At 44.8% G+C, this 56,902-nt stretch overlaps 2 long non-coding RNA genes across 2 annotated transcripts; both read right to left on the bottom strand.

Annotated features, from left to right (window-relative positions):
- Positions 1-23,873: 23,873 nt before the first annotated feature.
- Positions 23,874-27,277, bottom strand: LOC121821188 (uncharacterized). The gene is made up of 3 exons (XR_006061887.2): positions 26,934-27,277; positions 26,543-26,626; positions 23,874-24,965 (listed from the first exon to the last, which is right to left on the bottom strand). It is a non-coding gene; the product is annotated as an uncharacterized LOC121821188 (long non-coding RNA).
- Positions 27,278-41,004: 13,727 nt separating this feature from the next.
- On the bottom strand, positions 41,005-50,254 carry LOC143267855 (uncharacterized). Its single transcript, XR_013043482.1, has 3 exons — positions 49,881-50,254; positions 49,473-49,560; positions 41,005-41,780 (listed from the first exon to the last, which is right to left on the bottom strand). It is a non-coding gene; the product is annotated as an uncharacterized LOC143267855 (long non-coding RNA).
- Positions 50,255-56,902: the final 6,648 nt, after the last annotated feature.

Here is a 56,902-nt window from a genome sequence, read left to right on the forward strand (position 1 = left end):
TAGATCAATTGTAAAGTTTATTTGAGAGAAGTAAGACAAACCCAAATAACAGAATATGAAACACAACTTGCTTACTAAGGAGGCTCCCAACAGTGGAGCAGGTCCTGAGGACTCCAGCCAACAGTGGGATCAGACGCTGCGGAAGGAAAAGCAGAGCTAAAGCACAGAGAACAGCCTAACTGGCTACCGTGCAGTCCGTAAAACCAATCAATTCGCTACAGCTTAGTTAATTGGCCCTGAGGTGTCCCTCAAGCAACCGAAGGCCTGTACTACCATTAACTCCATATTGGCCCTGTCAGTTGGGACAGAGCAGGAGGCTGGTCCAAAGCAGTAACTCTTCCACTTTACTCAGCAGGAACCACTAAAGTGTGGAGTAACAGGGAGAAAAGAAAGAGCAGACATTAGAGGACCCAGCGGAGAAGGCAGAGGATTCTCAGCTGTGAGCTGGGCAGTTAAGCTGAACCAGGCCAAGGACTCAAGGAGGCAGCTGGGCTCTGGAAAAGATAACATAAAGTATATAAAACGAGACAAAGACCAGAACGATGTGAAGAGATGATATTTTATGAGAATACAGAACAGAAAATCATCAACTCTAGGAAAAACAGAAAGCTATCCAAGAAAGACTTAGATCAAATATCACGCAAACAAAACCATCTTGTGGTTTTAATTAACCAGTGGAACTTAAAGAAAAGAACACCCATTTGACCTTGAAACTAGGAACGTTTAATTTTAGCTAGTGTATGGATCTCTCCACTGTGTCCCAGAAAAGGAAAGGAGCTCTAGCCTCGAGAATAACATAATCAGAGTAGGGAAAAGCATGAATCATCTTTTGCTTCATTTTGTCGCTGCTGTTAGTTTTTAAGTCAACAATAAACTCAATACAGAAGACTTTGCTGCCATCAAAGAGAGTAAGAATGTTATTTCAACATGATATGAAAGAAGAAAGATATTCCAAGAATAAAGGATCAAGTTAGGGAGTAGAAGGGAAATAATAGAAATGATAAAATGTCTTCATTAAACGATTCTGTGCAAAGTTGACATACCAAGAAATTGAGATGCTGGGATATCAAAGATTCAAGTTTCAATGTAATTTATGGAAAAACTAGAAATGGGACATTTAGAGGAAGATGGTGGAAAATAGTGTGATGTAAGTTACATGTTCCAGGTTTATATCAAGGAGTCAACAGACACACAAAAAAAGGTTAGTTTGATGTCACTTAGTGGTAGGGTTTTATTCTCTTTTTCATTTCTTTTGTTTACTATTTGTATGCACGTGTGTGGTGCACACGTGTCACAGGCCATGTGTCAATGTCAAAGGACAACCTTTCAGGAGACCATTCTCTCCTTCCAACCTGTTTTGAAATGGGGTCCCATACATTCACCAGGCTGATGCTACACACTCCAGGCTAGCTGGTCCTCAGGCTCTAGGAAGCCTTCCTGTCTCCACTTCCCATCTTGCCATAGGAATGCTGGGATCATAGATGTATACCATCCTATCCTACTTTTTCTATGTGGGTACCAGGGATCAAACTCAGGTTGCCAGGCTTACGCTGAAGAAACATTTTCTCTCCACTGAGCCATCCTGTGGACCCTAATAAGAATTTGTTCTAAGAAATCCATTGCTGGATTGTAGCCAAATTTCTAAATGGTCTTATTAAATAAAAAATATGGAGCCAAGTATAGGGGTGAAAACCTTAGATCAGGGAAATAGGGAAAGTCACCAGCCAAACTTACCTCACCAACTCTGCAGCTTCCAAATGAGAGTTACTTCCTGTGCACCCACACCTTTATTGCCTTGCTGTTCTGCCCTCTCATTGGCTATCTTAGCCCAGCTACCTCACTTCCTCTTCCTATACAGCTCTGTCACTTTCTGTCTGTCTGTACAGTCCTCCAGATCTCTATGGTTGGTACTGGGATTAAAGGCGTGTGTCACCATGCTTGGCTCTGTTCCCTATGTGGCCTTGAACACACAGAGACCCTGCTTGCTAAGGGATTAAGGGTGTGGGGCATTGACACCAGCCTCGCTACAAACACGTCTGCTGTGCCTATGACATAACTAAGCATCTTTCAGCTCCTCATAATTGTCTGAAAAGTTGGGGGAAATGGGAGAAATACCATGGTGCAGGTAGAGAGGTCAGAGGATAACTTTTGTGGGGTTAGAGTTCTCCTTCTACCTTGCTGTGGGTTTAGGGACTGAATTTAGGTTGATAGGTTTACATGGAAGTTCATTTACCCACTGTGGTGGTTTGAATGAGCATGGTACCCACAGGCTCAAATATTTGATTGCTTGGTCCCCAGTTAGTGGAACTCTTTGAGAAGGATTAAGAGGATTAGAGGAGCAGTCTTGTTGAAGTAGTTATGGCCTTACTGGAGGAAGTTTGTCACTGGAGGTGGGCTTCGAGGTTTCAAAAGCCCACGCCAGGTCCAGTCTCTCTCTCTCTCTCTCTCTCTCTCTCTCTCTCTCTCTCTCTCTCTCTCTCTCTCTCTGCCTGCTGCCTGTGGATCAGGATATAAAGCTCTCATCTATTGCCTCAGTGCTGTCCATCCCCATGTGCTTCCTGCCATGATGGCCATGGGCTAATCCTCTAAAATGGTAAGCAAGCTCCCAATTAAATGCTTTATTTGATAAGAGTTGCCTAGGTCATGGTGTCTTCATATCAATAACAGTAACTAAGATACCTACTGAACCATCTCTCTGGCCCTTCTTTATAATCTTACAGGCCCACTGTGACATATGTTTCATTATTGGCCACAATGTCACCATGCAATGTATGATAGCATACACATGTTGTTTAGATATTGCAATGTTACTTCAGAAGCAACAGCAGAAGCACTGGAAAGAGCTCGTCTCTCAGAGGTGGGGCTGTGGTGAGGAGGAGATGGATGAGTACCACAGCTTGACTTTTCCCCATGAGATCCTTTTCATTTATCAGATGTGAAAGGCTGCAGTCCCCAGGGATGCCCCTCGTCTTTAAGATGTCATGGCCCTTGCTACTCGGGAATTTCCTGAGGCCTTTTGCTCTCTAAACTAACTCACCTGCCAGAGTCAGCAGAGAGAGGCTGCCTCTTACACAGGGGTGTGGGCTAGCCCACAGAAGGAAAGGGTGTAGAGTCTAAACAAGACATGGACTGCCCATCCCAAGAAGCCACTTTAGATTCTTTCAGACTAATCTACACTCATTTTTTCTTGCTCTGTTTCTCTTTACTTGGTATCTTTTTTTCCTTTTGTAATTTAATTTAATTTTACATATCAGCCACAGATTCCCTTGTTCTCCCCCCTCCTACCCCCCCTGCCTTCCCCCCAGCCCACCCCCCATTCCCATCTCCTCCAGGGCAAAGACTTCCCTGAGGATTGAGTTCAACCTGGTAGATTCAGTCCAGGCAGGTCCAGTCCCCTCCTCCCAGGCTGAGCCAAATGTCCCTGTATAAGCCCCAGGTTCCAAACAGCCAACTCATGCACTGAGTACAGGACCCGGTCCCACTGCCTGGATGCCTCCTAAACAGATCAAGCTAATCAACTGTCTCACTTATCCAGAGGGCCTGATCCAGTTGGGGGCTCCTCATCTATTGGTTCATAGTTCATGTGTTTCCATTTGTTCAGCTATTTGTCCCTGTGCTTTATCCAACCTTGGTCTCAACAATTCTTGCTCATACAAACCCTCCTCTTTCTTGCCAATTGGACTCCTGGAGCTCCACCTGGGGCCTGGCCATGGATCTCTGCATCCGGTTCCCTCAGTCATTGGATGGGGTTTCTAGCATGACAATTAGGGTGTTTGGCCATCCTATCACCAGAGTAGGTCATTTCGGGCTGTCTCTTGACCATTGCCAGCAGTCAATTGTGGGGGTATCTTTATGGCTTTCTGTGGGCCTCTCTAGCACTTTGCTTCTTCCTATTCTCATGTGGTCTTCATTTATCATGGTCTTTTATTCCTTGTTCTCCCTCTCTGTTCTTGATCCAGCTGGGATCTCCCTCTCCCCTAAGCTCTCTTTCCCTCAACCCTTGCCCTTAATTACCCCCACTCACATCCATGTTGTTCATGTAGATCTCATCCATTTCTCTGTCATTGGGAGATCCCTGTGTCTTTGTTGGGGTCCTGTTTTCTAGACCCTGATTCCTAAACCAAACAAGGATGCAACAAAGAAAGAGAACTACAGACCGATGTCCCTCATGAACATTGATGCAAAAATACTCAATAAAATACTGGCAAACAGATTCCAAGAACACATCAAAATAATTATCCACCATGATCATGTAGGCTTCATCTCAGGGATGCAAGGGTTGTTCAACATACAAAAGTCTGTCAATGTAATACACCATATAAACAAACTCAAAGAAAAAAAAACATGATCATTTCACTAGATGCAGAAAAGGCATTTGACAAAATCCAACACCCCTTCATGATAAAGGTCTTGGAGCAATCAGGAATAAAAGGAACATACTTAAACACAATAAAGGCAATTTACTTGGAATCTTTAAAATGGTTATTTTCCCCAAGTGTTTGACCCCAGTACATTTTCTTGGAATTTGTTCATCCACATTGCATCAGTCCATGAACTTGACCTCCTAATAGTAAACAACTCCACTCAACTCATTTTGTCTTCAACACACACACACACACACACACACACACACACACACACACGTATTCACACATACAGTCAAACACATACATTCATACAAGGTACATATATACTCACACACATATATTCCCAAACATATATACTCACACACATATATTCCCAAACATACATTCACCAATACCATCACACACACACACACACACACACACACACACACACACACACACACATTTCCATACACACACTAGAACATACACATACATAAATACATATTCACACACATACATTCACAAAAACACGCTTACACACACATACACTCACCTGACCCACACATATACTCATACATACATTTACACAATCCAATCACACATATATACTCACATACACATACATGCACACATATGCAAACACACACTCACATACTCACATATACTTACACATATACTCACATACATACATTCACACTCAAACGTACATACATGCACATGCACACACACCAGCACCATAGCCTATATTTTTTTCAGCCAATGATAAAATAAGATGCTAAATGATGTTTGGGTTCCTTTTCTGAGTCATAGCTTGACCCCAGGACCCACTTTCCTCTTCCTCTCACTTGCAGAGAGACCACCTACCTCCCTGTTATGCCAGGGCCTCTTTAGTGCCTGTTTTTGCTGTCCTGTGCCTCCCAGAAGCATGTGAGTTTCCTTCCTCTTTCCTCTCTTCCTCCTTCTTATGATGTAGCCTGAGTCTACATCCAGCTCCAGGTTCCCACAGGAATCTCCTTGTCTGCTCCGCAACCTTTTCCTGCCCCCGCCTCGGGGCCAGAAGCCTCCCCACTTCCCACTGATCGCCTCGCCACATGGTTGGTCTCTCTCTCCTGCCTGGTTCTTAAGCATAAAGGCAACAACAAAAAGATGTAAATAGCATTCAGGCAAAGAAAAGAGATGTCAGGAGACAAGGCGTGATTAATTGCCCACGGTACTGTGCAGGCGGTAATTGCCAGGGGAGGTCAAGGAGAGCCAGGGTGAGCCTGCTGAGGAACCGTTCTTTTTCTCACCGGCCGCGCTCACTTGTCTACTGTCGCTATAATCAAGGCAGCCATCCTCAGAGTGCAGATCTCCTTGTCAGAGTCTGTTAGAGCCTCAAATGGAGCTGAAGGAGAAGGGGCCACAGTCTGGGTTTTAACACATGTTCCAGGGGACCCGAGTTTGAAAACCATTGCATCAGTATGAACAGTCTAATCAAGCTCACAGCAAATAGTGGCTCAAGTTAAAAGGAATGGCAATGGTCTCTGTGAGCCCAAACAGGCACTCAGGGCCGGTGAGATGACTCAGTGGGCAAAGGCACCCACTGCCAAGCCTGATGGTCTGAGTTCAGTCCCCGGGACCCACGGTGGAAGGAGAGAATCAATGCACAGAAGCTGTCCTCTGACTTCCACACGCTGGCTGTGGCTCACACACACACACACACACACACACACACACACACACACACACACACACCAATACACACGAAACAATAAAGTAAGTAACCAATTGTATAATATCTCACAGCTTATGCATCAGTATTTCATATCTACCAGAACCTCTTCTGGCCACACAACATTGTCCATTTCCCAAAGGCCTACACATGCCCATTCCTTTCTGCGGCTTTCTGGACTTCCGGCAGGGAATTCCTTTCCTCTAGTTTTCCTGGAATTCCTTTCCTCTAGTTTTCCTGGAATTCCTTTCCTCTAGTTTTCAGTGTTTGCAGACAGAAGTCAAAGCCCAGGATAGACCTGTAAGACGATGAACATCGAAGATGGCGCTGGCCTTCTACCTCCTCTCACACGCTACTCAGTGTTTCAGTCTTTGAGTGGAAGACAGGGCAATAGCTGTCACAGGCAGCTCGGCCCAACCCGCCTTCCAGGATGCAGGCTTGCTTATTCCTCAGAACCTCCCAGAAGGCAGGCACTGTGATCCTTCATTCAGAGAGTCCTGACTTAAAATGGACTGGTGTCCTCAGCTCACACAACTGGGAAGGGGCTGACTGAGGAACAACTTGATTCCTGTGAGGGTAGTGTTTTAGCTGCCAGTGTAGACATAACTTAGAACTACCTGGGAACTAAGCGTTCACAAGAGATTGTCCAGATCATACTCATCTGTGGATGTATCCGTGGAGACTGTCTTCAGTATTAGTGTCTCATCCATTTCTCTGTCATTGGGCAATCCCTGTGTCTTTCTTGGGGTCCTGTTTTCTAGACCCTGATTCCTAAACCAAACAAGGATGCAACAAAGAAAGAGAACTACAGACCGATCTCCCACTGTTGCTATCACCTATCCTAGGCAAGCACTCCTGAACTGGATAAAAGGGGAGAAAGCCCGCAGCCTGCCTGTCTTCCTTTCCCTCTGCTCTTGACTGTGGATGTGGCTAGCTGCTTTGACCTCCTACTGTGCCTTCTCTGCTGTGATGGACTGTAACCTGGTTACAGGTTTTGTGCTGTAAGCCGAATAAATCCCTTCCTCCCATAAGTTGCTTTTGTCAGGGTATTTTATTGAAGCAACAGAAAGGAACCTGGAACGATTCCAAAGCCGGTTATCGGCTGATGAAAGGAGCATTGTGGCATGCCGTTTTGAAAGTAATTGCTCACTTCTTCCAACGTACGTGGAGCTTTGGCCTCTCTTTGGACAGCTTTTAACCAGACAAGAGTCCTGCATACCTAAATCTCCGGTCCTAGTCTCCCATCCACACAGGAGTGGGGCCTACCACTGTGTGTTTAAGGAATGTACACAAGAGGAAGGACTTGTGTCCCCTCTCCTGCTTTCTTACTGCTCTGTGGGATTGGAGAATGCCCCTCAGAGCTCGCTGGTGCTTCCAGGCTCAGTGGGTGGGTAGGAAGAACATAGGGAGCCCTGGGCTTTCCATGGTTACCTCAGTCTATTATGGTGTCACGCTCACCGTCTCTTCAGGTCTGAATCCTTTAATGCTATGTGCATCCTTGTTTAGGGGTTCCCAAGGGAAGAGGAGGAGGTGCATTTATCTCTTACTCCTAAGTAAAAATATAACCTGACTTCTTAATCTGACCAAGTCCATATTTGTCCTCACATCCATCTTGCTTGCAAACCATGGCAATGTAATGAGGTATGTGGGAGACAATTTTTGGATGCATAGTGGAACCAGGTACTAGGTTCAGGGAGCAGGAGAGAGGGAGAGGCAGGCAGGAGGGAGGAGAAAGAGGTAAGGCGGGAATTGTTTCATAGGGTCATGGTGCTTGGCAAGGTCAAAATCTACAGGGTGCACCAGGAAGCCAACATTTCCGTTATAGGCCAAAGACAAGTAGCATCCAATGCTAGGCTGCTGGAGAATTCTCTCTTGCCTGAGGAAAGTCAGTATTGTTTTGGTTCATAAATTCAAGATAAAGCCCTTCATGGGGGGAGAGTAATGGCAGGAGAGCGAGGCAGCTGGTCGCACTGCCTCTGTAGTCAGGAAACAGAGATGGTGCTCAGATCACTGTCTCCTTTTTACAGAGTCCAGGCCCCCGGTCCATGGGATGGTGCAGCCTAAATTCACAGTGAGTCTTCCCACCTCAGTTAAACGTCTTTACAACATCACAGGGCTGGAGAGATGGCTCGGGCCACAGGCACACACGATAACTAAATGAACTAATAAACTTCCGAAAAATCTAAAACCACCCTCACAGAAGTTTGTCTCCTGGATGATTCTAAATCTCATCAACCAACAGCAAAGATTAGCCATTATTCCTCCCATGAGGCCAGCTAGCCTGAGATGGGCGATGCGGAAGAAACAGAAAGAGAGACTCTGCCTTAAAACAAGCAAAAAAGTGCCCTCCACACTCTAATTCTCTCTCTCTCTCTCTCTCTCTCTCTCTCTCTCTCTCTCTCTCTCACACACACACACACACACACACACACACACACACACACACACACACACACACACACCACTAATTAAGAATAAAAAAATTCAAGAAATAAAAAAAGATCTTAATAACCATCCTTATGTGTGGGGAACACAGCTGTCACATTGTTCTTATCTGCAGGGGCGCTCTGCCTGGGAAAGTCCTGCTTTATACTTGATTTTCCCAGCATAATTATTAATAACTCCCCCCCGTTTGCTTCCAGAAGTATCTCCAACTGAATGATAAATTAGGTGAGCATCCTACTCATTTGACATCTCTCCCTAGGACCTTCACTTACGTGTTTCAGAATAACTTGGCATTTGGTGATTCTCAACATTGGTCAGACAGTAGAATCACTCAGGGAGTTTGTTAAAAATAGATCAAAGCCCCCTTTGCTCCCCCATCTCCCCCAAAACTATAGCAATGGTGTTTTTAGCATAGAGCTGAAGAGTCTGTTTTGAGAATGTTGCCAAATGACTCTGATCATGTTTTTCCACAGACTCAAGTTGGGAAGGCCACTTGTCAGCTGGGCTGCGGCTGTACCCTCTGGTAGCTGTGTGACTCTGGAGGGATTACTCAGACACTTGCAATGTTTCCAGCGTTTCACTGTTGCATCATGTGGGCCATCACCTCTCTGGCCCTGAAGTCAGCTCCCTTGCTGCCCACGATTCACCTGATAAATCAACACCACAGGCTTGGAAGCTTTGCTGTTCTGACCAACCCCTCACTTCAAGGTGTTGGCATAAGCAGGTATCTGCTGTAAGAGAAGAGCCAGAATACAGTTTATTCCTTGCTTATACTGCAATGTGTGTTCTCTGGCACATTGTCTTTAAGGGAGTAGACCTTCTGTGGAGTGATTCCAACAAATGTCTTCACATCTTGGAGATTCTGCTGCATCCTTTAAGAGGTGGGTTGGAGGACTGAGTAAGAGCTTTCGGGGGCTACAGGGTATACCATGTATACCCATGCCCTAGCCTTACCAACTGTGGTGGTTTGAATGATAACGGCCCCATAGGCTCACAGATTTGAATACTTGGTCACCAGGGAGTGACACTATTCGAAAGGATAGGTGTGACCTTGTTGGAAGAAATGTGTCACTGGGGATGGACTTTGATGTTTCAGAAGGTCATGCCAAGACCAGCTACTTCTCCAACACATCTGCCTGCATGCCACCATGCTTCTCACCATGATGACAATGGACTAAATCTCTGAAACTGTAAGCCAGCCCCAATTAAATGCTTTTCTTTATAAGCATTGCTGGGGGCATGATGTCTCTTCACAGCAACAGAACACTAAGATGTCAACCTATAAGACAGCATAGATTATATAATCAAGCTGTATGCCTGGGGAGAAAAGAGAAGTGGCTTTAAAAATAACCATTCATCAAGTAATTTTGAAATACTTCATGGAAGGGAAGAGCAGTGCCTCCTTGTATTGCTGTGGAAGAGCATTCCATGCATTTGCAGTTAGTGTTGTCAGCTTGACAGAATCTAGAAAGACTCACCTGGGAGATGGGTCTCTGGGAATGCCTGTAGTGGATGATCATGACAGCATTAATTTGTGTGGGAAAACTCATCTTAATTGTAGACAGAACCATTCCCGATCAGGAGACCCAGGACTGCATCAAATGGAGAAAGATTGCTGATCACTCTTTTTTGGATTTATTCTTGTTTCCTGCTGGTGAGTGTGATGTGACCAGCTGTCTCATGCTTCTGTTGCCTTGACTTTACCATAATAAACTATACTTTGAATTGTGAGCTCACATAGGCCCTTTATCCCTTAAGGTGCCATTGTCTGGATATTTTATCTCAGCAAACCAAAAGAAACCAAGACACATACAATACTGCAGCTGTGGGCACATCATATGACCAATGCTTGTTCTTTTTCTTTTAAAGATTTATTTAATTGGGTGTGTAGATGTTTTTCTTGCATGTAAGTGCACCACATTATTATATTAATTATTTAATGCTCACTCAGAGGCTTAATATTATTTATAACTGTTCAGTCATTAGCTCAGGCTTATTACTGACTAGCTCTTACACTTAAATTAGCCCATAATGCTTATCCGTATTTAGCCATGTGGCTGGGTCCCTTTTCTCAGTTCTGTCTTGCCACCTTGCTTCCTCTGCGTCTGGCTGGTGACTCTTCCTCCTCCATTCCTCCTCCTAGCATTCTTTCAGTTTGCTCACCCCACTTAGACTTCCTGCCTGGCTACTGGCCAATCAGCGTTTTATTAAACCAATGTCCAAGAGCATTGTCCCACAGCACTGGAGCTGTTTCTAAGTCCGTATTGTTCTAAGTCAGGTTGAGCCACTAGAGTTCTGCTCATTATTTGGAAAGGGAGGTGAGGTGGCAGGCATTCCTCCTAAGACGCTGGGGACTGCTGCTCATGGCTGCTGGCCAGGTGCGTGGTCACCTTCATGATGGGAGGTTTGAGTTTATTCAACACATAAAAACTCAAAAGAAGCAGAAGGCCACTGCAGACTCTGGCCTGCCCCTTAGGCTCCCAGCTGGTTTTTTAGGGCTCCAAGTCACCTTTCTGTGTTAGTTGCTATTCCTGCATGGTCAAGAACCCCAAATGACCAGTTTCAAATACAATGCCTTGTCTCATGCAGCCAGACCAGTCATCAATGTGAGGCTTAGCTAAGGGTTCTGACAAAAATCTCAGTCAAATTTTTGGACTTAACTAAGCTGAGGTAGTCCACAGCCAAGCTCATCCATGTGTTTGTTATTAGGTGGCCTTCATTCCTCACTGGCTGTTGGCCAGAGGGCTTGGTTCCTTGCCATGTGCGACACTCCATAGGGCCACCACAACAAAACAGGTGGGTTTTTTCAAAATGATTGATGAGGGAGAGAAGGGAGGGAGGGAGAGAGAATAGAATAGGAATGCAGTTCCTTTTCTCTTATACCTCAATGTCAGAAATGACAAACTGTCACTCCTACTCTTTTCTGTTGCTCCCATAAACTGATTTTGGTACAATGTGAGAGATTGCACAAAAATGAAAATGTCTGGGGTCATTGGGACTACCTCAAAGGTTCAGCACCAGCTGCGTGTGTGTGTGTGTGTGTGTGTGTGTGTGTGTGTGTGTGTGTGTCTGTGCATGCTAATTTTGCAGCCTTTGCTAAACTTTCCTGGCCTATTTTCCTGCATCACTGGCACATCTTGAATTTTTTGTCTTCTTCCCTGACACGGGACGTACAGGTTAAGATTCCCCGGGAGGGGGAAAGAGAAGTCTCTGTTGGACGTGATTCCTGGGAACAAAGGTTGAAACAGGAGGCACAGGAGGGAAAGCAGGGCTGTTCTGGAGGAGGCCAAGAGCAGCCATCAGAGAAGCAGCTTTGTGAGCCTGCTAACCAGGCGCAGGAAGGACGGCTCAGCACTAAGAGCACGCTCTGCTCTTGCAGAAGACCAAGTTCGGTTCCCAGCACCCACGTCGGGCAGCTCACAACTCTCTGTAACTCCACCCCGAGGGATGCAATGCTCTCTTCTGGCATCTGAGAGCACCTGCAAATAAACAGTAGACAGCACACACACACACACACACACACACACACACACACACACACACACACTATAAATAAATACATCTTTATTTTTATTTAAATGAGGAAATTCATCAAATTCAGCTTCATTGAGCCCCTTCCTTACCACAGCTGCCCCTAAGCTCCCAGGAAGTCCTTTAGCATTTTCTATTCATCCAGTTACATCATTTTTCTTAGGGAAAAATAAATAAATAAGACAAAAAAACTTCCTGCACCAATGTTACAAGATTTAACATTTTCAAAGTCTATTATTGACTATGTCAGTGGTTTGAGATATGGTCTCATTCGCCTGGAACTTGGATCCTCCTGCCTCTACCTCCCAAGTGCTGGGATTACAGGAACGTGCCATTATGCCTAGCTTGTATCCATTCTGAAGTATAATGCTTGGCATTAAGGAGAAAAGGGGATGTCCTTAGAAAGGAGCATGGAAGAGTTGGAACAGGAGTGTGCAAACCTGGCTGAGTGAGCAGGAAGGAAGCCTGTGGGCTCCTCTGGGAGAGGGAAGCCCTCCTCCCACTCATCTGTCCTCTGATTCAAAGTCATCATGTTGGGTGTGTCCCCAAGTGTGCTCAGGAGGTGCCCATGACCGTTAAAAATCAATGTCAACTTGATGGGATCTAGAGTCGCCTAGGAGACATGTCTATGACTATGAGGGATTTTCTTGATTAGGTTAATTGTGGTGGAAAGTCTCCCCTCCCCCCAGATAAGGGGTGGCACCATTCCCTAGCTTGGGTCTTGAACTGCATACGGAGAAAGCTAGCTGAACAGGAGCAACCTTCTCTGTCTGCTTCCTGACTGTGGATGCAATGTGACTAGCTGCCTCAAGCTCCTGCACCAGGACTGACTCCCCCACCACGAGGGATTGCACACTCAAAGTACGAACCAGAATCAACCCTTTCTCCCTCAGGCTGCTCTACCAGGGTATCTTATCACAGCAACAGGAAAAGTAACTAAGACAGGCCTAAGGTGGGAGGAGCATGGCAGGTGCTCTGCCCATGACCCTCTACCTGAATAGCACAGCCTTGATCTGGCCTGTATTTTGAGGCTGCAAATACAATAATGTTGTGCTTCTTTAAAAGACATCCCCAAATCAGGGGGAGGGAGTCTGTGACACACAGAGACATGTAGAGCCCAGTTGTATGAATGTAATTTTCCAGCTCCAGCTAGTATGGGAACCTGGTTACTGTAACTAGGAGATTCTTCAATGCATAGATTATATATAATTGAAAAAAAAAAACACAGCAATAGAGGAAGAAGTTCAAGACCAAGATTGCTGTGGTGGTTTGAATAAGAATGGCCCCCATAGGTTCATATATTTGAAAGCTTATTAACCAGGGAGTGGAAGTCTTTAAAAGGATTAGAAGGATTAGAAGGATTAGGAGGAGCCTTGTTGGAGTAGGTGTGACATTGTTGGAGAAAGTTGTGTCACTGGGGGTTGGCTTTGAGGTTTCAAAAGCTCCTGCCAGGCCTAGACTCTCACTTTCTGCCTATGGGGTAGGATGTAGCTCTCAGCTACTGCTCCAGCACCTGGCTGCATGCTGCCATGCTCCCCACCATGATGATAATGGATTAAGTCTCTGACACTTAAGCAAGCCCCCAATTAAATGCTTTTTTTTATGAGTTGCCCTGATCATGGTGTCTCTTCACAGCAATAGAACAGTGACTAAGACAATCTTGTACATTTTTTCTCTATCCATGTCCTTTCCTTCTCACTGAAATATCTGCAGAAGAATTAAAGCCATTTGCTTCACCTCTTCCTTCTTGCCATAGTCTTCAGAGACTTCTCATGTTGATAGCTCCACACGAATCCCAAGGTCATCACACTAGGATAATATTTCCCTTAAACAGCTTGCTATTTGAGTCTTTGTCAAAGGGACTGGGATTTTGTTCTCTTTCCTATCTGTTTCTAACCATGCTTCATTTTTCTTTTTTTCCCCTATGGTCTCTGGAAACAATTGTTGAGAAATAAATAAGCAAACAGAGGAACACTTGGAGAAGAAATAATAGGGAAAATATGTGAAAAATGAATAGATCTTAGAAGTCAAGGCTGTGTTTAAATATAGACTAGTGATTAAGCTTTTGGACAGACATTTGCTGGTTACACAGATGTGCCCAAAGACATCTTAAGTAAACATTGACTTCGGTCGACAAAGGCTAACATTTCCTCCAGCCTTCCTGATGCTGGTGAGATACTCATTTCATTATTTATGTGTGAGGACAGGAGAGTGCCCAATAAAGAGGACTCCACACACTGTGTAGGAAAATAAAACCAAACAAAAAGGTGGCTGTTAAAGGAGGTTAGAACTGCCCCACAATGCAGCGGTGGCTAAGCCTGAGAACATTTAGAAAATACACATTCCTGCCCAGACCCAGCTTCTGAAGGTTTAGGGGCTTGGGTAAAGGTTCCTAGCACAACTACAACAGTTGCCCCAGTATCCATCTCAGCAAGGCTGACGGGGGCCAAATAAGGACTTCAGTGTGAAGGATGCATTAACCTTGTGTCCTACACAAAGGAGATCCTCCAAGGTTCAGGTCAATGCACACAGCCATTGTGTTCATTTCTTGCATAAATGGTGGAATTTATTCTGCAGCTTGCCAATTTGGCACCCATTTGGAGCATTAAACTCATTTAGCAAGTCAGAAAAAAAATTGGTTTTTTTTTCTAGCATCATTTTAGTTACTGTAAAAATCTACAGACAATGCCCATAACACCTTATTGGAAACAGCTGTGGTTGCCATCATACTGGCAATAGAATGTCAGGATTCCTTGCATTTTCAACATATAAAGGTTCTTTTGAAAACCCAACCATTGAGGACACTTACCAATTACAGTTAAAATAATACACAAACCAATGGAGTTAGCTGGATATGAATTTGAACACAGGTTCTTACTCTTACTCGATGTGACCATGGCCACATCTCTGGGCTTGTTCCTATTTTGTGAAGGAAACAGTAGTAACTATCATAGAAGGTGACCATTTGAATGAGATACCCCCACCATGGCCTTGGCATTAGAATACTTTGTCCTGGCTGTTGATGCTGTTTGGGGAAGATTAGGTGGTATGGCCTTGCTAGAGAAATTATGTCACTTGGGGTGGACTTTGAGGTTTCAAAAGTCACATGCCAGTTTTAGTTAGCTCTTTCTGCTTCCTGTTTGCCAATGAAGATATGAGCTCTTGGCGGTTGCTCCAGCATCCTCAACTGCCACCTGCTACCTCTCCTCCAACATTATGGACTCTTATTCCTCTGGAACCATAAGCCAAATAAATTCTTTCTTTAAGCTGCCTTGGTCATGATGCTTTTCCTCACAGCAACAGAAAAGTAACTGAGATGGAGGGCATGCGCGATTACGGCAGAATGACACAGGCCCCTAAATCGTTGCCTGGCACAGGGAAAATAGTCAAAGTTTTGGAGCTATTATTATATCTCAGTATGATGAGAATGACTATAGGGAAGACAACAAGATTCCCTCTTACAACCCACTGTCTCCTCCACCATCTCTGAAGATAAAAGGAAAGACAATTAGACAAGGCCCTCCTCTGAGTCAAGTTTAAAGACGTTGGTTTTTGAACTAACTCTGGGCAGAGCCAAGCATCCTCTCTCCCTCAGCATCACAAGCTGACGGAAGCACTCCACAAGAAAGGGAGCTGACGTCGTGTTGGGAGGAGGAGTAACAATGACTCCAACAGAAGAGCAGGGAAGTTTGGAAAGAAGTTACTCTTTACAGTGTCTTCTTCTAGGATATTAAAGGCAGCTAGCCACAACCCCGAGAAGAAGTCTATGGCATTCCCACCTCTTTATATGATCCTGGGGGACAGATGGGGCCCAGGGATAAGATGGCTCTTCAACCCTCCACAATGGCACTCATTAAGACCATGAAATCTCCCAGACTTGAGAGGGGGCATGGTGGATTCTGTGGGAGGGCATCCTAAGGGGCAAGTGGGGACACTGGACATGAGGACTGGCAGACAAAGAGCTTTGGGAAGAGGCAGGTAAGTGGAGAAGAAATGTGTGCAATGCATCCTTGCCTGGGAGGCACCAGGCTAAACTTCTCCTTGAAGACTAAGTCAGTTAAAGCCTTGGGTAACCTTTGCATGATCCAGAGGAGCCGAGGAAGTAACCCAAGGAAGATGCTCATGTTCCCCATTCTGTGAAGTTCTGGAAAGACAACCTGAAGACCTCCTTTTAAAATGCCCCATGCCAGGTGGTGGCACACGCCTTTAATCCCAGCATTCTGAAGGTAGAGGCAGGCAGATCTCTGTGAGTTCAAGGCCAGTCTGGTCTAGAGTGAGTTCCAGGGCAGCCAGAGTTACAGTGAGATCCTGTCTCAAAAACAAAACAAAAAAATGCCCCGTGTCGGGCTATGGCTGTGGCTCAGTTGGTGTTTGCCTAGCATGCATGAAAGCCAGGGTCCAATCCCCAGCAACACATTGACCAGGCATGGTGATGCATGCCTGTAACCCCAGCACATCAGAGATGGAGGCAGAAGGTTGAGAAGTTTGTGGCCATCCTTTTCTACATATCCATTTTGAAGAAAACCTAAGATACATGAAACCATGTCTCAACAATGTTATTTAAAAAATGCCGATGTCTTTACTGAGGGTGAATATGGAGTAACCCCAGGGAATGTTGGGAGATGTAATGTTTCCTATCACTGTTCCATGGGGACAAGCTACACTGTGAAGTCTGAGATAAAGAGATTGTCTACAGCTGTTGTCCCATACAGCCTCTACTATTCCCACAGGGCCAGCCTGACTCCATAAGAAAGACAGAGAGCAACACAGCCTGTGGACAGAAAGTGGAGAGGCTCACTTCCTTCAGGAGTTAGTTGGTAATGTTTTAACAGACACTGTAGAACTGAAGAGCATCACAAACAATGTAAAATGAAGAGCCTTTGGAGATCCAAAAGCTAAGCCTTTGAACTTTGCAAAGTCTCTGGAAACCTTTTAGATACAAAGACCACTGTCTGAAACAGTTGGAACTGTAGCCTTGCCTAACATACAAAGCTACACTGTTGACCATCCCAATCTTTATATCAAGCTCTTTGTGCAGCACCCCTCAAAAAGCCAATAACATTGGAGATAACATTCATAATAACCTCATTTTTCTCAACCAAACCCTCTCTTCTTGAGCAAATGCAGAAAGCGATGCATGCAGAATTTAAGTTGATACAGGTCGCAAATGTCTTTGAGCAGTAGGCCCCTCCCCACCTTGATTCCAATTGCCAGGCACCCATTTGCTCTGTAGGGAGGCAGAGGAAGGAGTCCACAGGGGCACCATCAGGTTTCCTGGGAAGCTGTAGGTTGCACATGTCCTGGAGCTGCTTCTGAGAGATTTGTCCCAGATGGCTGGAGCTCAGACTACTGGTCGGTGTGGTTGGTGTGGGGCTTGGGTTTTCTGAGACGATATCTCAATATATAGTTCAGGCTGAGTCTGGGTTACCTCACTCAGGATGATTTTTTTCTAGATCCATCCATTTGCCTGCAAACCTCATGATGTCATTGTTTTTCTCTGCTGAGTAGTATTCCATTGTGTATATGTACCACATTTTATTTATCCAGGTTAAACAACCTAGAAACATCTAGGTTGTTTCCAGGTTCTGGCTATTACAAACAATGCTGATATGAACATAGCTGAGCAAGTGCCCTTGTGGCATGATTGAGCATTCCTTGGGTATATGCCCAAGAGTGGTATATCTGGATCTTGGGGGAAATGGATTCCCAATTTTCTAAGAAAGCGCCATATTGATTTCCAAAGTGGTTGTACAAGCTTGCATTCCCACCAGCAGTGGAGGAGAGTTCCCCTAGCTCCACATCCTCTCCAGCATAAGCTGTTTTCAGTGTTTTTGATCTTAGCCATTCTGACAGGTGCAAGGTGGTATCTCAGAGTCGTTTTGATTTGCATTTCCCTGGTGACTAGGGATGTTGAGCAATTCCTTAAATGTCTTTTAGCCATTTGAGTTTCCTCTGTTGAGAATTCTCTGTTTAGTTCTATAGCCCATTTCTTAATTGGACTGTTGGAAAGACAAACATGGTATGTACTCACTCATAGGAGGATACTAGATGTAAAAGAAAGATGACTAGACTGCTACTCACAACTCCAGGGAGGCTACCTAGAAAACAGAACCCCAAGAAAGACACAGGGATCGTCCAATGACAGAGAAATGGATGAGATCTACATGAACAACATGGACATGAGTGGGAATAAGGAAGGGCAAGGGTCGAGGGAAAGAGAGCTTAGGGGAGAGGGAGAACAAGAAATAGAAGACCATGATAAATGAAGACCCCATGGTAATAGAAAGAAGCAAAATGCTAGAGAAGTCCACAGAAATCCACAAAGATACCCCCACAATAGACTACTGGCAATGGTCGAGAGATGGCCCGAAATGACCTACTCTGGTGATAGGATGGCCAAACACCCTAATTGCCGTGCTAGAAACCCCATCCAATAACTAAGGGATCTGGATGCAGAGATCCATGGCCAGGCCCCAGGTGGAGCTCCAGGAGTCCAATTGGCAAGAAAGAGGAGGGTTTGTATGAGCAAGAATTGTTGAGACCAAGGTTGGATAAAGCACAGGGACAAATAGCCGAACAAATGGAAACACATGAACTATGAACCAATAGCTGAGGAGCCCCCAACTGGATCAGGCCCTCTGGATAAGTGAGACAGTTGATTAGCTTGATCTGTTTGGGAGGCATCCAGGCAGTGGGACTGGGTCCTGTGCTCATTGCATGAGTTGGCTGTTTGAAACCTGGGGCTTATACAGGGACACTTGGCTCAGCCTGGGAGGAGGGGACTGGACCTGCCTGGACTGAATCTACCAGGCTGAACTCAATCTTCAGGGGAGTCTTTGCCCTGGAGGAGATGGGAATGGGGGTGGGGTGGGGGGAAGGCAGGGGGTGGGAGGGGGGAGAACAAGGGAATCCGTGACTGATATGTAAAATTAAATTTAATAAATAAATTTTAAAAAAGAGCTATTAAGCAAAATAAATAAATAAATAAATAAATAAATAAATAAATAAATAAATAAAATAAAATAAAAAATAGTTCAGGCTGACCTCAAATTCATAATCCTCCTGTCTCAGCCTCCTAAGTTCTGGGGTTACAAACATGCATCACCAGACATATTAGTATGTGTTTTTAACAAAATAAAACAAAAACTCAAGGCTTGGGCTGGAACAAGGGCTCAGTGTTTCAGAGTACTGCCTGCTCGCTTCCAAAGAACCTGGACCATGTGTAACTATAATGCCAGGGGATCTGACACCCTCTTCTGGCCTTCTTGGGCACCAAACCAAGGTGTACAGACATTCATGCAGACAAAACACCCATATGCATAAAATAAATAAGTAAATAAATTTAAAACACATACACAAAGGTCCACCAATAATCTCAGCATTCAGGAGGTCGAGGTCGAGCACCATTAGTTCTGGGTTAGCCTGAGTTACATAGAGGGATGCTCTCTCAACACAAACAAACAAACAAACAAACAAACAAAAACAAACATTGACATTGTATTTTCCTCCAGTAATTATGGCACCTTCATTCACTGCAGTCCCCTCTGACCCCCTTCAATGCAGGTCATAGTGTTAGGTGTTTGGAGAAAGGGAGGAGCTGAGTTTTGAGTGGGAACGTGGAAAGTAGGTCAGTAGGCCAGAGTTGATTGCATGTAGGCTCCCTCTGCCCTTGGAGAGGGGTGGCCTGACAAGTAGGGAGTTTGTGTCGTGGTCAGCAGAACAATTCAGGTGTTAGCCGTTGAGGAGGATGAAACCTGTGTTGTCACAACCTCAACTGGAGAATCGAACCGCTAACTCTCTGGATCTGCTTGTTTAAAATGGCGTTTAAAGTGACACCAGCTCATGGCACTCTGTCTGACTCCTGGGCATGAGGCTGGGTCCTCACCTTTGCTAGCAGTGTCCAGTGGTGTCAGTATGTTGAACAAGGCTCAACTCTGTGGGGAGGAGGGGTGGTGTGGGGGAGGGCATTCAGTAGAGGGGGGGCGGAAATAATGACCTCTCACTGGGACTCCCAATATCTACAGTTTCTTCCACTCCAGGTCTTGGGAAAGTTAGAAGATCTTCAGGTCCAGCGCTTGACCCCGGCATCCTCACAAATGTCTTGTACACATTGAAATGTTCATTCATTTGTGCTGTAAGACATACAAATAGAAGGCTGGTGAAGAAGTGATAAGAAAGAAGATTCATCAAGTAGAGATCTGGCCACATTATGGACACCCACGACGAGATATCAAAGGAAGGTTGGGGACATGTTTGTGTCTTCTGCAGACACATTGTGGAAACCATCTGGATGGTTAGCTCCCTGTAAAGCAAAGATGTATGGTGCTGGATATTCCAGCCAACGTCTTAGATTATCCTTTAAACACGGCCTTCGTATGTTTACTGTGATTCATACAACCAATGCATGTCCCCAAGGCTGTGTCCAAGACACATGCCGTAATCAAATCATACGTTATATGTACCTGGGTTCTGCTACTTGAAGAACTTCTTAAACACTTTATCTGTCAAACACACACATAGGTATGCATGCATTGTGTACATGTACAATGCATTTATCTTGGCTTAAACTGGCTGCAGCTGGGGCTTGCTCACAACATTTATTAAAACTCTTCTATCCTCTCCAGTGACCTAATGGCTAAAAGCCACTGCCCTAAATATCTGCCTAATTTTCAGACAGGAAGACACCAGTTCCTTGTCAGCCGCCCCACATATACAATGAGCTACTTGTCAATAGGATTTCTGACATGTACAACGTCTGGCGAAAGTGGTTTATTTTTAACCGTCTGAGAGGGAGGAGGAGAAGAACTCTCTGGCCTCTCCCCGGATGTCTGTGTGGGATATTGTTGGTCTGTTTTGAAGGACTCAGTGAGTGGGTGAAATAGGGCGGGGAGGTAGACTGTTCCAGGCAAAGGGTTACTGGGAGGGGGAAGGGGAGGGGGAGGGGGAGGGGGAGGGGGAGGGAGACTTTGCTAGACTCAGCTGGGAGAAGCCCAGATCAAAGAGCTGCTTTGCTGAAGCTGACACTGTGAGACCTTTCTGAAGTTCTCAGATCAACCAAACAAAAAGAGCCTGTTGCTTTAATTACCCACCTCATCACGCCAGATTCCCATTTTGCTTGGTCAGCGGGATTCTTACCCACATATGTGGAGGTCCCACCCCAATTTGCATGCAAGAGCCATCTGCTTACTTTGCATCTGGAGCAGGCTCACTGAGACCGACCTTGTCTGAACATTTTTCTGGTCATCTTGAACTTAACTAGTCCTTTAACTGTTACTACCTCAAGGCTCTTTCTCTCTCCAGAGACTGACTGTTCTGGGATACCATGTCCTGGGGCACTGATTAGCGCCGTGCAGTGTTAATCAGCGGGAGATATAAATGCTGCCAGAGCAGAGATGGGGTCCTTTCAGGAACGTGTCCAGAAGACAGAGCCACCTTAAGCCTGCTAAAGAGACAGGAGGAATAATTGCCCCTTTCATGAGATAATGTTCTTTTCCTTACCTGACCCCCCCAAGCCTCCCACCCCACTCCCACGGCAACTGCCTGGAGCTGCCGCCGCCATGCAGCTCTGTAAGTCTACCCACATCTCTAAATTACTGAGAAAGCTCTCCTCATCGCGCCACGTAGCCGCCTGTCTCCCAGGTGTCTCACCTCCCTGCTGGTGCCTTTACTCAAATGACCTGGCCTTCTTCCTCCCTTAGCTCCTTCTCCTCTGCCCAGGCAGCTGCCAGGATTTACAGTTTGCCTGCTTTGGAGTTTTACTTTTAAATGCTAATAAAATTGTCTTGGAGCTTCCTTCAAAGTCTCTCCTTAAATTCTTTGTTGATGAGACCAAGAACTCCAACAAGGGACCCCTATTTCTTTGGTAACATGAGGTTACCACGAACTCCAAATCTTCTGGTAACAATAGTTGTACAACTGGAGACTATTTAATCAACCCTGGAGCAAGCTAATGCCAAATCTAAGGCTACATGAATGTGACTCACAAACTTGCATCCTGTTCAGTGTGATGACTGAACTTGTCTGTGGGTTTGACTCTTTACAACATTGACTGGATGCTGGGTGCCATGCTGACATTTCTCTGTCTGACGTAGCTAATCCTCAAAGGCAGGACTGCCTCTTCCTTCACAAACCACATGCTCTTGGAGAATTCTGAGAACCCATGAGGAGAATGAGGAGACTGTGGGAAGAGCCAATGGAGGGGAAGCGATTTGGAAGGGGCTGTATTTTAATTTTTCTAATATGGTTTGCAAAGTTTCATTTGAAATCATAGCTCTTGAGACTATGGACAAGAAGGGGCTGGAAGGTAGCTCCATCAGTAAATGCTCCATGGGTGTCATCCATGTCTGCATCTGGGCCAGGTGTTTCCAGGTTCTTGGCCTTTTATTCAAGGAGTCGAAAATAACAGTTCACAGATTTGCAAAAGAAGCAAGATGAACTTCATTTGGAGGAAAACAATAAGATTGCAGAAGGATTCACTCAAGATTGACAGGAGGCACTTGAGTGAAGACAGGCAAGGGCCCCAGACTGAAGAAAGTAAAGGCTTGTTATTGAAGGTTATTTATTACTTGGGTGGTTCTCTATTTTGATACATTAGGTCATATATTTATTCTTCCTATTACACATGACCCTCTCATAGTATATTTGATCTTAATCATATGCATGCCCAATTATGCATAGATGATAATAATAAAGTAAATAGGGGATTATCTCTAGACGATCCCTTGAAGGACCTGGTTTATCTTACATGTACCTAATATCAATTCAGGCTAGATGGACCTTTCTAGTCTTCTTGCCTAGATATACTGAGAATACACTTGAATAGAAACAGTCTAACCTTGATTGTTACTAAGGGTAGAAAAATCTCTACTACTGTTCAGAGATAGGGGTCCATATAGCCTGAAGCAGGTTCTAGAGGAGTCTTGAGATTTCAAGGTGCATCATTTGGAGAGGAGTGCTGTGCACATAGCACATGCAAGCAAAATATAAGGGAAAGAACTAGGTTGCCAAATGAATCATTAGAAGAGGAAGATACAAATAAGCAAAAAGAAGTAGGGTCTCAGGGTACTAGCTTTCTCTTATGTTTGCCTCATGAACATCTGAGAACCACATGAGAAGGAAAAGCCAGTCCTGGTAGCATGTGCTTATAATCCAAGTTCTGGGGAGGTCATGTCCCTGGGAGTCACTGGCCAGTCCCAGAGGATCTTCTAATTGGTGAGTGCTGTGGGATAGTCCTTCTGTGCACTGTGAATATGTGTTGCTCTCATTGGTTGAAAATAAAGCTGTTTGGCCAATGTCGAGACAGGATAAGATGAGGCTATACAATCAAACTGAGGTTGAGATGAAGAAGGGCAGAGTCGAGGCAGCCTCAAGCAGCTGCCCAGGAAGCAGGATGTTAAGGACAGGTAAGCCACGGGCCATGTGTTGATGTATAGATTAATAGTAATTGATTAATTTAAATATAAGAGCTAGTTATTAATAAGCCTGAGCCATCAGCCAAGCATCTACAATTAATATAAGCCTCTGAGTGAATATTTGGAAGTGGCTGTGGGATGGGGTGGACAGAGAAACTCGATGACAGGTGAGTTTCAAGGGCAGCTCCTAAAGAATGACACATGAGGTTGTCCTCTAGCTTCCATATGCACTTGCACACTTGTGCATGCTTACCTGAACACACAGATATACACAAAGACAGACAGACACACAGACACAGACACACACACACACACACACACACACACACAGAGGCAGTATGTGAAGAGTATAAAGAGCAGTGGGAGGGGACTCCATGCACAAAGAGGGACAAATGTAACAAATTTCTTGCTAAAGTAATTATCACATTTCCATCCAAATGTCTATTCATTTCACCATCGATATTTAGGCAAATGTGTCCTGGGGAGAACTCCAGACTCAAATCCATGCCTACAGAAGATAGAGTCAGATCTTTTAAAGGTGTCATATGATTCATCCCATACAAGTCATAACAATGGCTGCCATTATCACTTAGAAAGGGCCAGGTCTTGTGGTGTGCACTTTGGCAAACATCTCCTTGTTCCATTCATCTTCAAAACAGTCCTACCAGATCTGTGTTTTTATGTCCATTTCCATGATGAGATAACTGAAAGATAATATAATAGATCTGATTTGTTTTGGTCGGCTCTGCTTTCCTTCCTCAGAGAATCAACCTTTCTCCTAGTCTGTAAGTCTCAGCTCTGTCTACAGTCCACAGATAAAGTACACATCCTAGACAGGCCAGTCAGAAGCGCTACTCTGAAAACTTGCGTTCTGAGTGGAGATTGCAGCCCAGAACTCAAATGCCATCAGGAGCTGGGTTGTCTGAGCGAAGTGTCCTCAAGACGCAGGATGCTGAGCATCCTGCCAAGATCTCTGGAGTGGGCCAAGCTCCAGCTCTTCTTCTCATTCTCTGAACAGCACTGTTGTCCTTATAAAAATACCCCCTCCCTGGTAGAGTTTGTGTTGGCAAGAGCGAGTTTGTACTCCTTGCAGCTCCAGTGAGTCCAGTCATGCTTAGAGCTCAGAGGGGGAGGGGGAGGACTTTAACTCAGGACCACATGATTTTGAAATCCCACCAGTAACCATGACTTGTACATGGCGATTCATTTGTCCCCCTTGCATTAGTTTGGGGGCTTTCATGATCTTGTAGTAATAGATTTTGTCATGTTTTGCTCTGCCGCTGAAGTCTTTGGCTAACTTCTGACCAGTGCAGCATATCCAAATTAGGGTTGTTCTGCTTTGTTTGTGAGGCTGGAGAAGGAACCCAAGTCCTTGACCATGGTAGCAGTCGCTTCACCACTGGGTTATAACCTCCGACTTGCTTTCTGCTGTTTGTTTCTGATAGCACATTAATATTACACACTCTCTGATTCCGGGCAAGTTACGTCAGGAGTCTAGGTGTCTGCCACCTTCTGCACCTGTGGCATAAGGGCAGAAAAACATCGTCAGGCTGGAGACTGTCTTCCAAAGAGGAAGGCTGCCAGGGACAGGCAGGGCCTGCTTTTGCTGAGCATGGGTGATGGATGAGTGAGGATAGACTTGTGGAGACAGCAAAACTGCTCAAAAGCTAAGCAACAATGGTCCAGAACCATGCACCTCAAGACAGTAGATCCAAGAGCCCCAGAGGACTTAGAGCTTGCAAGTGTTCATACTCTAGCATAGAACCCTTTAAACAAGCACCTTCAACAAGGTACTTTTGTAAATGACAAACACTGAACCATCCTTATGTTACAAATTACATTCTAAAAAAACAGTAACATGTAGGATACAATGAAAAGCATAAACATTTTACAATGTTTTACTTTGTGTCTGTATGATTATTTTGTGCCTCTCCTAGGGGTTACCCTGCCTATTTTTGGACACCATTAAATTAGGGGCTGGGAGAAAGAGATTCCTGCACTGACTCAGGCTAAGTTCCCTTTGGACCATGATTTTTTGCCAAAGGACTTTTGAAGGCCTTCCTCTATTCCTAAAGTTAGTGTATAGAAATAGTTTTCATAATACTAATTGTCCATTTATATATTCTCCCCATTGGATTGTGACCTTCTTTTGAGTAGGAGAGACAAGGTCTTACTGTGTAGCTCATACTGGCCTTGAACTCACTATGAGGCCTTGGTGTTCCTCTATTCCCTGTTAGAATCTTAAATGTCCCCAACAGACTCAGGTTTTGAACACTGAAAGGCTGTGGAGCCTTGAAGATGAAGAGCCTGTAGGGTGTAGGACCCTCCTGGCAGGAGAAAAGATGTTACTAGGGGTGAGTCTTAGAAGCCCCGGGGTTCTAGCCCCTGCTCTGTCTGCTTCCTGGTAAGCATGGTGTGAACAGACCCCTGTCACTGCAGACAGAGCCCTTTCCCCATGATGGGGACTGAGACCCTTTAAAGCCACGAATCAAAAGCAGCCTTCGCTCCCTTAAGCTGTGTTCTGCCACATGTTCGGTCACAATACTTCAGAAGTTCATTGCTAACACTGCCTCAGTCTCCAGGGCGCTTAAAGACATGCCACCACACCTGGCACTGAACTGTGACAATCCTGAGGTCAAGGATTACATCCCATCCCATTTATCTTTACATGTCCCATGTATGGCTCCAATAAGTCATCACTCAATTTAATAGAGCCCCGCTTCCTATAGAACCTTCCTTTCCGGGGGGCCAGGCCAGGCTCCATTCTTCCTATTGGTCAGGCTGGGTCTCCACTGGAACAGTAAGTATAACCAAGGCCTTGGGAGCAGCTATTGAGAGTCCCAGGCCTGACAGTTTTGCTCTTAGTCCAGCCTTATTGATCAACAGCAACTTATCAATACATTTTAAGCACAAACAAATGAAAAGAGTTGAATATCAAGCAATCAGCTTTAGGTTAGAGGAAATCTATTAAACAGCAATGGCTTAGAAGCTGCTTCCACCATTGGGGCAGTCTCTGTGGGCACCATGGGCAAGGTTTGCAGTATGCATTTGTGCAGTCTGCAGGGTGGGATGTTTTCCCCATAGCTCTTACAAACCTGAGCTGCGATGCAGCAGGATCCCACCGTGGCAAATCCACATTTCCCACGCCTGGAGTTCTCAGGTCTTGAGGCACTTAAACTCTGCAATGAAGATCTTTAATTATGCTCAGGTCAGGAAATAGCACATGTGTTTCTGGGTCTCTCTAATCCCCCGACTGTATATTATCAGGGCCGACAGAGGCGAGGGTTGCTGCTCACATTTTTGTGAGATTATGCAATTTTGTCTTCCCTGAAGTCCCATGAGAAGCCTGGGAACATTTACAATTTGAACCTCTTTCCTTTCCTGAGAAGGAAGTAGAATTCCATTCTTTTGCCTGGCTATTCCCCCACCCCCACCCCTCAGCCCCATAAGAAAGAGTCCTGTAGAGGACTAATTCAGAGAACTCACAGAATAAGGACATCTGGGAGGGAAACGTTGATAGGATTCCCAGGGCCAGAGAGATGTGATCTGTACAGTTTCATGGACTGTGCCCCCTCACACATTTTCAAATGATGAAATAAAGGCTGGAGACCACACCCCCTCTCTGGTGACAGACAGGAAGAAACGCAGCAGGAAGGGGAGACAAAGTAACTGGAGAGATTGCAGAACTGAAAAATGTATTGTGATTCCCAAATGAATAGGATATTTCTTCTATGATGGGGCTACTTCTCTGGAAGGGCAGTGTCAGGACTAAGTCCAGAATTCTCTCTCAGGGAGGTAGAGATCTCAGACAGACCAACCTCAAGGGTGTATTCAAGTCCTCTCTCCCTGTGCATAAATGCTGCCTCAGCTGTTTGTGGCGGGCACTTTCAGATGCAAATGCAAACTTGGTCCCTCCATGCTAATCTGGTTGCTATTCTTCACTCCCGGGTCCAGGAGAGGCTTGGCTGGAACAGCAGAGAACTGCCCTGCAACAGGGCGGTATCATATCACAGCGCGGCTGCACTTTAAAAGAAAATAACTGAAAAAAGCAAAAAGAAAAAAGTCTTGATAGCATGTCCCGCTCCGAAGGGGCCGATCAGTTACGGACTTTCTTTGGCCTCCACGCTATTCATGAGAAAACCATCCAAATGGAACACGACCCCGCACCCCAGCCTGAAGTTCCCTGAGGAATTAACTGTGCAAAAAAGCAAGAGGGGGGTTTTCCAGGGCTGGTTCCCCCTTTTGTAAATCTGTGGACAAAAATACGACTGTCACGTTTGTGCCAGTGGGCATGTCGCTCGCTTTGGCCCAGAAGCCGCTTGTGCTTGTGGCCCCCGGGCTCGGGAGAGAACACATGGGCGCTGGTTGTGTTTTCCAGTTCCCTTGCTTCGCCTCTGACCGCGCACGGATTTGCCACATGAGATTGAGTGGTCTTCAGGGCTGTCAGCACAACAACATCCCTCCTTTGTGAAGGGGTGGCGGACATACAAAGAGGGCAGCCTATTTTATCTGCTCGTGCTCGGCTGCCAACTTTTTAAACGACCATTTAAACATTTTCCCACAGAATGTATGCTAATTGAAAAAAATGTATATGACAGACAAGCTAAGTAAGAGAGGGGGTCTCCCCTAAATCCCCCCACCACTCCAGGTCATCACGGTGCAGGTGCAGACGTTGTTGGAGACTCTCTTATTTACCTTTTTTCTAGGTATGAATTTTATTTTTTAGTTAAAGAAGGAGCTGTGTGTGTGCACGCGTGCCTTGCTCGTCAACGAAGCTGACTTCCCGTGTGTGTCTTCCTTACCACTCTCCGCCTTGTTTCGACTCCCCTGACCCCGCACCCCACCCCATGTGGAGTTACTGAGGCACTACCTCCACGCCTGGATTTTTATATGGGTGCTGGACATCTGAATTCTCTCCTCACACTTCCTCAGCAAGCACTTCTCCCACTGAACCATCTCTTTATCCAGATATATATATATATATATATATATATATATATATATATATATATATATATATATATATTATATAAAACTAAATCAAATTTTCTGCATATTTCTCATGTCAGATATTTTCCTGAAAATTCATTTATAAATATTTCTTTTTATTTTATGAGTAATCCCCCATTCTGAGGACATTTGAAATAGTTCTCCATTAGAAAAAGCTTCTTTAAAAAAAAAAAAAACTTTGGGCTGGAGAGATGGCTCAGAGGTTAAGAGCACTGACTGCACTGACTGCTCTTCCAGAGGTCCTGAGTTCAATTCCCAGCACCCACATGGTGACTCACAACCATCTGTAATGAGATCTGGTGCCCTCTTCTGACCTGTAGTCATACATGCTGCATACATAATAAATAAGTGAATCTTAAAAAAAAAAAAAAAAAAATTCAGTGTTTTGAATGCTATGTTAATTTACTTGTGGTAGAATTGCTATTCCAAAGGTCAACACAATTCTATGTCTTTGATTGCGCTGCAGCTATGTTTAAAATGTGTCTTTCCCTCTTTTGAGTTTGCATTTACTGATAATACAGGGAGGATTTCAGCCCCCACCCTCTTTTGTAAGATTTCTCGTTTGTGAATTTTATTATCCAGAATAATAACAGACAGCATGTGAAGAACTGGACATTTTTCATATCGATGTCTTGGAACTCTTTACATATTGTAGAAGGCAGGTCTCCCCAGTTTGCTATTAGACTTTTGATCATGTTTTTGCACAAGGCATATAAGATAAGTTTTCTTGGAGCTGGAGAGATGGCTTAGCCATTTAGAGCACTTGTTCTTACAGAAGATCAGGGTTCAATTAACCAGCATTCTTATAGCAGCTCACAATTGTCCATAACTCTAGTTCTAGGTGACCCATTGCCTTCCCCTATATCCTTGGGCACCAGGCCCTTACTTAGTGCATAGACATACATGCAAGCAAAACACTCATATAAATAAATATATATGAAATTAAGAGCAATACGATTTCTTTTCTATGTTATTTTTGTTTTTTTTTCTTTCTTTGTCTTGTTTCTTTGTTTTTCAAGACAGCCCTAGCTGTCATAAAACTCACTCTGTAGACCAAGATGGCCTTGAACTTGGAGATATGCTTGCCCCTGCCTCCCAAGTGCTGAGATTAAAGACAGATGCCATATCTCCTGGCAAGTTTTTTTATATTAACCAAAAAATAAAATACAAAGAAACAGTAAGTTCAATGAACTGTAGTGACCTAATTATCACATTTGGAGAGCACCAAGACATGTAGAAATTTTAATTATTAATACATTTTGAGTCATTTTGGCATGTATTTTCATTTATGGTTTTATCTTGTTATTCTTGGGATTATCTTTCTTACTCTATTATGACTTGAATTTTCTTTAGTTCCCTTTTATTAGCATGTGTCTTAGTTAGGGTTTCTATTGTTGCATCAAAACACCATGACCAAAAAGCAAGTTGGGGAGGAAAGGGTTTATTCAGCTTACACTTCCACATTGCTGTTCACCTCTGAAAGAAGTCAGGACAGGAACTCAAACAGGGTAGGATCCTGGAGGCAGGAGCTGATGCAGAGGCTATGGAAGGGTGCTGCTTCCTGGCTTGCTTCCCCTGGCTTGCTCAGCCTGCTTTCTTAAAGAACCCAGGACCACCAGCCCAGGGATGGCACCACCCACCATGGACTAGGCCCTCCCGCACCAGTCACTAATTGAGAAAATGCCTTACAGCTGGACCTCATGGAGGCATTTCCTCAACTAAGACTCCTTCCTCTCTGATGACTATAGTTTGTGTCAAGTTGACACACAAAACCAGCCAGTACAACTGACCCCTTATCAACTTGACACACAAATACACCACTATCAAGCCACAACCCTTCCTTTCTTATTCATCCTTAAGATCTCACATTAAAATCATAAATAATTTTAAAAGCCCCACAGTCTTTACCAATTCAAACGTATTAAAATTTCAGTCTCTTTAAAATATCCAATCTCTTTTAAAAGTTCAAGTCTTTCATCTGTGAGCTCTTCTAAAAATCAAAATTAAATTAAATACCTTCTTCAAGAGAAAAGAACCAGAACACCCGCACAATCTAAACCAAGCAATACAAAGAACTCAATGTCCAATTATCTTGGATCCACTCACGATCTTCTGGACTCCTCCAAAGGGCTTGGGTCGCTTCTCCAGCTCTGCCCTCTGCAGCACACACAGCTTGTCTTCTAGGCTCCAGCTGGCTACACTCCACTGCTGCTGCTGTTCTTGGTGGTCATCCCATGGCACTGGCATCTCCAAAATGCTGCAGTCCCTTGCTACAACTGGGCTGCACTTTGACCAATAGCCTCTCAAGGTTCTCTTCACGGTGCCAAGCCCCAACTTCTTTTCATAACTCCTTCAGTCTTGGACCTTCAAATGCTACTGAGGCTGTATCTTCACCAATGGTCTCTTCTGGCCTCTCACAATACCAAGCCTCAGCTGCTCTCCATGACCCCTTCATGCTTTCAAAATAGTACCACCTGGGTGACTCTTAACACATTACCAAGTCCTGCTGCCAACAGGAGGTACAACCATGGTCACCTCTGGAACACAGCTTCTCTGTGCTCTCAGAAACACTTCCCAGAAGATTTCACCTCAACAGGGCTGGTCTTGTCTTAATCACCACTGATTTCTTAGCTCCAGCTGACCAGCATCAATTGTCTCAGTAATGTAAAGGTTTTACTTTAGTAGTTCTGGTAGCTTGTTAATCACAGCTGATTCTTCAGCCCAGCTAGTCAGAACCACAGGATTTTAATTCAAAGTAACAAAAAGCCCTGATAGAGTCTTTAAACTTCCCTCTGAGAATTCACAAGCTAGGCCTCCCTCTTCTACACTGCTCTCAACATTTGTTTGTTTGTATCAAGACAGGGTTTCTCAGTGTAGTTTTGGTGCCTGTCCTGGATCTCACTCTGTAGACCAGGCTGGCCTCGAACTCAGAGATCTGCCTGGCTCTGCCTCCTGAGTGCTGGGATTAAAGGCGTAAGCCATCGACATCCAGCACTCTCAACATTCTTATCTTTCAGGATCCCACAAAATATCCCACAGAGCTCTTAACATTCAATGGCTTTTCTAGCCCAAAGTTCCAAAGTCCTTCCACAATCCTCCCAAAAACATGGTCAGGTCTGTCACAGCAATACCCCACTACAATAGTATCAGTTTGTTTTAGTTAGGGTTTCTATTGTTGTGTCAAAACACCATGACCAAAAGGCAATTTGGGGAGGAGAGGTCTTATTTGATTTACACTTCCAGATCATATTCCATCACTGGAAGAAGTCAGGACAGGAACTCAAACAAGGTTGGAACCCAGAGGTGGGAGCTGATGCAAAGGCCATGGAGGGGTGCTGCTTACTGGTTTCCCTGGCTTGTTCAGCCTGCTTTCTTATAGAACCCAGAACCACCAGCCCAGAGGTGGCGCTACCCACCACAGGCTGGACCCTCTCCCATTGATCACTAATTGAGAAAATGTCTAACAGCTATATCTCATGGCGGCATTTCCTCAACTGAGGCTCCTTCCTCTCTGATGACTCTCTAGCTTGTGTCAAATTCACCCACAAGACCAGCCAGTATGGTGTGTAAATCTTCATTTCATCTGCAATAGTTCTAGCCTATGCTATAATGTAAGGGTATAACTTGGTGTCTTTTACAATTCTCTTTGTTTTGCTTAATTTATTTTTTATTAAAAAATACAGATATCTAGGGTCTCATTTGGTTGTTTGAGATTTAATAGAAGAGACAAAAACTCCACAGACAGGCAGTCAACACAGCACAGGGTCTGAGTAGAAACTGGGCCCACATGTAGCACGGATCTTAGACGTTCTTATTAATAAAAACAAGCCTGGAGCCAGGTACTGGGGTCAACGCTGGAAGATCAGAGAAGCAGAACAAGCCACAGCCACCTCACCTCGCCAATTCCTCAGCTGATCCTGTTTCCTCACACTGGATGCCTCTCAGCTGAACTGCTGCTCAAAAGCCTAAAAGCTTAACCAGTCTAGTTCCTGGTTTTCACGCCTTATATACCTTTCTGTTATCACTTCTTGGGATTAAAGGCATGTGTTACCATGCCTGGCTGTTTCCAGCGTAGCTTTGAACTCACAGAGATCGGCATGGATCTCTGCCTCCCAAGTGATAGGATTAAAGGCGTGTGTGCCACCATTTTTCTGGCCTCTATGTCTATCTAGTGGCTGTTCTATTCTCTGACCCCAGACAAGTTTATTAGGATGCACACTATATTGGGGGACACACTATATCACCACACCCACGTGGTAGAGTAAGTATCCCTTTTTAGACATTTTAGAGGAAGGGGGAGGTTCTATACCATGTGATTGACAGGCACTCTATGGCCTGTGCCTCAGTCAGGCTGTCTGTGATTCCTGGTGGCCAGCTGTGGAGAGAGGGAGTCTGTTAGCGTAGGGTCTCTGTGTAGAACAACTATGAATATAGCAAGAACGCAAATCTAGAAAAGCAAGTTTAAGGGAAGAACTTTACCACACGCTTGTCCACGGCTAACAGAAGGGGTCCAGCAGTGTCGGGGGAGATGATTGGACGGCCATCGATGCCATGGAGTGAGCAGGCCTTTCACACTCATTTCCAGCCCTCTGCCCTTCCCTGTCCCCACCCACCACATGGTAGTGCCACTCCCTGGGAGGTGAAAACACCATCCGTGAGGAGAGGGCAGTAAGCTGTAAGCTGTAATTGCGTGTGTGTGAGTGGAAATGCAGAACTTGATGTCCAGGACTTCCTGGGCCTGGGCTTGGAGGCTGAGACACCGGGGAGTGTGGAGTCCAAAGGATAGCTGGTATATGGAAACCTATGAGTGGCTTTAACATCTCATAGCTCTGCCTCACGTCTCCATGGCTTGAGTTCTATAGAGTAAGGATTTATTTTAGATTTTCTGTTCTACCCTCTGTGGTCTTGCCCATGCACCTTTTAGAATAAAACCTAGCTTCTGAGAAGTAGAGTGGACTGGGAACTCTAGCAAACGAAACTCTTGCTGTCTCCAACCCACTCTCTTCAAGATGTTTCTCTGCATCAAGCCATCAGATTGGATCCTGAGGACATGCCCAGTATTCTCTCACCTACATCACTGCTGGGTGCTTGACTGTTTAATTGCGGGTTCTAGCCCATCTTGTTTGTGCCGTGAGTGTGTGTATGTATGAATGTATGTGTGTCTCTGTGTCTGCAAGTGTGTGTGTGTGTGTGTGTGTATGTGTGTGTGTGTTCATTCATCTTGCTCAAACAGAACTCTATGGTCCTACACTCTTGGCTTCCCTTGGACTTTGGTGCTTACACACTGCAACCCACTCTTGACTTGCCAAGCCACATTCAGACTGGGTACTAGGCCTCCTGTAAAATGAAGCCTCGTCCTTCTTGTCCAGCCAGCCTTCCGGAAGCCAAGACTGGAAGTAACCAGAGTTCTTAGGTTCATGCCTTGAGCTCCAGCAGCCCCAGCAAGCTAGGAAGAAGTGATGCTAAAAGGCCAAGAAGGGAGACTTGTCCAAGGTGACCACACCAGAAGAGGAACAGATGAAAATGTCCAGTGACCCTCCCCCTCACTCCAGGTCAGCCTCCAGGGTACTGACATGAGCTTTGGGTTTATACAGAGGAAGGATGGAAACAAGGGGCAACAGGCATGCATGGGTTAAGTGGCCATGGTCTCACTGTGGTCTGGCTAATCATTGTCCCGGTTCTGGCTGCACGAGGAGGTCAGAAGAAATCCTTATTGCTGTCACCTGTCATCACTTGGGCTCAACTAGGTTGCCACAAGAGGCTCACCTCTGCCCTGGGTTTCAACCTCACCCTGCCGATAACCACCTTTCTCTGGCGTTGCTCTGTCTGGCCAGGTTTTGCTCTTCCAGGACCCAAAGTGATTGAGCTGGGGGACAAGGCTATGGTCAGCGACTTGCTTCAGTGCCTCAGGCAAAATGAAGGGGACAGACACAGCGAAGGCAGAGACGTTCTCATTTTGCCTTTAGCTACCTGATGGGTCAGAGTGAGGAGCCCATGATTCTCAGCAGAAACCGTTTCCACACCCTTGCTTCATGAGTGTAACTATCTGTCTGTCTTTCTTTGCCACAGGCCTGTTAGCAAGGACCTGTTTCCAAGTCTGTTCAACTTTGAGTTTATTTTCATCTCAGCCGAAATTGACAATAGTTTTTCTATAGTACTTAATAAAGATCTGTTTCCCCTCAACTTTTCAGTGCTTTTTAGTTTCGAGCATGTTCTTAATTTCTCACTGGAGTGAAGTTTTCACTGTGACTGCTCTTAGAATTTTGTCAGATAATCGTAACATCCCTGTCATCTTCCATCACATCTATTGACTGCCTTTTTTCAGTGAACAACCTCTTAGCTCTTAGTACAGTGAGGTTTTTTTTTTTTCTTTTATCGAAATAGGACATTTCAGGTGTTAGGCTGAAAGGCTGGTCTTGCTCTCCTATGACCTCTTCTGATCCACTTCAAGGGGGACTTGGGAAATCACCCTGTTGCTTTCAGATGGGGGTAGAGTCCAGGCTCTACCTTCTATGCTGGTGGTACACCTATCTACTTCCTGGTAGGGACTGGAGTCCCAGGCCTCCCAGGGTTCCCTTTGTACCTCTGCTAGAAGGCCTGGAGCACCTCCTGACTGCTTCCTTTGTGGCCTCCATTGGGCAGGAACAAAAGTCCACTGTGCCCACTGAGCTTCTTCAGCACCACCCAAGAAGAAGTTCCAGTAACCCCTCTACCTTAGGGGTTGGGGGCACAGTACCTCAGGATAGCCTATCCAGTGAGAATGTAGCCTTCTTCTGGGTGGAGGTGGGCAGACCCCAGATTTTCTGTAGCCTTAGCTGGAATGGGTATTTCCTATTTGAAAGTCTTACTAAGCCGACCTCCCTGGTCCTTCAGGAAGGTATTAGGCCTTTGTTGGGGCCTTATTCACCTATTTATTCATTTTTGCTTATACCTGGTTCAGTTCTGAGTCTGAGATCTACAACACGAACTTTAAACACAGGGAGTTGTGACTATGTTGTTCCTCCAGTCCTGACCTCCTCATCCAGCCTGCCTCCCTCCACTGTTCAGAGTTATCTCATGACTATAGAACCCAAGGCTTTGGAGTTGATGCAGTAGAAGAACACCAGAAAGCATACTTAGTTCATCCTTCCTGTTCCTCTCTTCAATATTAAAGGCAGATCTAAAATAGATGATTATTTAAAATACAAACTCATATACATGTGTATGAGTTCATATGTCTATCTAATAATATAAACTATATATGTTTATTTATTTAATTCTTACCATGGGACCACCAAGCCTATGCTATTCTCCTGTAGGTTTTTTTTCTTTTACTCAACATGTAAATAAATCCAAACAGTTTATGTTTAGAAAAATTCTCATTGATTCATTGGTGGTGTGTTGCTGGATTCTAACCTTTCCCTCAGGGGATGGGGTGAGAAGGTGCAGACACCAGAAGTCAGTTGAAGGCAAACAACAAATTCATTTATTTAATAATGGAGAAGGCCTTATATACCTCCTCCCAGCACCCAGTCTGTGTTGCAATCTAGTGGCATTGCTTGGTTGTCCCTCATTGGCTAGGCACAGTCAGGAACTCTGATAGCACCTGTTGCTAGGCCTGTAGGCAGACTCCAGGTTGGCTCATAAGAAAGTACATTATGTCCATGCCTTGGCAACTGGTTTGAGCCAATTTCCTCCACCCTATGGAGCTGTCCTACTACAGTGATGAGTAGCAATTTCTTTCAGGTTGCAGCCTTCCCTCCATGAAGGGGAGAGGAGGCTCATGATACTCAGAAGTAAACAACTCACAAGTCTTAGGAAGTTCCAGAAACTTACAAGATACACAGAGCACCTCCTCAAGGTATGAAAGCGTTAACAATTGCTGAGAGGAAGCAAGGAGGCCAGGATGCCTGGAGGAGATTATCCGACTCATAGAACTGCCTGCAAGTCGTGCAGAGAGCTCAGGTATTCATCTTTCATGGCATGTCACGCATGCTGGAGTGAGCTTGTCAGTGACATAGCTGCCTTTGAGTTGTCCCTGCTCTGTTGCAGAATATTTGTTTAACTATGCAAATATGTGTTGTATTTGTTTAATTATGCAAATATGTGTTGTATTTGTTTAATTGTGTAAAGATGTGTTGCATTTGTTTAACTATGCAAATATGTGTTGCATTTGTTTAACTATGTAAAGATGTGTTGCTGTTTTTTACCTTGCCTGCCTATGGTACCTGACTGGTCTAATAAAAAACTGAGCAGCCAATAGTGAGGGAAGAGGTATAGATGGGACTTCCAGGCAGGGAGAGTAAGTAGGAGGAAGAATTTAGGCTCAAAAAGAAAAAACGAAAAAGAGATGTCAGGGGCCAGCCAGACATGAAGTAAGAAAGTAGGACATACAGAATGAAAGAAATGTAAGAAGCCCTGAGACAAATATAGATGAACTGAAACAGGTTAAATTAAGTTAAAAGAGCTAATGGGACAAGCCTAAGCTAAGGCCAAGCATTCATAATTAATAATAAGTCTCTGTGTCTTTATTTGAGAGGAGGTTGGTGGCCCAAAGAAAGTTCCAACTACACTGCTCCTGTAAGTAACTCCAGTAAGCAAGCTGGTTCATCACGTTGCTTTGGCCAAATCCTTCCTGCGATGTGTTGTCAGTTCCTATCTGGGCTGAGTATAAGAGTGTGTGCATTGTGTCTCCACAGACAACAGGAAAGAGTCAGGATCAACTAAATGCAGGTCATCACTCTGTTTCAATGTCTGCTTAGACTTACCACTGCCAGTCTTTTATCAGTTATGAATAGTCAGTAATTCTTATAATCGTATCTTTGTCATGAAAGGCAAGTACCTCCTGATATCATCATGTCTAAGCAATATGGGAGCCACTCTAAGTTCTCATACAGAATTTATTTGAATGTTCTGAAATGTGTGTTTGCATGCATGTGTGGAAATTCATGCGTGCATATCTACGTATACATCCACAGTCAGTGCATAAAGTCATGGCAAGTTTCTTTTGTTTTAGAGAGAAGCATAATTTGTGTCCTTATGGAAACAAGACGGGAAAGTGCAAACACGCCTCTCACCAATTCGTGTTTGATAACTGTTCTAGTTCCAGTCTGTTGCTGTGATAAAAAACACTCTGGGAAAAAGCAACTTAGGGGAGAAACAGATTTAGTTCATGGAGGAATGCTGCTTGCTGACTCCATCTCATGATTTTCTAAGCTTTTTTTTAATATGCGTGTGTGTGTGTGTGTGTGTGTGTGTGTGTGTGTGTGTGTGTTTATATGCACCACATGCATGCAGGTGTCTGCAGGGGCCAGAGGTCATTGGATCCCCTGATTTTGGAGTTACAGACAGCTGTGAGCCACCATGTGGTTGCTTAGCACTAAATCTGGGTCCTCTTTAAGAGCACCAAGTGCTCTTATCACAGAGGCATCTCTCCAGCCCCCTTAGCTAGACTTCTTATACAGCCCAGGACCATCTGTCTGGGGAATTGTGCCACCCACAGTGTGCTGGACCCTCTACAACCATCAAGACAATCCCACAGACTTATGTCTACAGACCAAGCAGATCTAAGCAACCTCTCCATTGAGACTCCCTTCTCAAGTGACTCTGGACTGTGTCAAGGTGAGAGTTAGCACTAATGAGGACAATCATGTAGAACTGACCTGCAAACTCAGGTTGAATAGTAAAAACAAATACCCTGTTTCCAGTAAGGAGCCTGGATTTACTGACGGAATTCTAGTTAAATGGATCGGGATTAACCATTCACAGGAATGAACTATCTGTGCTCTTTTGTTCCATGTCCTAGCCCTGGATTTTTACCTTCCCCGGTGCTGAGGGGGAGGGGAGGGTGGTGGAGTGTCTCTGCCAATAATCAGTGAGTGGCATGGCCTCAAAGGAGAAGAAACGAACACAGAGAAAAGGTCTCCGAGACTGAACTTAGGTGTCCTCGATGCCTAGTCTCTAGACCTGCGTGATTAGAGGCGTGACCTCCAAGGGCAGTGAAGGAATTCATCCTCCCTTGACACAGCTCTGCCCCGGAAGAGGATGAGGACAGAGCTGTACTCTACAGGAGTCAAGTCAGCGCATGGCTGGCCGTCTCGGCCTGGAGCCTGGGAGGCTTTGCAGCCATCCACATAAGGAGCACTGGGAGTGCTCAGGGAGTTAGACTTTCTCCCACACAGCAGCTGGATCCTTCCTGGGTCTCGGCAGTTTTAAATCTAACTTCACAGAGGCCCTGGGGAATGGGAAAGGGGAGCTAGCTTGTGGGAGCCACTGCTACTGTCTGCCTCAGTACAGGGTCCTTAATTCACATCCACTCACTCACACGCTCACCAGTCTGTAGAAGCACATTATAGAAGCATTCAGCCCAGAACTTCTGTCTCCCTCCAGTCCACAAGATCAGCGCCCTGCTTGTCTGTTTTAAGTCCCAAAGTGCCCAGTACAGTCTGGGACAGCATCTTACACGTGGCTCTTGGGTTTGAAACGTAACTCTCTGAAACTCTTTGGCCGGGTTTGCCTTCCAGACTTTCCATCAGCTTGCCCCACCCTCACCTCTCCGGACCGCTCCAGAAAGGATCTCACCACCACAGCTCTGGCCCCATAGCCGCTGGCCCTGGGACCCACATCCTAACCACGCGTGAACTTAAGCAAAAGGCTGACTTATTCTGAATCTTAGCTTTATTCAGTATATCATGCCTCTTCAAAAGCTGCTTTTGTGATTTGATGAGATATGCCTGGTGTGTGTGTGTGTGTGTGTGTGTGTGTGTGTGTGTGTGTGTGTGTGTTTCTTTATTCAGAGTTGAGACAATATCAAAACATTATTTAGTTTTAAGCATTACTCCTTTCAGAGGGACATTGACAACACAAAGTACACAAAGAAAAACCAGCTTGACGACCAAGAAAATAATTATTATCAAATACCAGTGTGCCAAATATTATGTTCATAAGTTTACGGTTGCTTTTGGTGTTTATTCTTCACACACACACACACACACACACACACACACACACACACACACACACAATGTAGCTGGTATTATTCTGACTGCCCAATATCATGGAATTCAGAGTAAGAAAGAAAGGAATTTCATTCCAAGTCAGTTTGACCTGAAAGCCAGGAGTCTTTGCGCTCCATGTCCCTGCCTCTGCCATGTACAGAGAATGATGCACTGGCTGATCTTACCATGTACAAAAGACGATATGCTGGCTGCTCTTACCATGTACAAAAGACGATGTGCCGGCTGCCCCTACCATGTACAGGGGTCCAGCTGCAGAGTAGGGAAGAAAGGCCACTCAGAAGTCTCAGTAGTTCAACCCATTCTAAAGTCCTATGGTTTAATGACCAGCAGGAAATGGAACCAAACTGGAAAGTGTGGCCTTGTAGGTGAACTTTTGTTCCAGCTCTTAGATCTTTGCTGGTATTCTTATCTCTTCACATCTCTTCCTTCCTCACTTGACACAGCTCAGAGCATTTATCATTATCATTATCATTATTATTATTACTATTATTATTCAGAGCTTGTTTATCGATGGAAGCCACAACAGTTGACATGCTGGTCAGAGAGACAATGGCTGAAGGTAGCCCCCAGATGGCTTCTAACAGTGGTGATGATGGCCAGGCTTGGGAACTATCCTGTATACCCATCTTTGTTTTGCACTTTTCCTGTGCCCATTCAAACAAGCCTTGTGGCACCCATGGGAAGTATCTAAATATTCTGCATTGCTGACGTTGCATCTTCCAAAGTCTTGCCTGGCTGTAAAGTTTGATATTCAAATCCTTTAGAACACATTGTTTAGTGTAACATGGTGTCTGCAATAGTGGTCTCTAAGGCTGGCACTGCCTGCCTGGGTTTGAATCTCAGCTCAGCTCCTCGTGGTGTGACTTGAAGATAATGTAGTATTTGTCAATTAGGAGATGGGTAAATTCAAGTAAATTGTACAAGGCTTTACAACTACTGGGTGGTCTTAATGTGTCTCTTCTTAGAAAGTGTTGGTGAGAGCTGTCTTTATGTGTCTCTTCTTAGAAAGTGTTGGTGCTGGCCTGGTCTTTGCAGTCATGTTTGTATCCAGTTGGAACGTCCTTATAGGAAAACTTCTTCCTGCCTGAATAGTCTTTAGGGTCTTTCATATATAAAATCATATCATCTGTAAATAAGGGTACTTTGACTTCTTCCTTTCCTATTTGTATCCCCTTTATCTCCCTCTTTTGTCTAATTGCTTAGCTAAGACTTCAAGCACTGTGTTGAACCAGGAGAGAAGAGAAGGGACATCCTTGTCTTGTTCCTGATTTTAGTGCTTTGAGTTTTTCTTCTTTTAGCATGATGTTGATCTTTGTCATGGGTGGATGGTATGCTTGAATCTTTAAATATGTGTGTTTAAATGGGAGTGCCCCTGGAGGGCAGGAGACTAGTAATGGGCCATGGAGTGGGAAAACTTTGAGAGAAGGGGGGGTAGAATGTGGTGGTATGAAAGCAGAAAGGGGGAGATGTTGCTGGATTCTAACGGCTTCCTGGGGGGGGGGAAGGTGCAGAGTCAACGACACAGACACCGGGAATCAGGTGAAGGTAAACAACAGACTCGTTTATTCAATAATGGGGAAGGCCTTATATCTCCTCCTCCCAGCACCCAGGCTATGTCTCAATCTGGTGGCATTGTGTGGTCATCCCTCGTTGGCTGGGCATGATCGGGAACTCTGACAGCGCCTGTTGTTAGGCCTTCAGGCAGACTCCAGGTTGGCTCATAAGGAAGTACATCATGTGCATGCCTTCACAACTGGTTTGAGCCAATTTCCTCAACCCCATGGGCCTGTGCTACTACAGGGATAATGGAGCAGGAAGGGTTAAATGGGGGAGGGGTGGGCGGAAAGGCAGGGTACTAAAGTAAGCACAGGGAGAATAACTAGCATGAACTATCTTTGAAGATCTCTATGGATGCCTAGAAACTTCTTCAAATATCCATACACACATATAAAAGGTGTTTAAATGGAGTTACCTATGATAGAGGAATAATGACCACTCTCCCTGACACCATAGACTCTCAGATATAAAAGCCCAGTGCCAGACATGGGTTACACCTTCTGAGTTGTTGCCTGGTCAAGGGATAGCATGGGCTTCCGACAAAGTGAATTCTTACTGCTCATTCACCCCCACCCCCTCATTCTCTGCTCTGAGAAAACAGAGGTCCAGCTAGATGCATCACATCATAGGGATTAGGGCCTGGAGAGAGGCTCCCTGAGCCTGGTCCTCCACTCTCTGCCTTCTCTTTCTCCACCGATTTGATTCCAGTCCTTTGGGCACGGTGTCACAGGCTACACTCACTGAAGCTCTGGCTGAAGAGAAGACGTGTCTGACAAGGAGAGAAAGAGTTAGGGAAGTGAGGCATTTGCATGTGTAAGATGAAATCTTCAGCTAATTTTTCGAGTCATTGAAAAATACAGGTTTGTACTGACATGCTATCTCTATGACAATCAGTGACTTGAGAGCCTACACTCTTGTCAACTAAAGTTGGTGTTTTATTTTTTCCCAAATGTCAGTTTCCTATGATAAAATGCCACCTAAAATGCCATGTTACACCAGGCTTGGGGGCCACAGGTCCTCGTTTTTTATCTCAAAGGTTTTGAGAATTATAGTCAAGTGTTTTGTGGCGTGTCCCTTAGCCAGAATGTCTGATGTTGGTCTTGTGGTTGTGTTATGGATCGTGTACATATGATGCTCTGTCACCTCATAGGTGTGATTATCATTATGAATGTTAGGTTTCTCACCAGCCAGGTGCTTACCCGATTATTACGCTAAAAATGATGTTTCTCATTCCCTTTTCTATACTGCATTCTTGGGACAAAAGTCATTATTTGTACCATCTCCTTGAGAATAGAATAACTATTTTTTAAAAAAAATATCTTCAAATTGACTTATTTATCACCTATACAACCTTATTTGTTTGTTCAATAACTTATTTATATTAGTATGGACCAAGAAAGGCAACAATAATACCAACTTGTATCTAACACACAAAAAAATAAAGAATGATATATGAATCAACGTTCTGTTGCAGTTGGCAACAGGCTGTGACAACAAGCATTTGTGCCCACAAAAACTTGTATGCAAATGTTCATAGCAGAATTATTCATAGTAACTCAAACATGGAAACAGCCCAAACATACATAAACATCAACTATACACATACAAATTGTGGTATGTCTTTTTAATGAACTATTATTCAGCCACGAAAGGAATAAGTACTAATACATATTATAACCATCCAGATGAACCTTGAAGGCATGTGAGGTGAAAAATACTAGTCATAAAAGACCAGATATCATATGAGTCAGCACACACAAAAAGTCCGCAAGAACACTCATAGAACAGAAAACAGGTTCTTTCTTATTAAGGGATGAGAAATGGAAGGCTGTTGGAGACTGAGAGTGAGGGGCTATTTGGTGGTTATTTAGAGTTGGGAAGTAAGGAAATGATAGCTAAAAGGTACAGCATTTTTGCCAGATAGTAAGAAAATATCCTAAAATAGAGTGTGAAGACAATTACATATATTGGTAAATTTAATAAAAATATTTGAATTATTCACCTAAATGAGCAAACCATATGTTGCATGAACTGTATATCAATAAAGTTGTCTTAAAGCAGAGGTTCTTTGGTGATTGTCTAGGACTATTAGGAAACACAGATATTTACATTATGATTCATAACAGTAGCAAAATTACAGTTATGAAGTAGCAATAAAAATAATTTTATGGTTGGGGGTCACCACAACATGAGGAACTGGATTAAAGATTCACAGTGTTAGAAAGATTGAGAACCACTGCTATAAAGCACCATGCCCATTGAGAAATACAATTTGTCTCTCTTAGACTAACATGGAGCTGGCTGGAACTTTGCTTTGGAGGCCTGGTTGATCTGGTATGGGAACAGTCAGGGGTACACATCATTTCAACACACTGGGTAACCACCCCAAAGCACTCACACGTGGTCTATAAGTCACTACAGTGGTTTTTGCATGTTTTCTTACTATGTTGTGCTTCACTGGCAATATCAATTTACCTCCTTCCTTTAAGACCACAAAAAGAGATGCAGCAGGGAAAGAAGAACGTGAAACATTCTAGGTGGAAAACAATCTAAGGTTAAAGCATGGGTCTAGTGCTCTCCAAAGAAGAGCTATATGGGGAGAACAAAGCATCAAACACGCACGCCCTCATCAACACTACACAAAACAGTACTCTATACCCACGTGTAGCTCACCCTCATCCCGTCCTTCATCAGCTTGATTACCGTCTCCTCTAAGAATCTCTGGCCCCACACTGTTCAGCCTAAGGCTCAAAGAAGTGGGCTATTTAAACATTAAACAGAGCCAGATCGACATAAGGGGAGCTACAGCTTGAAGCCAGTGAACTCGAACTTTTTGGCAGATTCTGACCGGCAAATACATGCCCCTCTTACTGAGCAGAGATTAGCTCATCATTTGTCTGTGGAGTTGGCCCAGGGCAATCGTTTATTTCCAAGTCCCATCTGCATCCCTGCCATCCCCAATGAAATGGGCTTGGCTCCCTACCAGAGACACATTTTCAAAGAAAACTCAAGGAAGTGCCTCCAGCGTTCGTCACCACCTGGCAGCCTGCTCTTCGCTTAAATAGAGCAGAAGTGAACTGGGAGTGGGAAGGAAGAAAGATCTTGACTGAGGCCTGCAAGTGGGGGACGGAGGCGCGCCAAAAGCAATGTTTTCCCTGTCATGAAGTCATACGTCAGGGTGATGTGGGGAGAGCCGGTGGGGCTGGCTGCTGATTCCAGGGTCAACAGGAGGAGCTGATGTGTTTGGGGATGGCCGAGAGAGGAGGAAATCTTCCAGCCCAAACAGAGCTTTGTTATTCTCGGCAGAGACCGTTGGAGGTTAGGGCTGCTTTCACTGTTGGACTGACTGTCCATCTGAGATTGACACAGGAAGGAAATATGAAAGGCAGAGATGTGAGGGGAACTCTTTGAATGAACAGTGCCGGACCAACGTTTTGCAGTGTTCTGGACCAAAATTCCCAATTCGGCTTTGCTTCCCTGGCCAGGATCTATGGAATTCACTCCTGTTCTCCCAGTCTTTCCACTCCCTTCTTCCTTTGGTGTTATCTAGACTACTGACCCTAATTTCTAAAAGTCTCCTCTGTGTTCCATAGATGATCACGGTTTATACAACTATAACCACTTGTCTGGCTGGGTGGTGGTGGCAAACCCCTTTAATCCCAGAAGCAGGTAGATCTCTGAGTTCAAGGCCAGCCTGGTCTATACAGCAAGTTCCAGGATAAGAAGAGCTACAAAGAGAAATTCTATCTCAGAAAACCAAACCAAACCAAAACACAGCTAGCCATTTGTCAATCAAACCACATCTCTTAGACTATTTTCTGAATCTCAGAATTGACTGTCTTTGTTAGTTTGGGCTGCTCTAGACATGCACTGTGGACTGGATGGTTCAAACAAGGTTTGTTTCTCCTAGTTCTGGAGGTTAGAAGTTGAGATTGGGGTACTAGCATGCATGGGCTCTTAGGGAGGGCTCTTTTCCTGGGTACGTCCTCATATGAGCTCTTCCTGATACAAAGGCATGGGGACAGAATAGGGATGGGCTGTAGAGGTAGGCAGGGAAAGGGGAGGAGAGAGGAGAGAGGTCCTGTCCCTTCCTCTTTCTGTAGAGATGTTGTCTCATTGAGGAGACTCTACCCTTACCCTCTCATTTAAAGCGAAGTACCTCCTAAAGACTGTGCCTACAGACACATTAGAGACCAAGGCTTCAATACATCTCTTTGGAGAATGACACAGACTTTCGATCCCTAGCAGATCACCAGCCACAACCTATACTTGCTAAGGTCTGAATGTGTCACCTCAAATTCCACTATGGAAACACAAACACACCGTGATAGTGTCAAGATGTGAAGACTTGAGGAGCATGACTAAGGCATGTGGGCCTTGTCCCCATGAATGGGGTTAGGACCCTTGTCTCGGGCTGGAGTAAATTTATTCCCTTCGGCCCTTCTGTCACGATAGCATGTAGTACTTGTCCCTTTAACCACCTGCCTCTTGATATATGAGGGCTCAGGAGTTTGCACCTTCTGTGCCTAGGGCCTCCCTCATCAAGCAGCGCCCTCCCAAATGTCAGAGGCAAAAACCTTGATCTGGAACTCTCCAGCCTTCCACGCTGTAAAGCTAAATTTCTATCAATCATGAAATGCGAGACTGCAACTGTCACTCATAAGCTGTCACCTGGGCTTGGAGGAGTGACTCGGGGTAGGGAGAAGGCGGGAGCGGGTGGGGGTGCATTCCTTTTCCTCCCCTCTTCTTTGATCTTTCAGCTTTCTGGGCAAAGGTGATTCCATCTGCCACAGGCCTGGTCACTAATGGGAGTGGTGGGGCCGGGTAAAGAAAAGCAAAGGTCCAGACGCAAGAATGGTAGCAGAGAACCAGTGCTACCAACATCAGCAAGTTCAGGAAAGCACACAGCTCCTGCAAAGTCTGGAGTGGCTCCTTCCTGCCCCTCACTGTACCCCAAAGCCCTTGAACACCCCCAGAGGAAATCCCCACTTACACCCAGTACTCAGCAGCAAGTACTGCGTGCAATGGCACCTTCGAGGAGTCTTGGCAGATGTTTCTGTTCACCGACATCAGGGAAATCATTTGCCAGGCGCTCTGGCTTTACCAACCCAGTATCTCATTTGTACTAATTTGCCAGTGATGTGAGAAACATCAGTCTAGCAAACAAAGCAAGCAAAACCCCAGAAGGTCCCCCAATCCACACTCACCTCTTTGGTAATCCTGTACAGGTCTATAGATGTGATCATGGACTTTTTGCCTACCAGCTGCAAACTATCAGTTATGAACAAACATTTTCTCTGTTCTGTAGATAACACCTTAAAGGACTTTATAACTAGCATGGTTCCTAGAAAATTGCCTTGCCTGGACTGTTTAGCAAGTGATAACATAACTGATGGTGTCTGTGGATATTTAATGAGAAAGAACCAAGATAAAGTCTGTATCTACCAATAACTGCTCTTGTTTCAGGCCAGCTGAGCCAGGCTTTGAAAAACAGCGGTGTTTCTATACGTGTGTGTGGCTGTCCCCTGAGCATCACATTACAATTAGACCACACTCTGCTGGGTGGAACTGAAGGATGCTTCATAGGTGAGTTTCCAAGTTGGTCATTGGTGGACAGTGGTGACTGGGGAGATGGAGCAGCGGGCAAAGCACTTGCCACACAAGCCCTGGATCGGACTGACCACAGGCTCTGTGCAAACAGAAAATGCAAGCCGAGGTAAACATTTAAAGTTATCTGGAGAAATACTACATGTCTTCTTGTATATGTAGGATCTAGACTCGAAAAACAATAAGATGTGTCTTAGTTAGGGTTTCTATTGGTGTGAAGAGACACCATGACCACAGCAACTCTTACAAGGAGAACACTTGATTGGGGTGGCTCACTCACAGTTTCAGAAGTTCAGTCCACTACCATCATGGCGGGGAGCATGGCAGTGTGCAGGCAGACTTGGTGCTGGGAGTAACTGAGAGTCCTACATCTTGCAAGCAAGAAAGGCAAGAAAGACAGAAAGTTCACTGAGACACTGGGCAGTATCCTGAACATAGGAAACCTCAAAGCCCGCCCCACAGTAACACACTTCCTCTAACAAGGCCACACCCACTCCAACAAAGCCACACCTCCTAATAATGCCACTCCCTAAGATATTATGGCGGCCAATTACATCCAAACCACCAAAACATGAAGGTGGAAGAGAGGCTGAGAAGAGAAAGGGGACCAGCTGGTTGGGAACAAGAGACAGTAACTGAAGTGAAATTGACTGAAGTACATTGTTATATCATGCAGGAGATGTAGAAAAAAAAATGTGGTTGTGAAACCCGTTATTTTGTATACTGAATACACTTGAAAAATAATTACGAAGATTTGAAAACTGCCTGGATCTAGGCATGGTAGTAAATGCCTACAATCCCTGGCAACCAGGAGACCGAAGCAGGGAGATCAGATGCTTGAGTTTAACCTTGGCTAAAGAGCAAAAATCTATCCAAAAAATGAAACAAAACACACTGAGCTTTGAATGTGCACACTAACTCACGCACAGATCTCTTGAATGTGCACACTAACTCAGGCGTAGATCTCTCGCTGCAGGAGCTCCTGATGGCTCACAATGTTGAAGGTGACCTCTGCTTGCTGTTAACACCCAGCTGTGGAGGTTCAGGAGTAACCTGAAGGAAGCCTGCTTTGTGAACAAAAATAAGAATTGAAGTTTCCGGTTATTACTGTAGAGAATTCAGGGGCACACACTAAATAGACTTTATTAGTCCAAACAAACAAACAAATACATAAACAAAACAGTAAAAATCACAACCCTAGGGAGGATTAGGATTTAGATTTGATGCACCTAGTATCTTAAATGTCCAGTTGTTTGTGTTGTTGCTGTTTTAAATGACCAGAAATGCACACCGATGGGAAAATAGGTCATACAGAAGAAAATACCATCCAAGGAACAATCAGAGTCTAAGAAATACCAAAAGTTGGAAAGAAAAGGCCTCAGATGGTGCCTGGAATCCACATGCAAAAATAAAAGCAGTAGCAGAAGTTACTTTGTCAGAGACAGGAGAGACAATAGCAACTCATTTTTTTCACTCTCCTCTTAATACTTTCAAAATACAACTGCAAAGAATACACACACACACACACTATATATATATATATATATATATATATATATATAGTGTGTGTGATATATATATATATATATATTGTGTGTGTGTGTGTGTGTGTGTGTGTGTGTGTGTGTATGTATGTATGTATAAAAGAGGGCCTGGGGATATAACTTAGTTCCTAGGAACTTAGTTCCTAGCGTTTCCAAAGCCCTATATTTGATACCCAGCACCTAATATATTGATACATCCCTATAATCCTAGCATTTTGGAAGTAGATGCAGGAAAACTAGACATTTGAGATTATTCTCAGCAATACAGCAACTCTGAGACCAGTCTGGGTTATACAAGACCCTGTTTCAATAACAACTGAAGAAGAGGATTTCAATGATTCTCTGTCAGTGTTCCTTAGCTTTAGTTGTGAACTTGACACAATCTAGAATCCCCTGAGAAGGGGATCTCAGTGAGGAATTATCTGGATTAAGTTTTTCTGTGGGGGTTTATCTTGATTATGTTCATTGAAATGGGAAGACCTGCCCACTTAGGGTGGCGCCATTCCCTAGGCAGGGGATTGTGAGCTATGTCAGAGTGGAGAAAGTGAGCTGGCACCAGGATGCACACGTTGCTTCATGGCTCTCTGCTCTTGACTATAGATGTGATGCGACCAGCTGCTTTCATTCCTGCCACCTTGATTTCTGCTAAGTGATGGATCGTAAAGTAGAATTGTGAGCCAAATAAACACTTTCTCTCTTAAATTGCTTTTGTCAGAGTTTTAAATCACAACAGGAAATAAAACTAAGATGCTTAATCCTAATCCCTGTGGAGGATCAATGTAGTCTGGGATGTCCTTGCTGGAGTGGTAATCTGTGCAGTCAAGGCCACTCAGAGTCAGGAGCAGGAAGGGCAGAGAGCCTCATCTATAGGAGCCACGCTCATCCACACCATTGTTTAACTATGGGATCCTCTAACCCTGTGGGATATCCTTGCCTCTCTTTTCTCAGACTTCTTTGGTCAGGACAGTGCACTTTTCTGAATGTATTCTGTCATGCCCTAACTTTCAGCTAGACACCCAGCCTTGGTCAGTTTTGGCAAGCTTAACTACTTTTGTACTTGGTTTAGTAGAGATTGTATGAGTTCCCTAAGCAACCAAAGGCAGGTTAAGTATTTCCATAATCTCTCCAAGATTTTGTCTTGCTCCTTTTTACATCGCTGGCACATCAAGCGTGAACAAACATTGGTTGAATGAAGGACTAGAAATCAGACAGTGATGGGTTCATGGTGTCTGGACTTAGGGCTTCTGGAAGACTAAGTTATAATCTTTCAGTAATTAGGTATGTTCAGAAAAGCAATAATAATTGGTTACCTTGCTCATCTTGCTGTCAGACATCAGTCAATGTCATCTTAACATGTACAGATGTCAGGAAAGAAGAAAAACTTGGAAGGCTGGGTAACTAATGGAATGAAATTCATTCTGTTAGAGAATCTACAGTTGTTTTATTCTCTGTTCTTTCCATCAGAAGGGCCCATGGTCTTTTATATAACCCTAACTTCTAGGCTGAGCAATGATTTTAGACTGCTGGCTTCTAAAAGTTTGAATCAATTAACCAAAAGGAGAGGAGAAGTTCTCAGACAGATGCCAAAGAAGAGAATACTGTTTACCATCAGGGATGAGGTGAATGTTGCTCATTCACTTCGGATGTTGTTATTATAATTATTAGTGTTTAACTCGCAATTCCTTTTAAACTCGTGTGTTGAGATGAGCATCTCTTACCTTATATCTCCTTTCCCCTTTTCATCTCAGCAGTTAGGAGGCGGCAGGCTGGAGATGCTGTTCGGTTGTCATGGGAACTGCTCATCAAAAGCAAGTGCTGAAGACCGGGGGCAACAGGGTGGAAATGATTGAACAATTGTGAGTACCAGCTCTGGTTACAGTCCAGAAAGGCAGCTGAGGAAAGCTAGACCTTAGAGAATCACAGGTATGTCCCCAAACTCTCACTCATCTCTAACACCTCAACATGCCCTCTGCCACTGGTTTAGAGAATTACCAAGCGAAAACACTGGAGATGGGAGGCAGAAGTCCAGCCGGGAGGAGGTAGCTCCGACTTCCCTTTTGGATGTTAACTTCTTAGGAATTACTCTGCTGTGGCTGTGGCTGTGTTTTGCAGAGCATACCAGGCTTGAACAGATGCCCTCTGAACTGCAAGGCAGGCAGGCACATGCCAGATGTGTCATGGAGCAGGCTGCGCCCTGTGCTCAGCACCATCTGGAGGCACAGGCTGGAGGAAGGCCACTTAGCTTTTTGTCCTTTTGTGAATTCATCTTCCAAACACGGGTGTCCGTTCCAGGCTGTTTGTACCTATTTGACTTTTGTAGAAAGACACAGCCCTCAGACACAGCAGTTCCCTCTTCACGATATGAATGAGGGACTAAAACTTTATATAACAACAGAGACATTTTCTGCATTCATGAGGGTCTGGCACGACAATAGTTCAGAGAATGGCTTTGTCATTGTTGTTTTGGTTTTGGCTTTCAGTTTTTGTTTTGTTTTGTTTTTTGAGAGAGAGTCTCACTATGTTAGACTCCCACCAGTCTACAGAAAGACAGAATTTGTGTGTGTGTGTGTGTGTGTGTGTGTGTGTGTGTGTGTGTGTGTGTGAATGTTTTGAATGTAAGAAATGAGAAGTTATAGGTTCAGGGCCCTTCTTCATGCTTCCAAATAAAGAAAAGAAATGCATAGGTTTGTAGGATTTTTTTTTTTTTTTTTTTTTGCACCCACTGGTGAGTATATATTTGAGATGCAGGGCCTTAAATTCCAAACTCTGACATTCCTCTTGTAGGCTTGTGAGGCCTTTGGAAAATGCAGTCTCTCAGAACTTCCATATTTTGATCTGTAGCCTGGAATGGTACCAATGGATGATGCAGATATTTCATCTGAATCGAGACCTTCTCTGTACAGGGAAGGCAGAGAGGCTCCCAAGAAAGTTACAAGAATCTCCCACGTTATAAACTCACAAGGCCCCTCCTCGAGGCCTGTAAGTGCTAACCAGTTGCTGGGCTCGAGGCGACTCTTTGGTGGAGCTGCCTGCAAACTGTTCAGAGAACTCTGGTGGTCCGGGGCTGTGAGGTGCTACAGCTGCCCACACCGCTGTAACTCCAGTGGGGTCACAGCTGGTGCCCAATCTCCAGTGAACAGATGTTTGTTCCCCGAGAAATGTCACGCAGTACCATGTGGGCACACAATGAGAACCGAAAGAGACATCTGTGAACTGTCTACAGGGCTCTGGGACTGGTGTGGGGGAAGGGCGTCGGCATCACTCTCTCTTTCTCCTTTAGTTTTCATTCTTGGCTCTTCTGTAGCCTGACCCTGGTGAGAGTATTTATGCATCAGTACAAATCAGAACCTTGTTTCCAGTCTCACTGGGGCTGCTAATTAGCACACCCCTGTGCCTGTCTCACAGTGAGCTCTCCTTGGGACGGCGATCATCATGCAGTAATTGATGACAGTCCATTGCTTTTCGAAAACACTCAGGCTCAGCATTAACCACAGAGGCAGAGAAAAAAAGCAACTGTAAACAGATTTAGAGTGTCGATTTCACTAATATGTCCGATGATCATGGATAAAATCAGAAGAAAGTGTGTGCTTAGTCAGCAGACGCCTTCTAAAAGCAAACAGTAGGCCAGGTGTGGTGGCACAGGCTTCTAATCCCAGCATTTGGGAGATAGAAGCAGGCAGACCTTTGTGAGTTCCAGGTCAGCCAGGGCTGCATATTGAGACCCACCCCCGACCCCATCTAAAACACAAGTGAATGTCTGCTCACAATCCAGCCTTTCTTGCCCTTGCACATGTGACTTAGAAGATCAGTGAGGACTCACAAGGCAACAGTTTGACTCCTGTCCCCGAAGACAAGTTTCACTTTCCACTTTAAGACAATGTTAAACAGGGGCCGGGGCCCAGCTGGGAGAGAGCTTGTCTAGAATGGTCAAAGCCCAGCAACACGTACAATGAGGCATGGTGGCGCACACCTGTTACCCTAGCGGGAAACCGAAAGAGCAAAAGCTCAAGGTCGTCCTCGGTTACATAGCAAGTTCTAGGATACCCTGGGCTATATAAGTCCATCTCAAATTAAAAAAAAAAAAGATAATGTTGAACACAGTAGGTTTTTTAACAGACTAAGGGTTGGACGTGTAGCTCTCCTGCCTGGACTGAAATGCTGAGATTTCTCCAAAGAGTCAGGTTCTGGAACTGAATCTTAACCCAGAGCATAGATGCATATCCTGTGTAAGAAAAGCAGACCAGTGTTCCTGAGGACATCATGCCACCACATCGGTTCTCACACTTGTCTCAGCCAGTCCCTTTCCTGTTACCCATCTGATAGAAGTGAGAAAAACCCTATTTACAAATTAATCCTCTCTCCCTCCCTGCTTTCTATTCCCACTTCTTTTTCTTAGTCCCCTGCAAACCCAGCGAAGAGCCGACCTGCAGAGGGAAGATGCTGTCTTGGCTGAGTTGGCAGGGAGATGGCTGGGATACAGGCAATCCGAGCTCCGGAGATGCCAAGCGTAGCAAGAGGGGTGGAGGAGTCTGGGTAGGAACACTGTCACCACCATGAAGTCCAGGAGTGCAGAAGGCATGGAGGTCCTTGTGCTCACAGATAAGCACTAGGGGAACTGGGAATGTTAAACACACAGGATTGTCTCTTCAAAGAGAGAGATGAATAACCTGTTTTCCACCCAGAAGGCTGGGAGTGGACATGGTTTATAGCCAGTGACCTTTGCACTATCTATGTGGCTGAGACCACACCAGATCCTCCCTGGGACCCTTATCATGAGCTTGTCAATCTATAGAACCCACCTTTATGGAAGATGTCACATAAACATTATAAAGAGCTTTGATACAGTCCTGTCTTGGGCTTTACCGTGTACATGGGATTGAGTTCTTTATCACCAGGAAATTTTTCACCGAATTGTGCTGTTCTTAAATATGCCGAAAGTAAACCACTCAGGGTCAGACTCTCAGTGTGAACCAACACCGGCTACTGAGCTGTGTTGAACAGAACTCCTTCTAGCGTCCTCGGATTGTCACTCTGCCACTCCGCTGGCCATGCTGCTCGCAGAGAGCCCTGCCTAGGAGCACGGGGCAAAGATCTCACCGAGGAACTGGAGAAAGCCAAGTAGGATGGTTTCCAGAAGCCACACTGTCGGGAGTGAGAGGTGGGAAATCGGGGAATCAGGTGACGAGGAATTAAGGAAGCCCTCAGACTTCGGTGGCCAAGGTAAGAGACTGAGTCACTTGAATGCAGTGTGAGTCACGAGGAAGAGTGTAAGTCAAAATCAGGGGACTAGCTTGGGGCAAGCTGTCCGGCCCAGGAATTTCTGACTGAAGAAAGATTAGAGTGAATCCCACGCAGCAAACAGCTTTCTTTAGTCATGACATCTACTGTGAAAAGTACGGTGACCTAGAGCAGAGTGCTGGAGTCAGCGTGTGTGTCTGCAGAGCGACCTCAGGGTAAGGCTGGCTTTGCTCCACTAAACTGATCCAGCTTTATCAAACCACAATGAGCAAATCGGTTCAAATGCTTCATAGGTGGGCAGCAGTGACTGCTTCTGCTCGAACATTTTGTTCTCAAGCTCATGAATGCGACGCCTTTGGTGCGGCCCTCTTTGCCTGTCATATGACTTTGACCTGAAACGTTTGGGTCATTCCAATAGCAAAACACTAAACCAGGGACCCGAGGCCCCAAATGGGTGACTGTGACGGTTGGCTTACTGTCAACTGGACACAGTCTAGAATCACCTGTGAGAAGAGTCTCCGTGAGGAATTGCCTTCATTGGGTTGGCCTGCAGACAGGTCTGTGGGAGGCTGCCTTAATTAAGTTCATTGATATGGGAAGATCCAGCCCACTACGGGCAGCACCATTCCCTAGGCAGGGGGTCCAGAACTATACAAGAGTGGAGAAATGGAGCCGAGAGTGCAAGCGAGCGTGTACGCATTTACTTCTCTGTGCTCTTGACTGTGAACGTGATGTAACTAGCTGGTTGAAGTTCCTGCCTTGATGGCCCCACAATGATGGACAGTAACCTGGAATTGAAAGCTGAAATAAGCTCTTGTCTTTCTTACGTTTTTTGTTTGTCTGTTTTGTCATGGTATTTTATCATAGCAACAGAAATGAAACTAGAATGGTGATTCATATTTTATACAGATCCCAATTTACCCATAATCAAAAGTAATTAGTAGACTACACATGGCAAACTCTTCTCCCCCAATTCCAAGACTTCAAGGTCTTGCTGTGAGGTGCTGACTCAACTCAGTATTTATTGAGCACATACTACGTGCCAGGTCAGGAGCAGGGAGCTATGGGAATTCAACTGACTAGCTTCATTGGTTAAAACATAGTATTAATAAAGTCTATGACACAGTTTTAAGTAATGTGAGCTAGCATCAGTTATATATACTATTTTGGCATGGTGGTATTACAAGTCTAAATGATACATATTTGGCCCATGTTTGCGGGAACCAGGCAGATTCTCTTTCCTAAGGATCCGACTCCTGTCTGGGCACGCAGTGACTTGGAGACTGTTGCCCCTGAGTCCTGTGGAGACTGTGTCCCATGGCTTCTGACACCATGAACCCATCATGATGGTGTGTGGGGTCTTACATGGAGACTGTCAGTGGACCTCATTCCAGACTCACTGAGGCCAGCGCTTAATTCTTCCTTTAGGATCATTCCAACAAGTTCCAATTTCTCACTTGAGATGAGTTTTGTTTGCTTCAATTGAGAGGGAGAGGAGGAGAAAGAGGGGAGAGGGAGAAGGAAAGAAACATTTTTAACTTCATCTCTGGGCTGAAGGTGTGAGCTAGAGTCTCCTTTACTCACTCATAAGGCACACGTGCTCCAGAACTGGGTACATAATTGAAGATGTACACAGTATTTTAATCAGAAAGGCATTTATCACTTTATTACAAATTCAATGTGGCATTATGCCACACAGATTAACCATGTCCTTCATAAACCCTTTTCTCTTACAGAGAAAGATAGTCATCACTACAGACACAGCTTGGTGTATATTTATTCATGAATTTCTCAAAATGGGATCCAATTGTACACTGCTGCGAGACCTTTTAATTTTCACACTATAACAACGATACTTTCCCATATCGTGTCTAAACACTGACTTCACTCTTCTAAATGGCTGCTTACTATTTTACTTTGTAGCTTTTCAGTCTAGCTAGCTAGGCATTTAAATATTTCTCAGTCTTTGCTAATATAAACAGGGCTATGGTTTTAAGGCATTTCCGTGATCAATAACTGATTATGAGTGTCATAGAGGAGACTGTCCCCTCAGCCCCTGCCCCAGAGGAAGAGGAAATGGAGATGTCCCAGGGGCTTCTCCCTGAAAACCGAGATCAAAGCTGAGATTAGACACAGAGCAACAGCAGATGGGTGCCTGTGTGATGGGAGACTAACAGCTGAGACGCCTCCATCAGTCTGCCTGGGGTCCCTGGTGCCTCCTCACCATCTTATTGAGGTTTGAGCAGGGGTCAGAGCCACTACTGAGGGCAAGTACATAGCACATTAGATTCAAGTTTCCAAGTGCACTGTGGGCATGGACGAGGACACGAGGGAGATTTCTTCTTGCTCTTTAAATTCTTCCTCGGCAAGGGAAAGCCAGCTGACATAGACGGGAACTTCCCACATGGGCCACTCAAAAGCTGAGTGAGCCCTGGTTAAATCTGGACAAGCTGGTTTTGTTCCCCCTTTTTATATATTTTTTTTTCATTTTACCTACCAACCACAGTTCGCCTCACTCCCCTCCTCCCGCTCTGCCCCCCCACTCCCTCCTACCCCACCCTCCACCCATTCCTCAGAGAGGGTAAGGCCTCCCATGGGGAGTCAACAAAGCCTGGCATATCAAGTTGAGGCGGGACCAAGGCCCTCCCCACTGCATCAAGGCTGAGCAAGGTGTCTCACCATAGGGAACAGCCTCCAAAAAGCCAGTTCATGCACCAGGAATAGATCCTGATCCCACTGTCAGGGGCCCCACAAACAGACCAGGCCATAAAACTGTCACCCACATTCAAAGGGCCGAGTTTGGTAAATCTAGGCAAGCTTTAACTTTGGAAGACAGGGAAGAAAGTCTCAGACCTGCAGGGTCCTCACTAATGAGGGTGAGTCAACAGAAAATTCTCCTGATGACATCTCTGATCCAGAGGAGCCAGCAAAGGATGCTGGGATCACGTACGGATCAGAGACTACACCAAAATATGACTCGTACTTGTGTCCAGAGCCAAAGATGATATCAACAGTGGCCAGGTCATAGGCTCATGAGGACAATGACCCTATCTAGTCACTTCCCAAACCCCAGAGGTGAGTTATTAGTAAGTGATCATTAAAGCTAGACATAAATACCATGGATGTCATAACCTTGAACTCTTGGCAATGTTAACTCCATGCACGATGCCACAGTCTCTAGATTCAGGGGCTATACAAACAGAGTGAGAAAAGGGTAGCCATGTCTAACGAAGACTTGGTTTACTGTGATTTCCTAAAAGCAGAAGCAATGCATGGGGCCATGTGGAACTTGTTATTAATCAGTATTGCATTCTTCTCAGAGTTTCACAATGAAAATAAGCTCTGCCTACTAACTGAAAGAGGGGAAATGGAGGAACAGAGCTTAACCTAATCACTGAAACTTCAAGTACCAGGGCTGCTCAAAAGCACTAAAAATAGGGGCTGGGGAAATGGCTCAGTTGGTGGTATGCTTGATTGAGGACCTGGGTTTGATGCCCAGCAC

This window comes from Peromyscus maniculatus, chromosome 11 (assembly GCF_049852395.1).
Source record: "Peromyscus maniculatus bairdii isolate BWxNUB_F1_BW_parent chromosome 11, HU_Pman_BW_mat_3.1, whole genome shotgun sequence".
Lineage (NCBI taxonomy): Eukaryota > Metazoa > Chordata > Mammalia > Rodentia > Cricetidae > Peromyscus > Peromyscus maniculatus.